Here is a 72089-nt window from a genome sequence, read left to right as displayed (position 1 = left end):
GTGAGCAAGTTAACATACTAATATATCCTTGTATACTTGCCTTGATATTAACTGTCAAAGGCATAGCTTGTTGACTATATGTATACATGATGTGTTTCTTTATAATTTTTGTTTTTTCTTCTTTTTTGTTAATGTTTATATTAGAGGCCTCTGCTGCCTAGAACTTTTTGGTTCCTGAAGAAGCTAACTGTTTCAATCAGGCGAAACGCGTCGAACCAACTATAGCCACATCTCAATGTTATTACATGGATAAGTCATTTTTGTGATACACATGCTATTATGTCCGTGTATTTTGTATATGTTTTTAATGATGCATTTTCTTTTTGATTAATAAAATATTATATTTTTAATCTCCTTGTTGTTCACTATATTACCAGCCCTCTAAAGTCCATATCCCCCCCTACTGGGAGTATCACCTGGGTTTCTATCCCACAACCCGGTGACTATATGGTAACTCCATCTCCCTTTCCCTTATCTTTTGATACATTTTACTAATAGGATGCGGGCTCGGTATTAAGGTCTATGATCAACTGTATATTTATGTTTTCCCAAATAAATAAATATATATATATATATATATATATATATATATATATACACACATAGCTAGGTAACATATTTTTTGTATTATTATTATTTATTTTTTATTATTATTATTTTGATAATAGATCAAATTTTGCAGTGTCAGAGCCCTGCTCTGCTTTTATTATAACATGACAAGTTATAGATTTTTTAGTTTCCAGTCTGTCATTAATTTTTTCCCCTTTAGATCTCATAACCCTTTTGTGACCAAAAGACAATGAAGCCAAGGTCAAATTTTGCAGCGTCAGAGCCCTGCCTGCTTTTATTATAGCATGACAAATGCACACACAAAAAACAAAAATAAATATATATATATATATATATATATATATATATATATATATATATATATATATATATATATATATATATATATATATATATATATATATATAAATATATATATATATATATATATATATATATATATATATATACATAGCTAGGTAATATATTTTTTGTATTATTATTATTTATTTTTTATTATTATTATTTTGATATTAGATCAAATTTTGCAGTGTCAGAGCCCTGCTCTGCTTTTATTATAACATGACAAGTGCACTATATATATATATATTTTAGTTTCCAGTCTGTCATTAATTTTTTCCCCTTTAAATCTCATAACCCTTTTGTAACCAAAAGACAATGAAGCCAAGGTCAAATTTTGCAGCGTCAGAGCCCTGCCTGCTTTTATTATAGCATGACAAATGCACACACAAAAAAATTAAATATATAATATACACATAGCTAGGTAACATATTTTTTGTATTATTATTATTTATTTTTTATTATTATTATTTTGATAATAGATCATATTTTTCAGTGTCAGAGCCCTGCTCTGCTTTTATTATAACATGACAAGTGCACTATATATATATATATATATATATATTTTAGTTTCCAGTCTGTCATTAATTTTTTCCCCTTTGAATCTCGTAACCCTTTTGTGACCAAAAGACAATGAAGCCAGGGTCAAATTTTGCAGCGTCAGAGCCCTGTCTGCTTTTATTATAGCATGACAAATGCACACACAAAAAACATAAATAAATATATACATATATACACATAGCTAGGTAACATATATTATGTGTATTATTATTATTATTTTTTTATTATTATTTTAACAATAGATCAAAAATTTGCAGTGTCAGAGCCCTGTTGGCTTTTGTTATAGCGTGACAAGTGCACAAAAAAAAAAAAAATAAATAATAAAAAAATATATATATATATATATACACATAGCTAGGTAACATATTTTTTGTATCATTATTATTTTTTTTTTTATTATTATTATTTTGATATTAGATCAAATTTTGCAGTGTCAGAGCCCTGCTCTGCTTTTATTATAACATGACAAGTGCACTATATATATATTTTAGTTTCCAGTCTGTCATTAGTTTTTTCCCCTTTAGATCTCATAACCCTTTTGTGACCAAAAGACAATGAAGCCAGGGTCAAATTTTGCAGTGTCAGAGCCCTGCCTGCTTTTATTATAGCATGACAAATGCACAAAAAAAAAAAAAATTAAATATATATATATACACATAGCTAGGTAGCATATTTTTTGTATTATTATTATTTATTTTTTATTATTATTATTATTTTGATAATAGATCAAATTCTGCAGTGTAAGAGCCCTGCTCTGCTTTTATTATAACATGACAAGTGCACTATATATATATTTTAGTTTCCAGTCTGTCATTAATTTTTTCCCCTTTAAATCTCATAACCTTTTTGTAACCAAAAGACAATGAATCCAGGGTCAAATTTTGCAGTGTCAGAGCCCTGTCTGCTTTTATTATAGCATGACAAATGCACACACAAAAAACATAAATAAATATATATATATATATATATATATATACACATATCTAGGTAACATATATTATTTGTATTATTGTTATTATTTTTTTATTATCATTTTAACAATAATATATAGATTATATTATATATAATCTGTCATTATTTTTTCCCCTTTTAATCCCATAACCCTTTTGTGACCAAAAGACAATGAAGCCAAGGTCAAATTTTGCAGTGTCAGAGCCCTGTCTGCTTTTATTATAGCATGACAAATGCACACAAAAAAAAATGATATATATATATATATATATATATATATATATATACGAAATCATGTACAGGTACGTGATTTTGCGCATGAGGACCGCCCTGCCACATTATATATGCATGGGGCAGTCCAGAAGGGGTTCAAGGCATATAATCACCTGTGTGCAGAGTTTTCATTGTCCCCTAAACAATTCTATCAAAAGCTCCATCTTTACCTGTATCTAGTTCCTCACTACTGTCGGAGGTCCTGCAAGCCACTAGTGGTAAAGGCCTGATATCGTGTGGTTATTCTGTATTATTATCTTCTAATCAGGACCAAGCTTCACTAAAACGTAGGGCTCGTTGGGTCACTGATATTGGAGATATTGATGGTGATCAGTGTGGTATGGCTCTGGAATTGATCCCTGCTGTATCCATTTGATTTCATGACAATGGTAAGACAGATGCAAATCCCACATTAACACTACTGCTCCCCTTACTTAGAATCTACAAAATAATAAATAAATCAAAGACACCCTTTTGGAATAAATTGGCCCTACTGGACGATTATTAACAAATAACCATAAGACACATTCCTTTAACAAAACATAATAATAGTCACAGATAAATACTAAAACCAGGTTGCCGATCTTTGAAGGCACTAAAGAACCCCAAATTGTTTTTGCATCTGTGTGACCACACAAGGTCCTCAGCCACAACACACCGACTCAGGGACCATCACAGCTCTTCCACATTTTTATGGAACATATTTTTAATTAGTTTTTTTTGGGAATGTTCTATAGCAGAATGTGAAAAATATTGTTTTTTTTTTTCAGAATTGTCGCTTTTTTTTTTGTTTTTAGTGCAAAAAATAAAAACCGCAGAGGTGATCAAATACCACCAAAAGAAATCTCTATTTGTGGGGAAAAAAGGACATTAATTATATTTAGGTGCAGCGTCGCACAACCGTGCAATTTTTCGTTAAAGTAACGCAGTGCCGAATCGCAAAAAATGGCCTGGTCATTAAGGGGGAAAATCTTCCGGTCCAGAAGTGGTTAACCACTTCAGCTCTGGAAGGTTTTACCCCCTTGATGACCAGGCCATAACTGTGTTACTTTAATGAAAAATTGCGCGGTCATGCGATGCTGCACCTAAATATAATTAATGTCATTTTTTCCCACAAATAGAGCTTTCTTTTGGTGGTATTTGATCACCTCTGCGCTTTTTTTTTTTTTTCGATTTTGCGCTATAAACAAAAAAAGAGCAAAAATTCTGCAAAAAACGCCATATTTGTTTACTTTCTGCTATAAAACATTCCCAAAAAAAAAATTTAAAACTCAATTTTTTTTATTAGTTTAGGCCAATTTGTTTTCTGCTACATATTTTTGGTAAAAAAAAAATCGCAATAAGCGTATTTTGATTGGTTTGCGCAAAAGTTATAGCGTTTACAAACTACAGTATAGATTTTTGGAATTTTTATTTATTTTTTTATTTTTACTGGTAATGGCAGCGATCTGCGATTTTTAGCGGGACTGCGACATTGTGGCGGACAGATCGGACCCCTAACTGACATTTTTTACACTTTTGGGGGGACCAGTGACATTACTACAGTAATCAGTGCTAAATAATATGCACTGTTACTGTATAAATGACACTGACAGGGAAGGGGTTAACACTGGGGGTGATCAAAGGGGTTAATGTATGCCTAACTGTGCTTACTGACTGTGGGGGGGGGGGGGTTCTGTGACAGGCAAAGAGAGATTGGGGGTTGTAGCTTAGCTGAAACTCCTGATTTCTCCCTGCCTGTGTGACAGAAGATCAGCCTGCTTTGTTTACATAAACAGGCGGGTCTTCTGTCAGTTTCTCTGATGATTGCAGGAGGCCGGCGCCAATCGCTGCCTCTCCTCCCGCGGCCCGCCTCCCGATGTGTCTAAACACAGCGGGAGCACGGCGCACGTCACTGAGACCTCGTGCACAAAATCACGTAGATCTACAGTACGTGATTTTGCGCAGCCGAGCCGCCCTGCCGCAGTAATACTGTGGTGAGCGGTCGACAAGAGGTTAAAGTAACGCAGTGCCGAATCGCAAAAAAATGGCCTGGTCATTAACCACTTGCCGACCGCGGCAAGTACATATACTGCGGCCGTCAGCCCCTCCTGGGCAAAGTGACATACCGATACATCACTCGTCCACGAGCCAAAAGGGGGCGAGCGCGCGCCGCCGGAGGCACGCTCCCGTCTCCCTGATATAACTGCAGAAACTATGCGATCCTGCTATGTAGGATCGTATGTCTCTGTGGTTACATCACAAGCCACGCCCCCTAACAGTTAGAATCACGCCCCTAGGGACACACTTAACCCCTTGATCACTAATAAAGTTAACCCCTTCCCTGCCAGTGTCATTTTTACAGTAACAGTGCATATTTTTAGCACTGATTACTGTAGTAATGTCACTGGTACCCCCAAAAGTGTCAAAAATGCCAGTCAGGGGTCCGATCTGTCCGCCGCAATGTGGCAGTCCCGCAAAAAAATCGCATATCGCCGCCATTACTAAAAAAAAAAAAACAATAAAAATGACATAAATCTTTCCTGTAGTTAGTAAATGCAATAACTTTTGCGCAAACCAATCAAAATCCACTTATTGCGATTTTTTTTTTACCAAAAAATATGTAGCAGAAAACAAATTGGTCTGAAATGTTAAAAAATTTTGATTTTTAAATTTTTTTTTTTGAGAATTTCATATAAAAAAAATGTGTAAAATATTGTTATTTTTTCAAAATTGTCGCTCTTTTTTTGTTTATAGCGCAAAAAGTAAAAATCGCACAGGTGATCAAATACCACCAAAAGAAAGCTCTATTTGTGGGAAAAAAAGGACGTCAATTTAATTTGGGTACAGCGTCGCACAACCGCGCAATTGTCTGTTAAAGTCACTCAGTGCCGAATCGCAAAATAGGACCTGGTCTTTGAGCAGCCAAATCCTCTGGGGCTTAAGTGGTTAATGGGGTAAAACCTTCCTGTCCAGAAGTGGTTAAAGAGAAAAAAAAATGCAAAATGCATGAAAACTGCATGCAAAAACGCATCAAAAACACGGGTTTAAAATCACAGAAACGCACCTAAAAATGGCATCAACCGCGACTGCTTGGATGTGAACCTAGCCTTAGCGGTTTGCCTGGAGTTCAGCTTCTGTGTCCTCGCTGATAATGCACCTAAGTGACCTTATTTATCTGTAGTCACCGGTCGCGGTCGGTAATTGTTTATTCCTCCTCGGCTGCCTGAACAGGACCCTATAGTCAGCGCGAGGTCACACCGTCGCCATGTCCTGATTCATCGCGGTGTCGCCGGTGTCTCGAGTAAGCAAAATAACAATTATACCGGAATAAATTGGATTCCTTCAAAAAAGATCTACTGCCAAAATGTGCGCGCGCCAAAAGCGGTGCCAAAGCAAAAAAAAAAAAAGGTGACAGCGCCCACTCCTGCGGATGCATATTTCAGGCTCTGGGTAAAGTTATGGCTTCTATTAGTTACAGGACCACGTGATGCTTAGGCCCCCACACTAGAGTTTATTGGCTCTCAATAAGAGAAGGAGAGCTGGATGTGGGATATTCGTCTCGTTCGCCCTCATCAATGACCTTGCTCGGCTCGGTTTGATGAGAAGCAACTCCTTCAGAAACTGCCAGCGGAGTGAAGAACGGAGAAATAGATTAGAATAATGTGCTGCCGGGGATGGTGAGTAAACCCGACTCCTCGCTGGGCTGTAACTCATGGCTTTGCCGTCTGCGCTTTTCTCTCATTGTAAAAAAATAAAAATAAAAAATAATATTCATTAATGTAGCGTATTCAATTTAATGGAAGCCGCAAATTCTGTAGTTCCCTACTGAGTGGCCATTCATGGGGAGAACTGACCGTCCATTGTCCCTAAACACTCACCGGTCACTTTATTAGGTACACCTGTTCAATTGCTTGGTAACACAAACTGCTATTTAGCCAATCACATGGCAGCAACTCAATTTAGGTACCTAAATGTGGTGAAGACGACTTGCTGAAGTTCAAATCGAGCATCAGAATGGGGAAAAAGAGGGATTTAAGTGACTTTGAACGTGGCATGGTTGTTGGTGGCAGACGGACTGGTCTGAGTATTTCTGGGATTTTTACACACAACCATCTCTCAGGTGTATAGAGAATGGTGGGAAAAAGAGAAAATATCCATTGGGCAGGGTTGTGTGGAGGAAAATGCCTTGTTGATGTCAGAGGTCAGAGGAGAATGGGCAGTGTAACGGGACCGCCGACCCACACTGTACTTGTGGGCTTCCGTCAGTATACGGCTTCCTACAGTCTGAACATAGATAGATATTCCAGCCGCCCTACATACAAAACTAGCCTGAACTTAGCTTGTATGTGTCTGAAAAACAACTGTTTATTGAAACACAGGCACAAAGAGATATACACTGTGGGACAACCCCCCTCCCCCTTAGCATCCAATCCACATACACATATACATCCCATAATTGGTTGATCTTAAGGCAGACAGGAACAATAGAACAATGGGATACAGGTACTTAATAATAACAAACCCCACCCCACCTCACTATCTAGCAAGGGTCTATGAGACACTCTTGCAATATTCTAGCAATCTGAAAAGTCAAACCATTCATCTTCATACATTTCCTGAGGGACACTGTTCAGAAATATTATTGTCCAAAGTGGAAGAGCCCCTCACTCTTTCAACACAAACCACACATATAGAACCCAGGATAACCGGGGTAACACGAAAGGTTGAGTCCGGTGTGGTTGTACAGCGAGTCTGATTAGTGAAGACCAGACTGGGGTTCTTGGTCACCCTGTGCCCCTAATAGACACAGGGTGACTTACACATAAGATGGGACGGGGAAGCTGGACAAGGAGTTTCCCAACCCCTCTAAAGTAATCTGGGTTCCCCAAGCCCCCCAACCAAAGTGACTCCTGTCACAGGCAGATTGGTTCCAGATGATAGAAAGGCAACAGTAACTCAAATAACCACTCGTTACATCCAACGTATGCAGAATACCATCTCTGAAAGCACAACACATCCAACCTTAAAGAAGACGGGCTACAGAAGCAGAAGACCACCCCGGGTGCCACTCCTGTCCGCTAAGAACAGGAAACTAAGACTACAATTTGCACAGGATCACCAAAATTAGACAACAGAAGTTTGGAAAAACCTTGCCTGGTCTGATGAGTCTGGATTTCAGCTGAGACATTCAGATGATGGGGTCAGAATTTGGTGCATGGATTTTTCCTGCCTTGTATCACCGGTTCAGGCTGGTGGTGGTGTAACGGTGTGGGGGAGGAGGGGTGTAATGGTTCAGGCTGGTGGTGTAATTGTGTGGGAGAGGAGGGGAGGGGGGAGTAACGGCTCAGACTGGTGGTGTAATGGTGTGGGAGAGGAGGGGGGGGAGTAACGGCTCAGACTGGTGCTGTAATGGTGTGGGGGGAGGAGGGGGGTGACGGTCCAGGCTGGTGGTGGTGGTGTAATGGTGTGGGAGGAGGAGGGGGGTGACGATCCAGGCTGGTGGTGGTGTAATGGTGTGGGGGGAGGAGGGGGTGTAATGGTTCAGGCTGGTGGTGGTGGTGTAATGGTGTGTGGGAGGAGGGGGGGTAACGGCTCAGACTGGTGCTGTAATGGTGTGGGGGGAGGAGGGGGGTGATGGTCTAGGCTGGTGGTGGTGGTGTAATGGTGTGGGGGGGAGGAGGGGGTGTAATGGTTCAGGCTGGTGGTGTAATGGTGTGGGAGAGGAGGGGAGGGGGGAGTAACGGCTCAGACTGGTGGTGTAATGGTGTGGGAGAGGAGGGGGGGGGAGTAACGGCTCAGACTGGTGCTGTAATGGTGTGGGGGGAGGAGGGGGGTGACGGTCCAGGCTGGTGGTGGTGGTGTAATGGTGTGGGGGGAGGAGGGGGGTGACGATCCAGGCTGGTGGTGGTGGTGTAATGGTGTGGGGGGAGGAGGGGGTGTAATGGTTCAGGCTGGTGGTGGTGGTGTAATGGTGTGTGGGAGGAGGGGGGGTAACGGCTCAGACTGGTGCTGTAATGGTGTGGGGAGAGGAGGGGGGTGATGGTCTAGGCTGGTGGTGGTGGTGTAATGGTGTGGGGGGGAGGAGGGGGTGTAATGGTTCAGGCTGGTGGTGGTGGTGTAATGGTGTGTGGGAGGAGGGGGATAACGGTTCAGGCTGGTGGTGTAATGATGTGGGGGATATTTTCTTGGCACACTTCGGGCGTGGGGGGAGGAGGGGGGGTTAACGGTTCAGGCTGGTGATGGTGGTGTAATGGTGTGTGGTGTAATGGGGTGTGGGAGGAGGGGGGGATGGTGGTGTAATGGTGTGTGGGAGGAGGGGGGGATAACGGTTCATGCTGGTGGTGGTGGTGTAATGGTGTGGGGGATATTTTCTAGGCACACTTTGGGCCCCTTAGTACCAATTAAGCATGGATTACACACCATGGCCTGCCTGAGTATTGTTGCTGGCCATGTCCATCCCTTTATGACTGCAGTGTCCCCATCTTCTGATGGCTCCTCCAGCAGGATAATGCACCATGTCACAAAGCTTCAATCATCTCACCACTGGTTTTTTCACCATGACAATGAGGTCACTGTCCTCCAATGGCCTCCACACTCACCACATCTCATACTATAGAGCACCTTTGGGATGTGGTGGACGGGAGATTGGCATAATGGATGTTCTGCCGACAAATCTGCAGCAACTGTGCGATGCTATCATGTCACTATGGAGGGAAATCTCTGAGGAACGTTCCCAACACCTTGTTGTATCTATGCCAAGAAGAATGAAGGCAAAAGGGGGTCCAACCCCAGACTAGCAAGGTGTATCTAATAAAGTGACCGGTGAGTGTATTTGTACAGTAAAAGTGCTGTGTAAGTAGTTGGTGCGATATAAATATTGGTAATAAATAATAAATATCTAGCAGCAGAAATAAAAAAAAAAGTAATGGGAGCCAATTTTCCTGGAATATTGCAACAAACGCTGTGATTGTTATTTTATCTTTTAATGGGATATTCAAATCTATCCCGTTATATGTGGCTGGAATTCTGCTAGTAGACATATGTATGATGTAACCAATCAGACTGAACGGTCATTTACATTAAAAATTATTTTCAGTGACTCCCATCTACTACACAACATGCAGAAATACAAAAATAGGAAACAATTGTATAGCAAGTTATACTATTTTATAAGGAATTCATTACAATAAATCATACAGAAATAGAACATACTAATGCACAATAAGTATCAATATACAACGATACACAGTTGTATAAACAAATTGTATTGATTTTAAAAGAATAAACTATATTAAATAATACACAATAACAACCCACTAATACACAATAAATACGTATACACAAAAATGCACAATTTATAATAAATTATGTTAACTTTTAATGAATTAATAATATAACTAATACACAATAGGTATCCATAAACAAAAATGCACAATTTTATAATTAAATTTATTAATACGTAAAGTGCTGCATAAATTGACAGCACTATATAAACACCAAAAATAAAATAATGAATTATTTATATTAAATAATACACAATAGCAACATCCGAACACACACCCAGAGTCCTTATAAAAAAAAAAAAAAAAATGCACAGTTTTATATTTAATTATATTAATACGTAAAGTGCTGCATCAATTGACAGCACTATATCAATACCAATAATAAATAATAAAAGAATGAATTAATTATATTAAATAATACACAATAATAACATATATGAACACACAATCAGTGTCCTTTTACACAAATGCACAATAATACATAATAACAATACAGTAATGCACAATAAGGTTCCATATACAATAATACACACTTGTGTAATGAATTATATTGATGTAAGTATATTAAATAATACACAATACCAACACACTAATACACAATTTTTAAATTAATTATATTAATACATAAAGTGCTGCATACAGTGCCTTGCGAAAGTATTCGGCCCCCTTAAACTTTGCAACCTTTTGCCACATTTCAGGCTTCAAACATAAAGATATAAGACCCGGTCCACACTAGCGCGACTTGTCAGGCTGACAAGTCGCGCTCCCTCGCGGTCCATTGACCACTACAGGACCCCCGTTCTAATAGGAGCGACACAAGTCGCTCCGACTTAGAAAAAGGGTCCTGTGCTACTTCCATTATGTGAAGTCCATGCAAGTCGTTCCGAAGTCGTGGTGCATGGCAATGCACAAGTCGCCCCCCGAAGTAGTACAGAGTCGCGTCGCCTTAGTGTGAACCGACTCTAAAACTGTAATTTTTTTGTGAAGAATCAACAACGAGTGGGACACAATCATGAAGTGGAACGAAATTTATTGGATATTTCAAACTTTGTTAACAAATAAAAAACTGAAAAATTGGGCGTGCAAAATTATTCAGCCCCTTTACTTTCAGTGCAGCAAACTCTCTCCAGAAGATCAGTGAGGATCTCTGAATGATCCAATGTTGACCTAATTGACTAATGATGATAAATAGAAACCACCATCAAGTCTCCGTATAAATGCACCTGCACTGTGATAGTCTCAGAGGTCTGTTTAAAGCGCAGAGAGCATCATGAAGAACAAGGAACACACCAGGCAGGTCCGAGATACTGTTGTGGAGAAGTTTAAAGCCGGATTTGGATACAAAAAGATTTCCCAAGCTTTAAACATCCCAAGGAGCACTGTGCAAGCGATAATATTGAAATGGAAGGAGTATCAGACCACTGCAAATCTACGAAGACCTGGCCGTCCCTCTAAACTTTCAGCTCATACAAGGAGAAGACTGATCAGAGATGCAGCCAAGAGGCCCATGATCACTCTGGATGAACTGCAGAGATCTACAGCTGAGGTGGGAGACTCTGTCCATAGGACAACAATCACATTAACAGCACTATATAAACACCAATAATAAATAATATAATAATGAATTAATTATATTAAATAATACACGATAACAACATACAAACACAATCAGTGTCCTTATACACAAATGCACAGTTTTATAATAAATTATATTAACTTATAATGAATTAATAATATAAATAATACACAGTAAACAACACAGTAAGTTTCCATACACAAAAATGGACAATTTTATAATTAAATTTATTAATATGTAAAGTGCTCCATAAATTGACAGCACTATATAAACACCAATAACAAATAATAAAAAAATGAATTAATTATATTAAATAATACACAATAAAATATGAACACACAATCAGTGTCCTTATACAAAAATAAATAATTTTAAAATAAATTATAATGAATTAATACTATAAATAATACGTAATAACAACACAGTAATGCACAATAAGTTTCCATACACAATAATATACACTCGTGCAATGAATTATAATAATTTATATTGATCTAAGTATATTAAATAATACACCATAACAACACAGTTATATACAATAAGTATCCATACACAAAAATGCATCATTTTAAAAAACATCATAATAACTTCTAATGAGTTAATTACATGAAATAATACACAATAAGAACACACTGACGCCCAATAAGTTTAAATATATAATATTACTCACTTGTGTAATTCTATAAATGTATAAAGATCTAATTATATTTAATATTACACAACAACCTGCTAATATACTAGTAACCCTATATATAATAAATCATTTTACTTTTTTAATAAATCAATTAAATAAAATAATACACATTAACAACACACTAATACACAATTATAGAACAAATTATATTACTTTATAATGAACTAATTATATTAAAATATGGACAATAACTACACACTATAGCACAAGAAGTATCAAAAGACTATCATATCAAATTATGACAGTCTTTTGAATTGACTATCAGACATAGAATAGAATATATATATAGAATATATAGAATAGAATAGCATAGTCAATAAATTCTAATAATTTATAATGATTAAAATATGTAAAATAACACACAATACGTCTCCATACACAACTGTAGAATAACTTATATGATTTTAATGTATTAATGATAAAAAATACATAACATCACACCAACAAACAATACTTTTCCATACACAATAACAAACAATTGTATAATAAATCATTCATTTACAATCAATTCATTTTATTTAGAAATGTACATTAACAACACACGGGAAGTATCAATACAGAATAATACGCAATTGTATAATAAATAATATTAAATATAGTATCTCACAAAAGTGAGTACACCCCTCACATGTTTGTAAATCTTTTATTCTATCTTTTCATGTGACAACACTGAAGAAATGACACTTTGCTACAAAGTAAAGTAGTGAGTGTACAGCTTGTATAACAGTGTAAATTTGCTGTCCCCTCAAAATAACTCAACACACAGCCATTAATGTCTAAACCGCTGGCAACAAAAGTGAGTACACCCCTAAGTGAAAATGTCCAAATTGGGCCCAAAGTGTCAATATTTTGTGCAGCCACCATTATTTTCCAGCACTGCCTTAACCCTCTTGGGCATGGAGTTCACCAGAGCTTCACAGGTTACCACTGGAGTTCTCTTCCACTCCTCCATGATGACATCACAGAGCTGGTGGATGTTAGAGACCTTGCGCTCCTCCACCTTCTGTTTGAGGATGCCCCACAGATGCTCAATAGGGTTTAGGTCTGGAGACATGCTTGGCCAGTCCATCACCTTTGCCCTCAGCTTCTTTAGCAAGGCAGTGGTCGTCTTGGAGATGTGTTTGGGATCATTATGTTGGAATACTGCCCTGCAGCCCAGTCTCCGAAGGGAGGGGATTATTCTCTGCTTCAATATGTCACAGTACATGTTGGCATTCATGGTTCTCTCAATGAACTGTAGCTCCCCAGTGCCGGAAGCACTCATGCAGCACCAGACCATGACACTCCCACCACCATGCTTGACTGTAGGCAAGACACACTTGTCTTTGTACTCCTCACCTGGTTGCCGTCACGCACGCTTGACACCATCTGAACCAAATAAGATTATCTTGGTCTCATCAGACCCCAGGACATGGTTCCAGTAATCCATGTCCTTAGTCTGCTTGTCTTCAGAAAACTGTTTACGGGCTTTCTTGTGCATTATCTTTAGAAGAGGCTTCCTTCTGGGACGACAGCCATGCAGACCAATTTGATGCAGTGTGCGGCGTATGGTCTGAGCACTGACAGGCTGACCCCCCACCCTTCTAACCTCTGCAGCAATGCTGGCAGTACTCATATGTCTATTCCCCAAAGACAACCTCTGGATATGACGCTGAGCACGTGCACTCAACTTCTTTTGACGACCATGGCGAGGCCTGTTCTGAGTGGAACCTGTCCTGTTAAACCGCTGTATGGTCTTGGCCAACATGCTGCAGCTCAGTTTCAGGGTCTTGGCCATCTTCTTATAGCCTAGACCAACTTTATGCAGAGCAACTATTATTTTTTTCAGATCCTCAGAGAGTTCTTTGCCATGAGGTGCCATGTTGAACTTCCAGTGACTGAGGGAGTGAGAGCGATAACACCAAATTTAACACACCTGCTCCCCATTCACACCTGAGACCTTGTAACACTAACGAGTCACATGACACCGGGGAGGAAAAAGTGCTAATTGGGCCCAATTTGGACATTTTCCCTTAGGCGTGTACTCACTTTTGTTGCTTAGACATTAATGACTGTGCGTTGAGTTATTTTGAGAGGACAGCAAATTTACACTGTTATACAAGCTGTACACTCACTACTTTACATTGTAGCAAAGTGTCATTTCTTCAGTGTTGTCACATGAAAAGATAGAATAAAATATTTACAAAAATGTGAGGGGTGTACTCACTTTTTTGGGATACTGTCATACACAGTAGGAGCATGGTAACACACAATAGGAATCAATACCCAATAATACAATTGTAAAATAAATTATCTTAATTTATAATGAATAAATATAAGAAACAACAATACACCATTTCTTGGCATTTATTCTCCATCATTTACCCGGGCTCTGCCTATTAATGTTTACAAGCTTTTTCTAGGTTTTTGTAGTTTATGTTTGGAAAGCGTGCTCCATTCTCCGTGCTCCGAGCTCCGTGCTCCATGCTCTGCTATTTACTGGATCCTGACAGACGAGAGCCATTGTCAGCTTTACTAAATCATCGCAGGAAGCCGAGGATTGGCAGAATCCCAAACCCGTCTCCTCCGCCAAACGCCACAGCTGGAGCAACGAAGGAAAATTATGAAGTGGATCAATACTCTGATATTATGTAGATTACTTCATTCATATCCTTGGCAATGTGGCTCTTGTATTTCCTGACGGAGGGCCTATGTCTGGGCATTAGTAAGCGTAGCTGGTTACATCCTTTGCTGTAGGCGCAGACTCTTTCTATAATGATACTATTTACTCAAGGCTCTTGGCAGTTGGCCAAAAGAAGGTGGCACCAATGCCCAATGAGTCTTAGCCTGATCAGATAAAATACACGGGATATTCACAGCATAGCAGTAGATCACTGCAGAATACATGGATGTAACAATTAGCCTTGTGCCATCTGCTGGTCATGACGCAGCACTGCAGCTCAGGTCTCTGCTGTGCACACCTGCTCTCATTAGTGAACTTCAAAATGAGTTTACAGCTTCAAACCCTCTGTTTTGTTTTCACTTCTCACAGCTCTGAAGACGTAACCGGATGTGACGAAACGCGTCAGCTTGGACCGCCTATCGTCATCACGTTACCCTGAGTGGAACGCAAGCCGGAAGTAAGCCTGTTGATTTCGTGAAGAGGACGCGCAGCCCACACCGCTGACCACCAGGGAGTGTTTTTTACTTTGTCTTCATTGTTGGAACCCTAAATATGGGTAATAAACTTTAATACAGACTTTATTACGCTATTGGGAGCTTTCTTTCTTCTCCTCCTTATTTGCACTGGGTTGCTGTACCCCGGAGTCCATAGAAGCTATACCATTCCATAGGACTGCTTAAAGGGGAACCCTTTTGGCCCAGGAGGCCACCAAAGCGCGAAAGGTCTTAATGTCATATGGCATATGAGACCCACTACATTCGGTAAGTGATCCAATTCTCACATTCACTTGGGAGAAGGAATCGACACCGTAGTCAATCAAATCACAGCATTTGCACCTTCCAATCGTGAAGAACCACTCTCACTAAGGACAATATTTATTCCTGAGCACTAAGTCACTATTTAACCTTGGACTGCGTTATTTTAATGAATTTTGTACTGCAACATTACGTATACTACACATGCAAATAATTATTGTCTGATATATTTATCAGCCACTCATGCACAAAAGGATATAATTTGAGCACATCGTCACTTTGTCACGATATATAATATTTAATTTTTACAAAATTTTATTGGTTTTGCTGTGGATTTTATATTTATTGGTATCTTTTTATTGAGTCATTTATGTATTTGGTTTCACTAATATTGGACATCTTCACATATTTATTTATTTAACCTATGGTTAGCAAGCGCTGTATGTGGTCTTTCCTTTAAATGTCCAATTTTTACAAACCCTCTGTTTTGTTTTCACTTCTCACAGGGACACCCCACAACCTGAGACATACTGAACTATCTCCTGTTCTTTCTTTAACCACTTTAGGACCGGAGGATTTTCCTGCTTTACATCCAGGCCACTTTTTGCAACTTGGCACTGCACGATTTTAACTGACAATTGCGCGGTCATGCAACGCCGTACCCAAACTAAATTTACGCCCTTTTTTTCCCCACAAACAGAGCTTACTTTTGGTGGTATTTGATCACCTCTGCACTTTTCATTTTTTGCAATATTAATAAAAAAAGAGCAACAATTTTGAAAAAATAACAATATTTTTCTACTTTTACAGTTAAAAAATATCCAATATATTCAATTTTTGTCATATATTTAGGCCAAAATGTATTTAGCTACATGTCTTTGACAAAAAAATTCTCAATGAGCGTATTTTTAACCGCTTTAAGATCAGAAGATTTGACCCCATTCCTGACCAGGCCATATTTTGTGATTCAGCACTGCATTACTTTAACGGACAATTGCGCGGTTGTGCGACAATGTACCTAAATTAAATGTATGCCCCTTTTTTCCCCACAAATTGAGCTTTCTTTTGGTGGTATTTGATCACCTGTACGATTTTTACTTTTTGCGTTATAAACAAAAAAAGAGCGACAATTTTGAAAAAATAACAATATTTTTCACAATTTTTTATATGAAATTCCCCCCCCCCAAAATGTAAAAATCTAAATCTTTTAACATTTTAGGGCAATTTGTTTTCTGCTACATATGTTTGGTAAAAAAAAATCGCAATAAGCATATTTGATTGGTTTGTGCAAAAGTTATCGCATCTACTAACTACGGGAAAGATTTATGTCATTTTTATTGTTTTATTTTTTAACGAGAAATGGCGGCGATCTGCGATTTTTTTTTGCGGGACTGTGACATTGCTGCGGACAGATCGGACCCTTGACTGACATTTTTGACACTTTTGGGGGGGACCAGTGACATTACTACAGTAATCAGTGCTATAAATATGCACTGTTACTGTAATAATGACACTGGCAGGGAAGGGGTTAACTTTATTGGTGATCAAGGGGTTAATGTATGCCTGGTGCTTACTGATGTGTGTGTGGGGGGGAGGGGATTGTGTGACACAGGCACAGATCGCAGGTTGAGCTATGCTGAATCCTGTAATCTGTCCCTGTCTGTCACATAGGAGATCCGCCCACTTTGTTTACACAAGCGGGCGGATTTCCTCACTCGATCCCCGACGATCGGGGAAGAGCGGCGGTGATCACCGCCTCTCCTCCCCTGGCCCGACTCCCGCTGTGTCTGAATACAGCGGGAGCGAGCCTCCGGCCGGCCGCAAGGGGAGGAGTCAAAGGCTGGACGGAATCATGCCACTTTGCCGTAGTACCAGCTCAGTGAGCAGTCGGCAAGTGGTTAAATGTTTTTTTAAATATATATATATATATATTTATATGTGTGTGTATATATACTGTGTAGATAGATAGATAGATAGATAGATAGATAGATAGATAGATAGATAGATAGATAGATAGATAGATAGATAGATAGATAGATAGATAGATAGATAGATAGATAGATAGATAGATAGATAGATAGATAGATAGATAGATAGATAGATAGATAGATAGATAGATAGATAGATAGATAGATAGATAGATAGATAGATAGATAGATAGATAGATAGATAGATAGATAGATAGATAGATAGATAGATAGATAGATAGATAGATAGATAGATAGATAGATAGATAGATAGATAGATAGATAGATAGATAGATAGATAGATAGATAGATAGATAGATAGATAGATAGATAGATAGATAGATAGATAGATAGATAGATAGATAGATAGATAGATAGATAGATAGATAGATAGATAGATAGATAGATAGATAGATAGATAGATAGATAGATAGATAGATAGATAGATAGATAGATAGATAGATAGATAGATAGATAGATAGTGTGTGTGTATGTATATATATATATATGTATGTGTGTGTATATATATACATATATATATATATATATATATATATATAGTGTCCGACTGACCACCACAATATCGCAGTGCCGCTAGAAGTCGGTGATCACCGCCATTACTAGTAAAAAAATAAATAAATAAAAATATCCCATCGTTTGTAGACTTTTGCGCAAACCAATCAATATACACTTATATTAAAAAAGAATAGCGCACACATGCAAAAGAAATGACTATCAAATATGGAGACAATCCATAAATAAAAATGGGGGTTTAGTCCCACCATATGGCCATATCGTGCTCAAGCCCACCACTGCGTCAATGTACCCCATTATCAGTGGGTCCTACACTATCCATAAAAAAGGATGAATCCAGCCTTTCTAACCCTTGGAGACAACACTCCTTGCTGGGAAAGATGTGTTAATGCACTACAAGGGACTCCTCCTATATCTACTTGATAGTGGACACTGATAGAGTACAGGTGTGTGTGGGGGATGGGATGCTCAACCTCAGAAGTCTGGTCAGACCGAATACATAATAAACAAGCAAAAAATTGGGGGAGCAAACCCTGAACATGTATATCTAAAGCCGGTGCAGCTTTACACTTACTGGGATTTTTTTTGTTACCAAAAATATGTAGCAGAATACAAATTGGCCTAAACTGATGAAGAAATTAATTTTTTTTTTTTTACATTTTTTATTGTATGTGTTTTATAGCAGAAAGTAAAAAATATATATATATTTATATTTTTTTTTGTTCAAAATTTTTTTTTTTTTTTATAGCACAAAAAAAAAAAAAACCAGCAGAGGTGATCAAATAAAAAAAAAACATAAATTGTATTTGGGTACAATGCCGCATGACCGCACAGTTGTCCGGTTAAAGTGCCGTATCACAAAAAATGGGCTGGTCATGAAGGGGGGGGGAGGTAAATCTTCTGGAGGTGAAGTGGGTAAAATAAAACCAGCTGAGTACTGTTTATACTTTTTTTATTTTATTTGAACTAACATTTAACCACTTAAGCCCCGGAGGATTTGGCTGCTAAACGACCAGGGGGTATTTTGCGATTCGGCACTGCGTGACTTTAACGGACAATTGCGCGGTCGTGCGACGCTGTACCTAAACGAATTTGGCGTCCTTTTTTCCCCACAAACAGAGCTTTCTTTTGGCGGTATTTGATCACCTGTGCGATTTTTTGATCACGCGCTATAAACAAAAAAAGAGCAACAATTTTGCAAAAATAGCAATATTTTTCCCTTTTTTTTATATGAAATTGCCCCAAAAAAAATGTAAAAATCAAAATTTTTTAACATTTTTGGCCAATTTGTTTTATGCTACCTATGTTTGGTAAAAAAAATCGCAAAAAGCGTATTTTGATTGGTTTGCGCAAAAGTTATTGCGTTTACTGACTAAGGGAAAGATTTCTGTCATTTTTGTTGTTTTTTTTTTTAACGCGTAATGGCGGCGATCTGCGATTTTTTTTGCGGTACTGCGACATTGCGGCGGACAGATCGGACCCTTGACTGACATTTTTGACACTTTTGGGGTTACCAGTGACATTTCTACAGTAATCAGTGCTATATATATGCACTGTTACTGTAAAAATACACTGGTAGTGAAGGGGTTAACTTTATTTGAGAGGGAGGGGCTGTGTGTGTCCCTAGGGGCGTGATTCTTACTGTGATTGGCTGTGGCTTCAGCTGTATGCAGAGTGATCAACGGATCTACATAGTAGATCCATATGATCAGCTCTCATACAGAGGGGAGAATGACAGGTGGCTTGTTTACACAAGCTGCCTGACATTCTCCCTCTCCCCCGCCGATCGCAGAGTGGCCGGCAGACATCGGGTCCGCTGGTCACACGCGCGGGGGGGTCCGTGACCACGCGGGAGCGGGAGCGCGCCTCCGGCGGCGCGCGCTCGCTCCCTAGACCCTCACAAGCTAGTGACGTAGCCCTACGTCACTTTGCCTGTGAGGGGCTGACCGCCGACGTAGATCGGCGTGCGGCGGTCGGCAAGTGGTTAAATTTTCAGGACAAACGTTAGGGGTGTACCCTCGTCTATACGGTCCAAGCAGTACTTGAAGAAGGGAATGTTCTGATGTGGAAAGTGGGGTCCCCCAAGCAGGGCTGCTGTTAGAAATCATGGGGCCCCGTACATCCTACCTGGCAGGGCTCCCCTGAATATGTCAAGACAATATTGTCACTAAAAAAACACTAAAATCATTATTGGCAGACACAAACATAACAGAGAACCCGTGTGAATCCGCCCATTTTAATTGTTTTTTAAATTTTTTTAAAGTTAAAAATGTTTACAATTTAAAAAAAAATGTTAATTACAATGTATAATTATTTTTTTTTTGTTACAATTTTTTTTTTTACAGGACAGGGAAGCCTGCAGCACTGTGTGTGTGTGTGGGGGGGGGGGGGGGGCACATGGGGGGGGGGGACTCAGGAACAGGTTGAACAGGGAGGGGGATCAGAGTCAGAGAAGCAATTACAGGAATGATGCCCTATGTCTGTGTCTCTCCCTGCAGCAGCTGAAAGCTGGCAAGAGGGGGGAGAAATCGGCTTTCAGATGCTGCAGAGAGCTGCACAGGGCTTTCTTCTGTAATTACCCCTCTGCCCAACCGCTCTGATTCCTCCTGCTGTTGGGGCCCCCCATGTGCCCGGGCCCCCTACAGGAGGACTGGTGGTCCCCCCCCTATCAGCGGCCCTGCCCCCAAGGATCTGTCCTGGGACCAATCCTGTTTAATTTATTCATAAACGACCTAGAGCAGTGGTTCTCAACCAGGGTTCCGTGGATCTCTAGGGTTCCTCCAGAGGTTGCTAGGGGTTCCTTGAGCAATGAGCAATTTCTGCCTCTCAGATAAGTTCCTACTGACACCAGTGGTCTTTCTAGCTATCTGTAAGGGGGGAATTCTTCCCAACGACCACAAGTGTAAGGAGCATTCTTCCCACCGACCATCTCACTATTGTATCATGAGTTGTAAATATAGTCCTTTTTAGCAGGGGTTCCCTGAGACCTGAAAATGATTTCAAGGGTTCCTCCACAGTGAAAAGGTTGAGAAAGGCCGACCTACAGGATGGGAAAAAGCACTCAACCTCCGTATTTGCGGACGATACAAACCTAAGCAGGGCAATAACTTCTACGCAGGATGTGGAAACCTTACAAGAAGACCTGAACAAAATAATGGGGTGAGCATCTACATGGCAAATGATATTTAATGTTGGAAAATGTAAGGTAATGCATTTGGGTGCCAGAAATACGAACGCAAGTTACTCACTAGGGGGAGAGTTTTAGGGGAATTTAAGATGGAAAAGGGCTTGGTGGTCCTAGTAGACGACAAGCTCAGCAATGGCATGCAATGCCAAGATCCTGCAAGCAAAGCCAACAGAATACTGGGATGCATAAAAAAGGGGATTCACTCTAGAGATAAAACGATAATTCTCCCACTCTGCAAGACTCTGGTCCGGCCACATCTGGAGTATGCTGTCCAGTTCTGGGCACCGGTCCTCAGGAAGGAAGTGCCGGAACTGGAGAGAGTCCAGAGAAGGGCAACAAAGATAATAAAGGGAATGGAGGACATCAGCTATGAGGAAAGACTGGAAGAACTGAACTAGAGAAGAGACGCTTGAGGGGGGATATGCTATCAATGTACAAATACTGTACTGGTGACCCCAGCATAGGGAACAAACTTTTCAGAGTAAGGGAATATAAAAGGACTCACGGCCATTCACTACTATTAGAAGAAAAGCGGTTTAACCTTAACCACTTAAGCCCCGGAAGATTTTACCCCCATTCCGACCAGGGGTTTCTTTTTGTGATTTTTTACTGCGTGACTTTAACGGACAATTGCGCGGTCGTGCGACGCTGTACCTAAACAAATTTGACGTCCTTTTTTTCCCACAAACAGAGCTTTCTTTTGGTGGTATTTGATCACCTGTGCAATTTTTACTTTTTGCGCTATAAACAAAAAAAAGCGTAAATTTTGCAAAAATACCAATATTTTTCACATTTTTTTATATGAAATTCCCCCCCAAAAAAATGTAAAAATCTAAATTTTTTTAGCATTTTTGGCCAATTTGTTTTCTGTTACATTTGTTTGGTAAAAAAAATCACAAAAAGCGTATTTTGATTGGTTTGCGCAAAAGTTATTGTGTTTACTAACTAAGGGAAAGATTTCTGTCATTTTTGGTGTTTTTTTTTTAACGCGTAATGGCGGCGATCTGCGATTTTTTTTTCGGTACTGCGACATTGTGGCGGACAGATCAGACCCTTGACTGACATTTTTGACACTTTTGGGGTTACCAGTGACATTACTGCAGTAATCAGTGCTATACATATGCACTGTTACTGCAAAATGACAATGGCAGGGAAGGGGTTAATTTTATTGGGGAGGGAGGGGTTAAGTGTGTACCTAGGGGCGTGCTTTCTACTGTGATTGGCTGTGGCTACTAGTGTATTAACAGTGATCAACGGTCCTACATAGTAGAACCGTCTGATCACTGTTTCTAAACAGGGGAGAATGACAGGCGGCTTGTTTACATCAGCCGCCTGACTTTCTCCCTCTGTACCGACGATAGGCGAGTGACCGGCGGACATCGGATCCGCCGGTCACACACACACTAACTTCCCTGTGAACGAGCTGCGGCGGGCGCGTGCCTCCGCGGGCGCGCGCCCGCCCGCTATTGGCTCACAAGGAAGTGACAGGCAAGTGACGTACCGGTATGTCACTCTGCCTGGCCGGGGCTGACCGCCGCAGTATATAGTCGTGCAGCGGTCGGCAACCGGTTAAACTACGTAAAGGGGTCTATACCGTCAGAGCGGTAAGGATGTGGAATTCTCTTCCACAAGCAGTGGTATCAGCAGGGAGCATCGATAGTTTCAAAAATCTATTAGATGGGCACCTTAATGACCACAACATACAGGGGTATACAATGTACTATTGACACAAACAAGTATACACACACACATACTCATCATAGGTTGAACTGGCATGGACTGGTGTCTTTTTTCTTTCTCACTAACTTTGTAAGGGGGTACATCCAGGACTGGCCCAAGACATTGTGTTGCCTGGGTCCAAGAATAAAATGCTGCCCCACCCCCCCCCCCCCCAAAAAAAAAAATCGCGCCCACCAAAAGGCCTCCACATCCATTATTTCATATCATGCTAATTAAAACAAAAATAAAATGTATTAGGAAGTCAGATTTACATTCAACAGCACCTTGTCTATATGCAGAATTTTTTAGGGGCTGCATTAAAGGGGGGGTTAGGGGCTGCTGTGTGTGTGTGGGGCGGGGGTTAAGGGGCTGCTGTGTGTGTGTGGGGCGGGGGTTATGGGGATGCGGTGTGTGTGGGAGGGGGGGTTAAGGGGCTGCTGTGTGTGTGTGTATGTGGCTGGGGGGGGGTTAAGGGGCTGCTGTGTGTGTGTGTGGGGGGGGGGGGGTTAAGGGGCTGCTTTGTGTGCGTGTGGAGGGGGTTAAGGGGATGCTGCGTGTGTGTGTGTGTGTGTGGCTGGGGGGGTGTAAAGGGGCTGCTGTGTGTGTGGGGGGGGGTAAGGGGATGCTGTGTGTGTGTGTATGTGGCTGGGGGGGGGGTTAAGGGGCTGCTGTGTGTGAGTGTGTGGGGGGGGGGTGTTTCAAGGGGCTGCTGTGTGCATGTGTGGGGGGGTTAAGGGGCTGCTTTTTGTGTGTGTGGGGGGGTTAAGGGGCTGCTGTGTGTGTGTGGGGGGGGGGTGTTTCAAAGGGGCTGCTGTGTGTGTGGGGGGGGGGGTGTTTAAGGGGCTGCTTTGTGTGTGTGGGGGGGGGGGGTTAAGGGGCTGCTGTGTGTGTGTGTGTGGCGGGGGGGGTGTTTCAAGGGGCTGCTGTGTGTGTGTGGGGGGGGTTAAGGGGCTGCTGTGTGTGTGTGGGGGGGGCTAAGGGGCTGCTGTGTGTGTGTGGGGGGGGGGCTAAGGGGCCGCCGTGTGTGTGTGTGTGGGGGGCGGCTAAGGGGCTGCTGTGTGTGTGTGTGGGGGGGGGTTAAGGGGATGCTGTGTGTGTGTGTGTGGCTGGGGGGGTTAAGGGGCTGCTGTGTGTGTGTGGGGGGGTGTGTTTCAAGGGTCTGCTGTGTGTGTGGGGGGGGGGTGTTTAAGGGGCTGCTTTGTGTGTGTGGGGGGGGCGTTAAGGGGCTGCTGTGTGTGTGTGTGGCTGGGGGGGTTAAGGGGCTGCTGTGTGTGTGTGGGGGGGTGTGTTTCAAGGGTCTGCTGTGTGTGTGGGGGGGGGGGGTGTTTAAGGGGCTGCTTTGTGTGTGTGGGGGGGGGCGTTAAGGGGCTGCTGTGTGTGTGTGTGGCGGGGGGGTGTTTCAAGGGGCTGCTGTGTGTGTGTGGGGGGGGTTAAGGGGCTGCTGTGTGTGTGTGGGGGGGGGCTAAGGGGCTGCTGTGTGTGTGTGGGGGGCGGCTAAGGGGCTGCTGTGTGTGTGTGGGGGGGGGGGGGTGTTTCAACAGGCTGCTGTGTGTGTGTGGGGTGTTTAAGGGGCTGCTTTGTGTGTGTGTGTGGGGGGGGGGTTAAGGGGCTGTGTGTGTGTGGGGGGGGGGGGGGTTAAGGGGCTGCTGTGTGTGTGTGGGGGGGGGTTAAGGGGCTGCTGTGTGTGTGTGGGGGGGGGGGCTAAGGGGCTGCTGTATGTGTGTGTGGGGGGGGGCTAAGGGGCTGCTGTGTGTGTGTGTGTGTGGGGGGGGGGGGGTTAAGGGGCTGCTGTGTGTGTGTGTGGGGGGGGGTTAAGGGTCTGCTTTGTAGGGGGTAGGAACAAAAAATAAACAAAAAAATATATAATAACTTTATTCAATAATACATTTAGAAACTATTATATAGACCAGGGGTCTTCATACTGTGGCCCTCCAGTTGTTCAGGAACTACAATTCCCATCATGCCTAGTCATGTCTGTGAATGTCAGAGTTTTACAATGCCTCATGGGATATGTAGTTCTACAACAGCTGGAGGGTCGTAGTTTGAGGATCCCTGATATATATATACTGTTACCTACTTCTATAACTCACCTATGGACCGGTCCGCCAAACACTCACTGTCTGTCCTCAGTCCTCCTGTCACTCCAGTGTCTGCTACGCCCACCACCCTAGAAGATCCAGCCTGCCCTGCGTGAGATGGAGAGCGCAGATACCTGACGTCATTGCGCACACCACGATCCCGCGAGGGACCTTCCCCGGAGGAGACGCTCTGCCTCCTCATACTCATCAGTTTGCACTACGGGTGGCCGTATGAGATGGGGAAATGCCGCCTGGAACGCGCCACAAACTGATGACACACAATTACAAAAAATAAATAAAATAAATCTTGGGCGTCAATTTGCTGCCCCGCTCAAAGTTCCGCTTGGGTCCAATGGACCCAGTGGGACCCATGGTGGGGCCGGCCCTGGGTACATCCAGAAAGCTTGTCCTAAAAATGTGGGCGTTATTGCAAATAAAAATTGCGTGCTTCACTATATAGAGGGTGTCACTAACTTGGTGTCTCACGCAGCTCAGGAGTCGGCTCCGGCGGTCTTCACATGTTCCTTTAAGCCGTAACCAGGAAGGTTGAAGCGCACAGCTGAGGCTTTCATCATATGCAAAAAAAATGATTAAATCCTCCTGTGGATCCTTATCAAACATTTTCTGTTGATAGGAACTATGAATCAATAATGAGATAACTTGGATTGAAGCAATCAATTTGCAGATGACACATTAAATGATTAACTATAGTGTGTCTGCGTCTACCCTGACCTGGTTTAATCAAGTCAAGTCTAAATCAATTTGGCGTGGGTGTGTCCGGCGCGCTTCCCAGCATCCGAGAAATGCGCTTTGGTATACAACTAGGGTTCTCGGTCGGCCGCTGTGCAGCGACATCAATATGGATTTGCGATTCGCAACCTTGCCAGTGTCAATGTGACTAGATAAAGGAAAGCTCAAAGTGCAAGTCTGGGCAAAATAATAATAAAAATACATTTGCAGCATCTCTCTTCAACACATGAACATTTCCCTGGGGCTGTCTCTTTAAATAAGCTGCAAGTACAGAAAAAAAGTTGGCGATCCTGCCAGAAATCCACCATTCTCCTAACTTCCTGTAATCAGCTGACAACACCATCCCAAGCAAGGTTGTCAGCCTTTCCCAAAGTCAGCCCTACTGATCTACAGTACAGCTTCCCGTTATAGTAAGGGGATCGGGGAGGTGTTCTGTAGTCTGGCAGGGTAGACCAACCCTGCCTCGCTCCCCATGTGCACCACTGCACCACTCCCCATGTGCACCACTGCCCTGCTCCCCATGTGCACCACTGTCCCGCTCCCCATGTGCACCACTGCCCCGCTCCCCATGTGCACCACTGTCCCGCTCCCCATGTGCACCACTGCCTCGCTCCCCATGTGCACCACTGCCTCGCTCCCCATGTGCACCACTGTCCCGCTCCCCATGTGCACCACTGCCTCGCTCCCCATGTGCACCACAGCCCCGATCCCCATGTGCACCACAGCCCCGATCCCCATGTGCACCACTGCCCCGCTCCACATGTGCACCACTGTCCCGCTCCCCATGTGCACCACTGCCTCACTCCCCATGTGCACCACTGCCCCGCTCCCCATGTGCACCACTGTCCTGCTCCCCATGTGCACCACTGCCTCGCTCCCCATGTGCACCACTGTTCCGCTCCCCATGTGCACCACTGCCTCGCTCCCCATGTGCACCACTGCCTAACTCCCCATGTGCACCACTGCCTCGCTCCCCATGTGCACCACTGCCTCGCTCCCCATGTGCACCACTGCCCCGCTCCCCATGTGCACCACTGCCCCGCTCCCCATGTGCACCACAGCCCCGCTCCCTATGTGCACCACTGTCCCGCTCCCCATGTGCACCACTGCCTCGCTCCCCATGTGCACCACTGCCCCGCTCCCCATGTGCACCACTGTCCCGCTCCCCATGTGCACCACTGCCTCACTCCCCATGTGCACCACTGCCTCGCTCCCCATGTGCACCACAGCCCCCCTCCCCATGTGCACCACTGTCCTGCTCCCCATGTGCACCACTGCCCTTCTCCCCATGTGCACCACTGCCCTGCCCCCCATGTGCACGACTACCCCGCTCCGCATGTGCACCACTGCCCCGCTCCCCATGTGCACCACTGCCCCGCTCCCCATGTGCACCACTGCCCCGCTCCCCATGTGTACCACTGCCCTGCTCCCCATGTGCACCAATGCCCCGCTCTTCATGTGTTCTCTGTCTGTACCACTAACCCGCTCTCTATCTGCACCACTACCCCACTCCCCAAGTGCACCACTACCCTGCCCTCTATCTGCACCACTGCCCTTCCCCCCCCATGTGCACCACTGCCCTGCTCTCTATCTGCACCACTACCCTGCCCCGTTATGTGCACCACTGCCCCACTCTCTATCTGCACCACTACCCCACATCCATGTGCACCACTACCCCACTCTCTATCTGCACCACTACCTCACTCTCTATCTGCACCACTACCCCACATTCATGTGCACCACTGCCCTTCTCTCTATCTGCACCACTAACCTGCTCTCTATCTGCACCACTACCCCACTCCCCATCTGTATCACTGCCCCGATCCTCTATCTGCGTCCCTCATGGGATTGTGGAGTGTGCAATGGCACTATTTGCATCACTGTGAAAAGAAAGGGGTGCGCTAACCTTCCAATTTTGGGCAGCACTAGAGTTAAAAATGGTGAAAATAGAAAATAGTGTAGTGCGCTCAACAAGAATAAGAAATGAAAATAAATTCACATCTAAATAATCCAAATTGTTGGTGATTCCCACACAATATGAAAAACCTTTAAATGAAGGTGTAATGAAAAAATAGTGTACAAATAAACAGGCATGTTATCCATAACACATATAGGATGAATAAAATCCTCGGATCATTCACACTGATCTCAAAACAGCCAAAGAATGAACTTCAATGAATCAGGAGATCTTCAATCCAGTCATCAATGAATCAATATATCCTTATATGTGAAGTAGAGGGAGTAGCCCCTTACCAGATAACGTTGCAATGTGAGTCTTAATAGTGAACCAGCACTTTCCACACGTGAATAAAGTGAAAGATCACCCAAGTGTTAGTGCAAACCTCTTACCAGAAGTATGAAGAGGGTAGACATGAACCAATGTTGATGTATGGATGCCCCCCGATGAAAGGGGTCCAATGGCAGCTCCAATACGTGGACTTAGGGATTTCTCCACTACACCTTATCCAACTCGCAAATGTGGCTGGTAATAATATTCTCTAGTGTAGCTCCCCCATGGTGGAAAAAAATATAAGGTGCCAATAGTGCATTATCCTTTAAAAAACTTTATTAAAAATAAAAACACACTTACATGGCAGAGGAGGAACTAAGCACAAACAATAGTTCCGTGGCGTGGCGTGACGGCGTGGCTGCTCCCCCGACGCGTTTCTCCTTATCAGGCGTCAGCTGGGACCGGAGCTACCCTGCCCCCCCCCCATGTGTACCACTGTCCCGCTCTCTATCTGCACCACTAACCCACTCTCTATCTGCACCACTACCCCACATCCATGTGCACCACTGCCCTACTCTCTATCTGCACCACTAACTTGCTCTCTATCTGTACCACTACCCCACTCCCCATCTGTATCACTGCCCCGGTCTCTATCTGCATCCCTCATGGGATTGGTGAGTCTGCAATGACACTATTTGCATCACTACCTCACTCCCCATATGCACCATTGCCCCGCTCTCCATTTGCACCACTGCCCCGCTCTCTATCTGCACCACTTTTGCTCTCTATCTGCACCACTAACCCACTCTCTATCTGCACCACTAACCCGCTCTCTATCTGCACCACTGTTGCTCTCTATCTGCACCACTAACCCACTCTCTATCTGCACCACTAACCCGCTCTCTATCTGCACCACTAACCCCCTCTCTATCCGCACCTCTGCCCTGCTCTCTATCTGCACCACTAACCCGCTCTCTATCTGCACCACTAACCCCCTCTCTATCTGCACCACCAACCCCCTCTCTATCTGCACCTCTGCCATGTTCTCTATCTACACCACTAATCCGTTCTCTATCTGCACCACTAATTTTCTCTCTGTCTGCACCACTGCCCTGCTCTCTATCTGCACCACTACCCCTGTTCCCCATCTGTGCCACTCCTAAGCAAAAATGGCTGCCCCTATGTACCTACATAATTACAAATTATGTGAAGAAAAAGGGTTTGAGAAAATTAACACACACGCCGTGGCGGCCAGTGTAATGAGGGCGCAGGGACATCGCCCCCCCATCCATGCGTCCGGCCCCCTAATCTGCATGGGCTTTTTTTTTTTAATCACCTGATTAGAGCCAGAGGCGGGACACTCATGAGAGGAGGCGGGAGCGGGAGGACTCAGAGACGCGCCGCCAGGACTGAGGAGAAGCCAACGCCAGGACACTGATGAGAAGCCGCCCGCCGCCGCTGCTGCTCCAGGTAAGTAAGGGGGCACGCACGCTGATCTCTGCATTGGGGGAATGTATGCTGGTCACTGCATTAAAGGGGGCACGCACGCTGATCTCTGCATTGGTGGAATGTATGCTGGTCACTGCATTGAAGGGGGCATGTATGCTGGTCACTGCATTGAAGGGGGAATGTACGCTGGTCACTGCATTGAAAGGGGGCATGTATGCTGGTCACTGCATTGAACGGGGCATGTATGCTGGTCACTGCATTGAAAGGGGGCATGTACGCTGGTCACTGCATTGAAAGGGGGCATGTATGCTGGTCACTGCATTGAAGGGGCATGTATGCTGGTCACTGCATTGAAGGGGCATGTATGCTGGTCACTGCATTGAAAGGGGCATGTATGCTGGTCACTGCATTGAAAGGGGGCATGTATGCTGGTCACTGCATTGAAGGGGGCATGTACGCTGGTCACTGCATTGAAAGGGGGCATGTATGCTGGTCACTGCATTGAAGTGGGCATGCATGCTGGTCACTGCATTGAAGAGGGCATGTATGCTGGTCACTGCATTGAAGGGGGCATGTGCGCTGGTCACTGCATTGAAGGGGGCATGTACGCTGGTCACTGCATTGAAAGGGGCATGTATGCTGGTCACTGCATTGAAAGGGGCATGTATGCTGGTCACTGCATTGAAAGGGGGCATGTACGCTGGTCACTGCATTGAAGGGGGCATGTACGCTGGTCACTGCATTGAAAGGGGGCATGTACTCTGGTCACTGCATTGAAAGGGGGCATGCTGGTCACTGTGCATTGAAAGGGGGCACGCTGGTCTCTCTGCATTGAAAGGGGGCACGCTGGTCTGTCTGCATTGAAAGGGGACACACTGGTCTCTCTGCATTGAAAGGGGACACGCTGGTCTCTCTGCATTGAAAGGGGACACGCTGGTCACTCTGCATTGAAAGGGGGCACACTATACCTTATTTACTGAAGGCCCCTTTCACACTTTTGCGACCTCAAAGTCACGCAATTTTTTACAGCGTTTTTTGCCGCAAAGCAATGCCTATTACATTTTTCTGTTTGCGCCCCCCCCCCCCAAAAAAAAAATTTTTAACACCAGCCGCCACTGCACACACAGAAACGATTATTTCCATCAATCCAATCTCTTCTTTATGTATAAATGGTAGAGGGGATCTGGGACTTGCCTCTGGTGTGATTACCACTGGGTACTTCCGCCAGCTGTTCTCCAAATGTCAAAGCACCTTGTCTCCTTCTCCGCCGCATCTCATTGCAATGTTCTCATTCTGTATTTAAATACAAGATAATTTTACCTTTAAGCCAAAACATTTCCAACATCTCAGGCTTGTACCGGAGACCACGAACTGGACACCTAATTGCGGTTTTTATATTGCTTCTTTTCTGTCATTCAAGACAATAAATGTCAAAGAATCTTTTTCGACTTTCATATGTGATCATCCATTTATAACAAGGCTGACAGGAGACACTGCAATATATTGCTTAAGACTGTCCATTTACAGGAGATGAATTTCAATTTATTGGATCTGCACACTATTACCGGCCTTTTCTCCGTTCCCCGAACCCCGGCATTAGGCGCTGAAAGACATGTGCTCCTTCTAGAGTGTTTTATTTACTTTGTGATTAGATTACAGTCTAGGCATTGACTTGGGGGCTGCTTTTTCATTAGCTGTAAGCAAGGCTTTACGATCGTGGCTTTCCGTCCTCCCTATCGCCGCTGAATCCCGAGGACCATTTTTTCTAGGAAATGGAGTGATAGGACTTTTTATAACCAAGGGTAAAACTTTCTAGGGAGATGGTCAGAAGAGTTTGTGGTCTGCTTGGAGGAGGCATTTGTGAGCAGCAAAGGCTGAGGGAAGGGAATTAGGCTTCGGAGGCTTGTTTATTTGGATTTACTAAAATTTGTACAAACTTACCAAAATTTGTACAAATCTTCTACTTTTGAGAACCAGTATGACCAGTGATTTTTGCTATGACTGAACATCTAAAGGCACTTTTCCACTGCAAGCACCGGCTCGGCTCTACTCGGCCCTGCTTGGCCCTGTTTGGTTTTCCACTGCATGGTACTGCATGGTACGGTGTTGGAACGGTTCGGTACGGTTTGGTATGGTTTGCTTTTCCAGTAAAGTAGTACTAAAGTAAGTGGGTGGGATAACAACGATTCTCTGACCAATCAGTGGCTAGTAGTGACTGCATGCAAAGGATTGTGGGATATGGTACCGGTATGGTACCACTTGGAACCACAATAAAGGTGGTACTGTTTTAGAGAGCCGTACCGTTCGGGTTCCATGTAGTGGAAAAGCGCCGCCGTACCGTACCGAACCGTTCCTACACCATATCATGCGGTACCAGCAGTGGAAAAGTACAAAAGCGAGCCGAACCGTTCGGTTCCATGCAGGGGAAAAGCCCCAGGGTCTCTTTAGAGAGGCAAAACTTACCGGTTATCAGTGCAGCCATCTTCTCTAAATTGTTGGACAACATTAGGAGGTGTCCATCTCTGACATTGTAAGAAAAAAAGGCAAGGCGCCTCTAAGTGCAGTAGTAAAGGAGTTTATTGAAATAAAAAGGGTTAATAGCACTCACAATATGCAAGATGAGACATGTGTAAAACAATGCTGTGGTAGTCCAAAATCCATCCGGTATCTTCAGGGCCACTGCACTATGGTGCGGACATCCGGAGCTCCGCTTCCTGTGTGGGCGTCTGCCGAGCTGTATGCGGCGTGAAGCTCCTGACAGCAAAGCAGGGACGCAAGCGGCCGGTATCCTGTGACACGGGTGGATGGGCGGTTACATGTTTCGGAGCATACGCGCCTCCTTTGTCAGACCTCCAGCCGCTGGAGGTGAGTGAATACTTGTGCATGGCTCTAATCATCGATGAGATGGACAGGTGCAATACGGCAAGAACGGGGCTTAATAGAAAATCAGCATGATAGTATTGTGCGCACCCCCTGGAGGCTAATCAATAGTACACAAGTGCTGCAAGTTTACACTGGCTGTAAAATTTATAATACAAAAATACTTAAAACTTGTGTACTATTTATTAGCCTCCAGGTGGTGCACATTACTATCATGCTGATTTTCTATTAAGCCCCGTTCTTGCCGTATTGCACCTGTCCATCTCATCAATGATTAGAGCCATCCACATAAGTATTCACTCACCTCCAGCGGGTGGAGGTCTGACGAAGAAGCCGCGCATGCTCCAAAACATGAAACCGCCCATCCAAACGCGTCACAGGATACCGGCCGCTCGCGTCCCTGCTTTGCTGTCAGGAGCTTCACGCCGCATACAGCTCAGAAGACGCCCACACAGGAAGCGGAGCTCCGAATGTCCGCACCATAGTGCAGTGGCCCTGAAGATACCGGATGGATCTTGGACTACCACAGCATTGTTTTACACATGTCTCATCTTGCATATTGTGAGTGCTATTAACCTTTTTTATTTCAATAAACTCCTTTACTACTGCACTTAGAGGCGCCTTGCCTTTTTTTCTTATTACCTTTAGAGCAGCTTCTCCTCTCAAGTGCTGCCTGGGTGCAGTGACCTATACACCGCCTGCCCAGATCCACGGAAGCGCCCATACAACACCCATTTTTTACTATCTGACATTGTGGCCAGGCTTGCAAAACATGAGTGCAGCCCCTTGTCACGTACCTGGTCAGAGGCCGAAGTGCTAAGAGGGATTCCCTTGAGGCTAAGTGCGGGGTACACCTGAAGGTGGCGACAGGGAGTACTATGCCCAAAGAAGCAGGGGTTGACAGCTGTGACAGGCTGAATGATTAGAAGATGTCTGCTGGATGGCAGCTGGACAAGCAGGATGCACTGCTGGGCAGGAGTCCTGCAGATGAGACTTGGAAGAAGGGAGAGCCAGAAGCAGGGTCAGGAGCCAGGCCAGTTGTCATACACAGAATGTCAGCCAGGAGTAAGGTAGCAAGCAAAGTGAGTGGTAAGCCGGGTTCATACACTGGTAATAAGGCAGCAGCGGAGTCAAAGAGCAAGCCAGAGGTCATACAGAGATCAGCAGACAGAAGTGGAGTCAATGGAACCAATCAAAGGTCAAAGCCAGGAATGGAGACAAGACAGGTCAAAGGCAAGCCCGGTCAGTAACAGGAATTCCAATAATATCAGGAACAGGAACACACAAGGGGGGGGGGGGGGTTATGACCATCCAGCAACTAATGGATCAAGCTGCTGGCTTTAAATAGGCCACTGGGTTCTAGAATATTTTACGCATTGCGTGCACAGTTGCACATTGATCTTCGCAGCAGTTCGTGCCCGTGCACTCATGTGCATTTGGATTGGCAACTTTCCATGTGTCAATCTGCGATTCCGTTGGGCATTAGCAGATGTCCCAGTGCTTTTTGTGAACAATTCTCGGACACCCCACAGTAGCAGGGGCTACTGTGTCAATTTAGTTTTGAGCTGGGCTGTAGTTAGCTCAGACTGATTGTATAGTTTTTCACCTGGTTTTTCCCTAAGTTGGCTTGTGATTTTCCACTGTCACCAGTAAATGTTACTGGCATCACTGGTCACACACAAAACAAAGTCATGAATATTTATATTTTCTTAAGCCAATCAAGTGAGAGATGTATGCCTCTGGTGCATGCTGGGGGAGGATATAAATGTTTGAGACAGGCCATGTGCCCACTCTATTACCGAGGCCTAGAAAGATACTGCTGGATGGAGCTCTGCTGTCTGGTCCTGCCTGGCCTGGAGGAAGCTGTGCCAAGGAGGAGACCCGGGGGAGGCCCCTTGCTGGAGAGAGCCAGGAAGAAGGATGGTCTCTCAGAAGGGCCTTGTGACTCACTTGGAGGATGCACTGAAATTTGGGAAAGTGTGTACAGTGTCGCTAGGTCAGGCTAGAAGGTTCTGACACTGTAAAGTTGGACCTTGATCTGTATCTGGAGAGTTTGTAAGTCACCTGCTACAGCATCTGGGACCCCTAGCCCTCACCTCTCTTACCACCCTGCAATAAAACTTTAAAAAGACAAAAGTAACTGGCCCAATATCCTTTCTCGGTCCCCCCATTTTAGCCATAGATTCTGCCTTGCCGTGAAGTGCCAGCCCACCCTTGGCCCCTGGAGGTGCTATCCTGTCTTTGGGGTGTCTACATGTAGGAACATGGCACAAAGCAATACTTTGTCCCCTGGGAGACAGAACACTGAAAACAATGTGTAAGAGTTCTTCTCTAACCCTAAGACTGTAGGGAGAACAAAGGTGGAACTTACTTGTAAGTAAATTGTAATAGCAGTGATCTCCAGCAGCAGTCTCTTGCAATGTGTCTCCAGTCTATGATTGTCTCCTAAAGCATGTTCCCAGTCTCCAACAACTCCTATAGAATGTTTTCAGTCTCTGACATCCCTTTTAGTATGTTCACTTATCTCCAACTCCAAGCACTTGCCCAAGGCAAGTGGCAGCAAGAGGCATGCATTGGGTTAGACATGTTAGCCTCCCATTTCTCCGCATTCCTCTTCCCTCCACTTGTCTTAGGCAAGTGCTCGGAGCTGGAGACAAGTGCTGGTTGCCAATTCAGTTATCTCTTTGCTGTCTACGGTGTTAGATGGCAATACAGGGGTGTCCTCTCAAACCTATTAGCTAGGTTTACAAAGCATATGTAAGCAGGTGCAGTTAGCCAATTTGCCACTAGTGGGCTCTGTTCCAGAATAGTGTATGGTTACAGAGAATAGTGGCATCAGGTGCTTGGTCCCTTTAGTCCCTATAGTGATGTAATGGGTGGGTCAGTGCCCACATATCAGCCTGGTTGGGAGGAGCCCTGGGCAGTTGGGCATGGGAACCAGAGACCCCACCATCAAAGAGATGTAGTCAACATGTAGTCAACAAGTAGTCAACGGGGCTGGAGGACAGGGAGTAGTAGACCTGCACCCAGAAGAGCCAGCTATAGACTTCCTGACTCTCATAGTGGAGGAGGCTAGAGCGGGTTGCTAAAGGCGTTTTAGGCCAGGCCAAGTATTCCCTGGAGGAAGGCTAGTAGTTAAACTGTAAGGAGCAGTAAGCTGGACACAGACAGCCTAAGGCAAACCAGGACCCCCGTGAGTGTGTACTAATGACCCCAGGAGTAGAAAGACTGAATAAGGGAAGACTGTTTACTAAAATGTACTGTGTGCTGCTCTCACATGTGACTGCTGCAGATCATCCACTATATGTGTGTAGCACTACCCCCCGTAATGGCCGGTGGCAACCGACTCCCTTATTCCTGCACAGCCAGGCAACACTAATTTTTCCACTAGCAGCCAGACACAAGAAGTCAGTCCCACAACTCTTTTTTGTTGTTTTTTATTAGGGGATAACAACTTGGATAGGGTGAAGGGATTTATGGGATGCCCAGCAGATGATGAACACAGCAAAACTTGGGGACGATCCTTCTCTCTGTGTACAAAAATCCTGAACTGCTTCCTTCTGTACAGGCACAGTCCTTTGTAGATTAATAGCAAAAGTCCATTACAGACTAAGGGCCCTGGGCCCTTCTGAAAAGTAGCACAAACTTGAGGTAACTGCTTGCAGGAGTGTATCCCCTCCTTCTGTGGATCTGGTCCAGCTCCACTACTCAGCAGGACCTACCAGCCCTCTGGGCTGCTCCGGAGATTTCTCAGGGCAATGATAAAGGAAGGAAGCACACAGCTTCCCTCCAGAAAGCTGACTACATATGGCAGACTTTCCCGTTGTAGTGTTCTTAAGTATGCAAATGTCCTTTCCTTTTCTTGCTCCCAAAGCTCCCCGGTGGTGGCCCCAAACACACTGCACTGCAGACGGGATCCTTCTACAGCCAGCCCAAGCCTCTAGCCTGTGGGACCCCCCCCCCCCCTTTACTTAGAGGGCCCCTCAAGGCCACCGACAGACTCCACAGCACTCCATCTTCATCTTCTACCTGACTCCCCCTGCCAGCATGACTCACCTATACTTAAGAGATGCTTTAGCTGCCATGCCAAGCCCACTGCCTGTGGATTGGCCAAACTCCCCTGAGTATGCAGAATGATCCTTCTGGCCTCCACCCACTAACCTCTAGAAGTTTCTCCTAACTTCCAGACCCAGGAGGATTCGCCAGAGACTTGTCTGCATGAGTCATCAAGCCTAAACACAAATAAACCCTGACCAAGATTCCATGGCTTATGCTTAACCATGAGCCAAGTGATGTTTCGCCTATTTTCACACTAGTAGCACACTAGAAGGTGCTACGTGTGATTGACAAAATGCTGTAAAGTGACCCCCGGATAATATGTCTATGTCATTGTGACTGTAATGCCATCCTAAAGTAACATCAGTAAAGTGCAGCAATCCTAACTTTTTGTGTGGACATTTCTTCCTTGGGATAAAAAGGTTATTGGCTGAGAATGTCATGAGGAGGCCACTGGCATGGAGATGGGTACAAGATGGTGGAAGGTTAAAACCTCAGGCAGGAGGGTTGTTGTTCTAGTAGGGGAAGGAGCTGGACAGGGACTTGTGCTCTTGGAGCCTATACACAGCCACTTTACCTATGTAGGAATATTGGACAAAGTACTACATTTACTTTGTCCTCGGAGACAGAACAATTAAAGCGGAGTTCCAGTCCCCAAATCGATTTCTTTTAAATCCGCTGTAATTTGATCAACTTTATATGCCACATTTAGCTAGTGTCTATAGTGTATTCCTTTTTGTTTCAGTTTGAATAAAGAACTACCTTGATCTCAGAAGGTGGCAGGGTCCATGTCCACTGTGGGCATCTGAAGCCCTCTAGTATCTATTTCTGGGATTAGGTGCAGCTGGCTACCCAGCATGCACCTCCTGACATGTTGCCATAGCAATAGCTATAGCAACAGGTCAATCATGACATCCTGGTCCTCCTGTGCGCGTCATTTCCGGTGTGGAAATAACGCAAGATTTCATCACTAGGTGATTCACAAGGACTCCTGGGATACATGACGCCGCTATCCCAGGAGCCCTTGCAAATCACCTAGTGACGTAATCGCCTAGGTGGAGGCGGGATGCCCACCCATGCCATCTGGGATGCCATTCACTGCTCAGGGAGCCTGTCAGTGCCCTCCTTATCAGTGCTTCAAATCATTGCCATCTATCAGTGCCGTCCACCAGTGCCCATCATTGTCATATATCAGTGCCACCCACCAGTGCCCATCATTACACCATCCCTCCCAGGCAGGTGCTTCTACACCTTCCCCTCTCCACTAAACCGCTAGGCTGGACCAAAAACTTTCTAAAGTAAGCCAATCCTACAAAATAAAATATATCCTGGTGTACTACATGCCTCAATTATATATATATATGGATACTTGGTCACCAACCTAGTTCATGTACTTTACAGGCCCATCCCTATACAGGATCTCGCTGCAACAAGGGGGAACAAGCTCCACATCTCCTGACCCAAGCAAAGCAAGGTATACAAGGGAGCATTTCTGATGTACTATTATAAAACCATATATATATTTATATATATTTTTTCTCTCTAAAAGTATTGATATGTTACCACTATTTGATTGCATTTTCACTAATTGTAGCATTGTTCACTTTTCATAGAAATATTGGTGATACCCTTGAGAAAGGCTAAATTCCCCTATAGCCGAAACGCGTCGGAACCATCTGTTTCACTCACATCCCCTCCGTATGTCTACACAGTAAAACAACGGATCACCTTTCTGCACAAGTAAAATGGGAACAAAGCGGACATACTGCAACAGTTTGTTACGAATCAATTATATTGTTTGATCGTTCTGTTTTCAATTTGTTTATTTGCACAATAAATTATTGTTTTATAAAAAACAGTCACCTGCCTACACAATCCCGTCCTTCTGGTTTGAGGAACCACACATTTTGCTCTAGTATCATTACCCATCAGTGCCACCTATCAATGCCCATCAGTACCGCCTATTAGTGCCCATCAGTGGCACCTATCAGTGCCAATCAGTACTGCCTATCAGTGCCCACCAATGCTGCATATCAGTGCTACCTATCAGTGCCACATATCGTTGCCCATCAGTGCTACATATCAGTGCCACCTATCAGTGCCGCATATTAGTGCCTCATCATCAGTGCCATCCCATCAGTGCCACCCCATCAGAGCCTCCTCATCAGTATCTGTCAGTGCAGCCTCATCAGTGTAGAAAAAAACATATTTATTTACCAAATTTTACAACATAAACAAAAAAACTTTTTTTTTTTTTGCAAACTTTGCAGTCTTTTTTATTTGTTTAGCAAACAAGAAAAACCTTGCGGTGATCAAATACCACCAAAAGAAAGCTCTATTTGTGGGAAACAAATGATATAAATTTGGTTTAGGCCCAGTGTTGCATGACCGGGCAATTGTCATTCAAAATGCAACAGCGCTAAAAGCTGAAAATTGGCCTGGGCAGGAAGGGGGTGAAAGTGCCCGGTATTGAAGTGGTTAAAAGAAGAAAAAATAGGTGGAACTTCGCTTTAAAAAAGAAAAGAAAAGAGTGTTCTTCTTTAAAAATGACTTGTGTCCCATTTTCAATTTCTCTCTGGAAGATCCATTGTAAAATTTTATTGGAAAAAAAAAAGAGAAAAGGGGTTACAGAGAATAGTAAAGACAGTGCCATAAAGAAATATATCAAACCATTTTCCACTTTATAAAACTCTGGTCTGGAGTATTCTGTCCAATTCTGGTCACCAGTCCTCAGGAGGGATGTGTTGGAGCTGGAGAGAGCCCAGAGAAGGGCAACTAAACTAATTCGGGGATTGGAGGACCTTAATTATGAATTGCAATCTCTTGATTTATTCTCCCTGGAGAAGAGACGCCTGAGAGGGGACATGATAGCAATTTATAAATATCTCAATGGTGATCTCAGCTTAGAAAAAAAGCTATTCAGTCGAAAGGATTGCATGAGGACTCGAGGGCATACAATGCGATTAGAGGAGAAGCGTTTTAACCTCAGGCAACGTGGGGGGTTCTTTACTGTTAGGGCTACAAGATTGTGGAATTCTCTACCACAAAAGGTGGTTTCTGCGGGAAGTATGGTCGCTTTCAAAAGACTCTTAGACGTACATCTCAAGGATCAGAACATTCAGGGGTATGAGAGAGGATTAGGGCCACACACACCTACACAGGTTGAACTGGATGGACTATTGTCTTTATTCAACCTCAACTACTATGTAACTATGTAATTTACCAAAGGGAAGCCAGTCTAAAAAATATTTTTTCTCACTGGCCCAACTAGGCACCTAGGTCAAGAAACACGGACTGCTGTCTCCAGGGGCCACAGGGATTGCACAATAGGTGCCAAGGGGCCACAGGTTGGGCTCTGAAGCTCTTCCTACAATACTGTCCTGTATCCTATGTTCTGCTCCATATCCCCTCCATTAAGGACACTTATGGCCATCGGTTATTCTCCAACATTTTTGGAAATCTTTTTCTTCCCAAATCATTCTGCAAGCTTCCTTTTCTCTAGATTTTTTTTCCAAATAAGTGCCTGTGAAGCCTCTACAATCGGCAGAACCTACTTAAACTCTTATTAAGGGTTTGAAATGTCTTATCTGACTCATATGGGCATAAAAGGATCACATTTATAGGAGGAAGGCAGTATTTAAATAAAACATTTTTTTCCCTACCAACAAAAACATTAAAAATATTTATCGGAGGCGAGCTTTCGGCCGGCGCACATGACGCCGTTAAATAAATATGTGGATAAGGGCATTAGGAAGCCTGTAGCATAGTTCATTAAGTTTGGTATTGAGATGCAGGACTTGTTTGGGGAATAATATTGACGGAATGCAGGACATGTATGCGATCTCCAAATATTTGCATTTTATACTGCTTTCACAACGTAACGACCGCGTGAATCACTTTGCAGGAGTTTTATTTCCAAAGCCTCTCTCGGAATGTTAACTAACTCGCTGTTCGGGCCCGTCAGTAATCCGAGATTGGGCTGCGTTTATTTTTAATTGCCTGTTCAGTTATCATATTTTTCTGATTATTGGGATGTTTAATGCAAAATGCGGCTTAGACGTAAGGAAGACAATGGGAAAATGGCTGTCGGGTGCCAGTGAATCTTAAATGTGTGTTATAGATAAGAATGAAAGCAGGAGAGAGAGAGAGAGAGTTAGCGAAAAAGTGAAAGAGAGAGAGAAAGAGAGAGATGGAGACGAGAGAAGAGAGAGAAAGAAAGAGAGCTGGAGACGAGAGAGAGAGCTGGAGACGAGAGAGAGAGAGAGCTGGAGACAAGAGAGAGAGAGAGAGAAAAACAGAGAGAGAGGAAGCTGAGAGGAAACAAAGAGAAAGAGAGAGATGGAGACGAAAGGGAGAGAAAGAACGGGAGAATGAGTGAGAGAGATAGAAAGAAAGAAAGAAGGATAGAGAGATAAGAGAGATATAGAGTGAGAGAGAAGAGAAATTGAGAGAGAGATACAAAGAGAAAAAAAAAAGAAAGAGAGAGAGAGAGATAAAAGAGAGAGAGAGCTGGAGAAAGAAAGAAAGAAAGAAAGAAAGAAAGAGCGAGCTGGAGAAAGAAAGAAAGAAAGAAAGAAAGAGCTGGAGAAAGAAAGAAAGAAAGAAAGAAAGAAAGAAAGAGAGAGAAGAGAAAAAGAAAGAGACAAGAGAAAAAGAGAGTGAGAGATACAAAGAAAGAGAGAGAGAGAGAGAAGAGAAAAGGGGAGAGAGAGAAGAGAAAAAGGGAGAGAAAGAAAAGAGAGAGAGAGAGAGAGAGAAGAGAAAAAGGGAGAGAGAGAGAAGAGAAAAAGAGAGAGAGAGAGAGATAAGATAGAGAGAGAGAAAAAAGAGTGAGAGAGAAAAGAACGAAAGAGAGAGAAGAGAAAAAGAGAGAGAAAGAAAGAAATAAAGAAGAGAAAATAAGAGAGAGAAAGAAAGAAATGGAGACAAGAGAGTGATTGAAAGAAAGGAAGAAATGAAGGAAGGAAGGAAAGAGATAGAGAGAGAGAGAGAGAGAGAGAGCGAGAGAGAAAGGGATGGAGAGAAACAGAGAGAGAGAGAAACAAAGAGGGAGAGAGATAAGAAAAAAAGGGAGAGAGGAAGAAGAGAACGAGAGAGAGAAGAGAAAGAGTGAGTGATAGATACAAAGAGAGAGAGAGAGAGAAAGAATGAATGAGAGAGAGGGAGAGAGAGAGAGAGAGAGAGAGAGTGACGGGGGGAGAGAGAGAGATGAGAAAATAAGAGAGAGAGAGAGAGAGAAGAGAAAAAGAGAAAGAAAGAAAGAAAGAAAGAAAGAAAGAAAGAAAGAAAGAAAGAAAGAAAGAAAGAAAGGAAGGAAGGAAGGAAGGAAGGAAGGAAGGAAGGAAGGAAAGAAGGAAGGAAGGAAAGAGATGGAGAGCGAGAGAGAAAGAAAAAGGATGGAGAGAGAGAAATAGAAAGAAAGAAAGAAAGAAAGAAAGAAAGAGAAAGAAAGAAAGAAAGAAAGAAAGAAAGAAAGAGAGGCAAGAGGGAGAGAGAGAGAGAAAGAGAAAAAATAAAGAAAGAGAAGGAGAAGATAAAAGAGATGGAGACAAGAGGGAGAAAGAAATAGATTGAGAGAAAGAGAGAGAGAGGGCTGCCAGTTTGGAGCCAGTGGACGTGCCTCATGCCTCATGCCCACATGTCCTGAACATCACACATGTAGTTAGGCTTCTATGCCCATAACCATAGCTGGAATGATGCTCCTGACAGAAGTATAGAACTCACATTACATACTATAGCTACGTTAAAAAACGACACCAAGTTCCATTAAGTTAAACCTTCCCTATGATGGCCGTGACAGGGGAATCCCTCCCCATTTTGAGTAAAAGAGGAATCCCCACCACACAACAGACTGCAGGTCCAATCTTCAGGGTCAGTAGGGTTGCTCTCCTTTAAGGCATTTGTAGGAAGGTATAGTGCCATGTCCTGGTGTAGGTCAGGTTGTAGTCTTTAAGGCGGCCATTAGATATCCCCATATTTTTTTCCAGTTGGAGCAGGATTGTACTTTCAGGGAGAGTCCTACCTCGGAGGTCCCAGGCAACTGGCCTGTCACTCTAAGATGCTTACTTATAGAGGAGCTCCAGTCTCCCCAAAACAACTAAAAGTCAGCAGCTAAAAAATCCTGTAGCTGCTGACTTTTAATATGAGGACACTTACCTGTCCAGGGATCCAGGGATGCCCTCATCTGAGATGATTCTTCAAGCGGCTTCAGGTGCAGGCGCCGACATCGTAAATAAGGGAAAATGGTTTTCTACTGCGCATGCGTAAATTGCGCTGCATTTTGTGAATGGTCCCCTAGTCTTCTGGGCCCTGTGATGTGTCCAAGAAGGCTTCAGGGGAAGGAGAGGGGGCCAAACTTCCGACTCAGATCTTTGTAGCACATCCGACTGGAAGTGGGAGCAGGCGTCTGTCAAAACCAAGTACAAGTTCCCCTGGGTGCAGACAAGCAAGCAGACCTTCCCTTTTTGGGTGAACTTCCGCTTTAAGGGCTTAACCCCATTCGCACCTAAGGGTAAAACAAATGTTAATGCCTAAGCACAATTTAGCAACTTTGACATGTGTGAGTAAAACTGTACATATCAGCACAAATACTTTGTGCATCCAGGTGGATTATACTTTGTTTATTTAAAGCAGAGTTCCGGCCACAAAATCTACATAGTTGATTTTGGGCCATCCGCTTGCTTCTAGTCACCTGAAAAAGAAATGGATAGTTACGATTTTTTTCTTTTTTGTTCACTTACCTTGTTATTGCAGAAAAATATCCTCACCCTTCTTCCACTTCCTCCATAGGCGGCCGCGGCCCGCGCCGTCACTTCCTGCTTGCATTGATTCCTGGGAGCTGAACTTAATCGCTCCCAGGAATCAACGCGCCTGCACCGGCCCTGCTCGTCACTTCCGGTGCGGCGCCTCATTTCCTGCTAAACTGCTTCTGGGCATGCCCAGAAGCTGTGGAGGGATAACGCACGCGCACCGGAAGTGACGAGCGGGGCCGGTGCAGGGCATTCTGGGAGAAGAGGACACGGAAGAGGAAGCACTGGCTTCAGCTGCCCACACCTGAGATGGCAGCGCTGAAGAAGAAATTTTCAAGGTAAGTATTTCTTCTAAAAGGTAAGTGCGACCCGGGACAGTTCCGGGGGTATTTTTATTGAAAATTTTTTTTGTGGCCGAAACTCCGCTTTAAGGACAAATTGGACTTTCATTTGATGGTAAATGGTAATGGATATCTCCTGGGGTTTTTTTATTATTTTTTATTTTTATCCTGCCTAAAACACACTGACCCTGACTGACACTGATACTAATTTGAAAAATGTATTTCTTTAACCCCTTCCCGACCGCTTTTTTCTGCGGCAGTTTGGCCCCCCTGCGCAAACCGACGTAGACTATTCAGCAGCGGGGGAAGCCGATGCGCGGGACAGGCGGCTTCGATTGCCGCCTGCCACCCGTGATCGTTCCCCGCTGAGAGAGAAGAGAAAGAGAGGTTGGCTGTTGTAAACACAGCTGACCGTTCTTCTCTCTGGAATGATCACAGAGCCCCTGTGATCCTTCTATATAGGAACACAGGTCTCTAGGATGATTTCACAAGCCACGCCCCCACATTTAGAATCACTCCCCTAGGCTCACATTTAACCCCTTGATCACCCACAATGTTAACCCCTTCCCTGCCAGTGTCATTAGTACAGTAACAGTGCATATTTTTTTAGCACTGATTACTGTAGTAATGTCACTGGTCCCCCCAAAAGTGTTAAAAAAAAGTCAGTTAGGGGTCCGATCTGTCCGCCGCAATGTCGCAGTCCCGCTAAATATCGCAGATCGCTGCCATTACTAGTAAAAAAAAAAAAAAACAATAAAAATGGTATAAATCTTTCCTGTAATTAGTAGACACAATAACTTTTACGCAAACCAATCAAAATACGCCTATTGCGATTTTTTTTTACCAAAAATATGTAGCAGAAAACAAATTGGCCTAAAATGTGATTTATTTATTTTTTTTGAGAATGTTATATAGCAGAAAGTGAAATATATTGTTTTTTTTTTTTTTCTGAATTGTCGCTCTTTTTTTGTTTAAGGCTTCTTTCACACGGCCGCTCAGTTTTTTTCCTCCGCTGCGGCACTTTTTTTTTCATGGACACGGGTGACACTTGTCCGCATATCATCCCATCCATTTGTATGTCTATGGGGATTGCGGATGTCAGCGGATGACACCGCTGACATCCGATTTTGCTTCCTTTCCGTTTTTTAAACGGAAGAAAAATAGGGTTCTGTTCCGTTCCAAAAAACGGAACAGAACTGAAAGGAAGCAGATCGGATGTCAGCGGATGGTCATCCGCTGACATCCGCAATTCCATTGACATGCATTATGTCCGTATATCACCCACAAACGGATGGGGTGATATACGGACATACAGAGCGGCCGTGTGAAAGAGGTCTATAGCGCAAAAAATAAAAATCGCACAGGTGATCAAATACCACCAAAAGAAAGCTCTGTTTGTGAGAAAAAAAGGACATCATTTTTTTTTAGGTACAGCGTCACACAACCGCGCAATTGTCTGTTAAAGTAACGCAGTGCCGAATCGCAAAATATGGCCTGGTCATTAAGGGGGAAAATCTTCCAGTCCAGAAGTGGTTAAAAAAAATTCTTGCCCATAATATACTGACCATGACCTTTGACCTTGAAATTTGACCCTTACCTAACCAAAAAACTAACCCTGGCATGGACCTAGATCAAACCTTGATCTAGGTTTTTTTTCCTTTCTTTTTTATTTATTTATTTATTATCATTTCTCTCTGCAAGGAGAGAGAGATACAATGTATCTTTCCTCTCGATTCACAGAGAGAGGAAAAACACAGGGGCGGGCTTCAGAGTGACTGATCACCGTGGTAGCCAATCAGAGGCTATCACAGCGATCAGATGACCTGGGAGTTTTGGGTCCAAAATAGTTAGTATGGGACCCAGGGCGCCCGATAAGAACCCAGTCTCTGTGCAAGGAAAAGCCCAGTCCACTGAGGCTGCATAAATGGTTACTGTCAGAGTATTAAAATAGAAAGGTAGGTGGCCTGAGGTTGTTTTTGGAGAGAACTAAGAAGACTGAACTCTGGTGAGAAGAGAAACCTCTAGTTCCAGAAGGACTATGTAGTGTTGGCTAAACAGCATGTAAGCAGGACCCCGACTCTCCACCAGCAATGACTATGCTGTCCAAGGGCCTCTTCTACTGTCCTCCTGCACAGGAATGAGATAGGGTATGCACACCGGTAACATGGAGGTACTTCGCCATCTTTGGTCACTTACATTCTCTCAGCCCAAAGCCCACCTCTAGAAATAAGGAATGTCCACACATTTCGCCTTTTTAATGATTTATCTTTAGCAGATACATAATGTTCAGTTCTTAACCAAAACACCCTTCACCTTTGCTTCTTTAGTCCCAACATCAGTAACTCTGCACAGTTCGGGTTTAACCTTAACACAGGATTGCCGACCAACCCTTCTAGTGTCCTCACTGCAGGTTTCCATAGGTTGGTTCTCCAGCAAAGCCTGTACCGTGCCTACCCCGAAGGGTTCACTTCTTAAGGCTACAAGCATACATTGTAGTATACTAGACGTAGCCTCTTCCCTTCACCCTCTGCCCCAGGCTTTTCCGGCTCTAGATCAGTGTTTTTCAACCTTCTTTTAGTTAAGGCACCCTTGAAATTTATTGAGGCACCCCATTCTAAAATGTAAAAAAACTAAACAAATAGTTTTCCAAAATATAGTAACATCCACACTCAGGACACCCAACGTTAGAGGTGATTTATTCTTCCAAAGCAAATACACCCTTACACACTGATTGGTATTCCAGTATTCTGGAGAGGAGCAGGGGTGGGGCAAAGGATGTTGTGCAGGTGCCCCAATGTCCTCCTTATCAACCAATGATGTTATTGGTTGTTAGGAAGCAGGCGGTTGGAAGTTTGTAATGATGAACAATGAAAACTGGTGGCTTTATATAACTAAAAGGCAGGCTTCATCCACCCTCTGGCTCACATGTGTCAAACACAAGGCCTGCAGGCCGAATGCGGCCAGCCAGGCCATTTCACTGGTCTCACCATGAAGCTGACTTCATCTCTCCTCTGGTCTTCCTCCAGATCTTGAACTTTCTGTTCCCAGAATCCTTTCCAGCAGCAGCACAAGGTAAGGGGGTGCACTACTGTCATGTAAGGGCGGGTGGGGGATTCTTGACTTCTGATAGTGAGGGGGCTCTTTACATCTGATATAGGGGGGATGGGCATCTAATCTTACAGATACAACTGGCCTTTGAGGGCAAACATAATGCTGATGTGGCCCAATTTGTAGACATTTTGCCAAGGCACTTGAAGGCACCCCAGGGTGCCTGGGCACCCTAGTTGAAAAGGGCTGCTCTAAATTGTAAGGAACTAAGCTAGCCTCACCCACCATATCCACCCAGGGATGGGGTTTCCCTAAAAGGAGTACTACAGGCTGGACGGGTCAAATGTTAGAAATACCCCCTCCCCTCCAGCAGCCACTCCTATCTTCTACTGAGGCCATCTACCACTGCTAGAAGGACAGAGAGCACCAGTGGAGGCCCTTCCATTGGGGGCGCAGCCCCCCCTCCCCCATCCATGCGTTTGGCCCTCTAATCTACATGCAGGGCGCCGGGCGCATGGATTCCAATAGGGGATTTTTTTTTTTTTTTTGAAGCACGTGATTAGAGCCAGAGGCTCTAATAGACTTAAAAAAAGAGTGGGCACAGGGAGCAGAGCACTGCGCCCCCAGCCCACCCAGTTGTGTGACAATAGCGAATGAATATTCGCTATTATCACACTGATTCTCCTCCCAGCCAATCAGGAAGCGAGTCCTGAGACCCATTTCCTGATTGGCCAAAAGGAGAAGCTATGCTATTGGCCAAGTTGGAGGAGGAGGCGCAGGGGAAGCCGCCGCCGCTGGCGGGGGAAGCTGCCGCCGATACCTGCTCTCCATGTCAGTCCAGGGTGAGTGAGCCGGCGACAGGGGGGTTGGGTGGTATGGTCCAGGGGGGTATGTTGTGGTTTGTCTGCCGCCCCCCGACCCATGGAGCACCAGCCACAACTGGAGAGCACACTGAGCATGGGAGAAGTTTTACCAAACTAGGAGTGGCCACCAGGGGCGCACTTACATCCTGCCATTTAGCCAGCCTAGATTGTAATTGACCACCTATAGCTTTTTTTTTACAGACAAACCAAGAAGTATACAATGGGAAAGGGGCATCTGTTTAACACTAGAACAGTGCTTTGCTTGGGGGTGATGGAGAATGTGGAAGATTTTTTGGAAAAAATAGAGAAAGACGAACTATTCCTTTAAGGGTTATTTTTAGAATGTTTTTTTTTTTTTTGGGTAAATGCTGCTTCCAATTTTTCCCCTCAACTATTTAAAAAGTAGATTCAGCACAATCTCTCCAGAGATCTATTCCAGGCCTCCGTAATAGCGCCGATAATTCTGCATAAAGTCACTCTTGGGAATTGCTGTTGTCCATGTGGGAGGATGTCCGTGATTTAACGATAACTTTCCTACTCCACAAAAAAAAAGCGAAAAAGAGAAGTTACAGGGAAAAAAATAAATAAAAATCTACAATTCTCCGGCACACACCGGAAAGACACATATTTTAGACAATGTGCGCCATTATTTGCAGCGCTGTCCCCCACAAAAAGTAGAATTGCTTTCTTAGCAGAGAAGATCCTCGTTGCGTTCACAGACATTAGCAAATACTGGTTCTGTTTGAGGGTGATAAAAGCCTCAATGATGGATGATTCGCTCCCTGCTCTCTATTCTAAGACACCAATCCCACAGTCAGGCAGAATTTATGCTCCAAGTGGGATATATAGTATGAACTGGTAAGAAGCACATCAGACAGAACAGAATGTCATCTGAAATTCTATATCTTCTTCGTCCCCCTTGGTAAATGACTCACTGAAAAGGAGAATCTTTCAGGGAAAGAGAGCGCAAAATAAGATAAAAAAGTATAGAGGACCACAGGAAACAACAGTAAAAATACACATACTGGGATGATATATGCTGCATCGGGATATCCATTATACAATCCCATAGTGTGGTCTTCTACAAATCACGTATTCCGTGAAGTTTTGAAGATAAGGATACGAAAATAAAATAAAATCTTTTTTTTTTTTTTATATTCTAAAGATACAAAACTTTCTCAAACAAAAATGGATAGATTTCTCAAATAAGTGTTCAAATAAATTTATAAATTATTATTATTATTATTATCATTATTATTGTTTTTTCTGCTTTTTTTTAATTGGTTCGGCCAGATGGACTTGTGTCTTTTTTTAACCCGACTAACTATGTAACTATGTATTATTATTACCTTTATTATCATTATTATTATTCAGAATTTATATAGGTTAACCACTTAAGGACCAAGCCGATGTCTGACATTTGTGGTTTACATGCTAAAAAAAGTTATAATCCTGCCACCTTATAAAGCTCTGGTCCGCCCTCATCTGGAGTATTCTGTCCAGTTCTGGTCGCCAGCCCTCAGAAGGGATGTGCTGAAACTGGAGAGAGTCCAGAGAAGGGCAAGTAAACTAATTAGGGGATTGGAGGACCTTAACCACTTTATAAAACTCTGGTCCGCCCTCATCTGGAGTATTCTGTCCAGTTCTGGTCGCCAATCCTCAGAAGGGATGTGCTGGAACTAGAGAGTCCAAAGAAGGGCAAGTAAACTAATTAGGGGATTTGAGGACCTTAACCACTTTATACAACTCTGGTCCGCCCTCATCTGGAGTATTCTGTCCAGTTCTGGTCGCCAATCCTCAGAAGGGATGTGCTGGAACTAGAGAGTCCAAAGAAGGGCAAGTAAACTAATTAGGGGATTGGAGGACCTTAACCACTTTAAAAAAATCTGGTCCGCCCTCATCTGGGGTATTCTGTCCAGTTCTGATCGCCAATCCTCAGAAAGGATGTGCTGGAACTGGAGAGAGTCCAAAGAAGGGCAAGTAAACTAATTAGGGGATTGGAGGACCTTAACCACTTTATAAAACTCTGGTCCGCCCTCATCTGGAGTATTCTGTCCAGTTCTGGTCGCCAATCTTCAGAAGGGATGTGCTGGAACTGCAGAGAGTCCAAAGAAGGCCAAGTAAACTAATTTGGAGATCGGAGGACCTTAACCACTTTTTAAAACTCTGGTCCGCCCTCATCTGGAGTATTCTGTCCAGTTCTGGTCGCCAATCCTCAGAAAGGATGTGCTGGAACTGGAGAGAGTCCAAAGAAGGGCAACTAAACTAATTAGGGGATTGGAGGACCTTAACCACCTTATAAAACTCTGGTCCGCCCTCATCTGGAGTATTCTGTCCAGTTCTGGTCGCCAATCTTCAGAAGGGATGTGCTGGAACTGCAGAGAGTCCAAAGAAGGCCAAGTAAACTAATTTGGAGATCGGAGGACCTTAACCACTTTTTAAAACTCTGGTCCGCCCTCATCTGGAGTATTCTGTCCAGTTCTGGTCGCCAGTCCTCAGAAAGGATGTGCTGGAACTGCAGAGAGTCCAAAGAAGAGCAAGTAAACTAATTAGGGGATTGGAGGACCTTAACCACTTTATAAAACTCTGGTCCGCCATCATCTGGGGTATTTTGTCCAGTTCTGGTCGCCAATCCTCAGAAGGGATGTGCTGGAACTGGAGAGAGTCCAGACAAGAGCAAGTAAACTAATTAGGGGGGGATTGGAGGACCTTAACCAATTTATAAAACTCTGGTCCGCCCTTATCTGGAGTATTCTGTCCAGTTCTGGTCGCCAATCCTCAGAAAGGATGTGCTGGAACTGGAGAGAGTCCAAAGAAGGGCAACTAAACTAATTAGGGGATTGGAGGACCTTAACCACCTTATAAAACTCTGGTCCGGCCACATCGAGTATTCTGTCCAGTTCTGGTCGCCAATCCTCAGAAGGGATGTGCTGGAACTGGAGAGAGTCCAAAGAAGAGCAAGTAAGCTAATTAGGGGATTGGAGGACCTTAACCACTTCTGGACCGGAAGGATTTTCCCCCTTAATGACCAGGCCATATTTTGCGATTCGGCACTGCTTTACTTTAACAAGCAATTGCGTGGTCGTGCGATGCTGTATCCAAATAAAATTTATGTCTTTTTTTTCCCCACAAATAGAGCTTTCTTTTGGTGGTATTCGATTAGCTGTGCGATTTTTATTTTTTGCGCTATAAACAAAATAATAGCGACAATTCTGAAAAAAAAATATTTTTCACATCCTGCTATATAACATTCTCAAAAAAAAAATTAAAAATCAAAATTTTTTAACATTTGAGGCCAATTTGTTTTCTGCTACATATTTTTGGTAAAAAAAATCGCAATATCAAATTAATCACGTGTATACATATATATATATATATTTATATATATATATATATATATATATACACACACACACACATACACACACAGTATATATATATACATATATATACAGTATATATATATATATACGTATATATACACACACACACTGAACAAAATTATAAGCGTAACATTTGTTTTTCCCCCATTTTTTATGAGCTGAACTCAAAGATGTAAGAAAACTGGGATTCATCTGTGAAAGTGCCAGACGCCATCGAATGTAAGCATTTGCCCACTCAAGTCGTTTACGACGACGAACTGCAGTCAAGTGGAGACCCCCGATGAGGACGACAAGCATCCAGGAATTGTGTAAAGATCCTTGCCCCATGGGGCCGCGCATTATCATGCTGCAACATGAGGTGATGGTCGGGGATGAATGGCATAACAATGGGCCTCAGGATCTCATCACGGTATCTCTGTGCATTCAAAATGCATCAATAAAATGCGCCTGTGTTCATTGTCCATAACATGCGTCTACCCATACCATACCTCACCATGGACCACTCGATCCACAATGTTGAAATCAGCAAACCACTCACCCACATGACGCCATACACGCTGTCTGCCATCAGCTCTGTACAGTGGAAACCGGGATTCATCCGTGAAGAGAACAACTCTCTAAAGTGTCAGACGCCATTGAATGTGAGCATTTGCCTACTCAAGTAGGTTATGGTGAGGAACTGCAGTCAGGTGGAGACCTCGATGAGGACGAGGAGCATGCAGATGAGCTTCCCTGAGATGGTTTCTGACAGTTTGTGCAGAAATTCTTTGATTATGCAAAGCAATTGTTGCAGCAGCTGTCCGGGTGACTGGTCTCAGACCATCTTGGAGGTGAAGATGCTGGATGTGGAGGTCCTGGGCTGGGGTGGTTACACGTGGTGTGAGGCCGGTTGGATGTACTGCCAAATTCTCTCTGAAACGCCTTTGGAGACGGCTTATGGTAGAGACATGAACATTCAATTCATGGGCAACAGCTCTGGTGGACATTCCTGCAGTCAGCATGCCAATCGCACGCTCCCTCAAACCTTGCGACATCTGTGGCATTGTGCTGTGTGATAAAACTGCACATTTTAGAGTGGAATAATCCTGCTGTCCAATCAGCATCTTGATATCCCACACCTGTGAGGTGGATGGATTATCTCGGCAAAGGAGAAGTGATCACTAACACAGATTTACACAGATTTGTGAACAATATTTGAGAGAAATAGGCCTTTTGTGTACATAGAAAAAGTCTTAGATCTTTGAGTTCAGCTCATGAAAAATGGGGGCAAAAACAAGTGTTGCGCTTATAATTTTGTTCAGTGTATATATATATATATATATATATATACAGTGGGCGGTCCGGAAGTGCTTATGCCAGGGTACAAACACCAGTAGAAGGGTTCTAGGACCTAGCAGCGCTAACAGCACTTTGGCAGGAGAAGGATTTTAGGACCCAGCAGCACTACCAGCAATTTATCTGGGCCTATATAAGGAAGCCTGCCAGTGATTTTAGTTGCTGGTTGATCTTCAGCTCCTCCAGTGCGTTATCTCTGTTACCGACCCGGCTTGTCCTTGATCTGTCTCCTGATTGCTTCCTGTGTTTGACCTCGGCTATCCACCTGACAACGTCTGCTCTGATATCTACCTGGCTCCTGATCTTGGCTATCCACAATCCAGTCTCAGCATTATCCAGGTCCTGCAAACACCTCACGGGGGCCACCTTTCTACTGATTCCACTTCAGCACTCCAGCTGTACTCTGGACCCTCTTGCACACAGTCCAGCAGGAAACCCGTGCTACTTTGGGCCTGACTTCTCCTGTTCTCATCCTCAGGGGGGTCTGGAACTTACCCGCAAGGGAAGCCCTCTCTCTCCATTGGCCTCCAGCACAAGGTACGTGATAGGTTAGTTAAACCACATGTGTCAAACACAAGGCTAACCAGCGTGGAACACGGAAGCAGATGTGACATCACCGGTGCGGGGCAGAAGTCCAGAGCACTGGATACACACACTAGAGAGTAAGGGCAGGAAGCGGAAGCAGATATGACGTCACCGGGGCAGGGCGGAAGTCCAGAGCACTGGATACACACACTAGAGAGTAAGGGCAAGACGCGGCAGTGTATGTGATGTCACCTGTGCGGGGCGGAAATCCAGAGCACTGGATACACACACTAGAGAGTAAGGGCAGGACGCGGAAGCAGATGTGACGTCACCGGTGTGGGGCGGAAGTCCAGAGCACTGGATAGAAACACTAGAGAGTAAGAGCAGGACGCGGAAGCCGATGTGATGTCACCGTTGTGTGGCAAGAGTCCAGAGCACTGGATACACACACTAGAGAACAAGGGCAGGACGCAGAAGCGTATGTGACATCACGGTGCGGAGCGGAAGTCCAGAGCACTGGATACACACACTAGAGAGTAAGGGCAGGACGCGGAAGCGTATGTGACGTCACGGTGCGGGGAAGAAGTCCAGAGCACTGGATACACACACTAGAGAGTAAGGGCAGGACGCGGAAGCGTATGTGAAGTAACGGTGCGGGGCGGAAATCCAGAGCACTGGATACACACACTAGAAAGTAAGGGCAGGATGCAGAAGTGTATGTGACGTCACGGTGCGGGGTGGAAGTCCAGAGCACTGGATACAAACACTAGAGAGTAAGGGCAGGACACGGAAGCGTATGTGACGTCAGTGGTGCAGGGCGGAAGTACAGAGCACTGGATACACACACTAGAGAATAAGGGCAGGACGCGGAAGTGTATGTGACATCACGGTGTGGGGCGGAAGTCCAGAGCACTGAATACACACACTAGAGAGTAAGGGCAGGACGCGGAAGAGTATGTGACGTCACATGCGGGGCGGAAGTCGCACTGGATACACACACTAGAGAGTAAGGGCAGGACGCGGAAACGTATGTGACGTCACGGTGCGGGGCGGAAGTCCAGAGCACTGGATACACACACTAGAGAGTAAGGGCAGGACGCGGAAGTGTATGTGAGGTCACGGTGCGGGGTGGAAGTACAGAGCACTGGATACACACACTAGAGGGTAAGGGCAGGACGCGGAAGTGTATGTGACATCAAGGTGTGGGGTGGAAGTCCAGAGCACTAAATACACACACTAGAGAGTAAGGGCAGAATGTGGAAGCGTATTTGATGTCACTGGTGCGGGGCGGAAGTCGCACTGGATACAAACACTAAAGAGTAAGGGCAGGACGCGGAAGCGTATGTGACGTCACGGTGAGGGGGCGGAAGTCCAGAGCACTGGATACACACACTAGAGAGTAAAGGCAGGACGCGGAAGTGTATGTGATGTCACGGTGCGGGGCGGAAGTCCAGAGCACTGGATACACACACTAGAGAGTAAAGGCAGGACGCGGAAGTGTATGTGATGTCACGGTGCGGGGCGGAAGTACAGAGCACTAGATACACACACTAGAGAGTAAGGGCAGGACGCGGAAGCGTATTTGACGTCACGGTGCTGGGCGGAAGTCCAGAGCACTGGATACACACACTAGAGCAGTGTTTTTCAACTCCGGTCCTCAGGGCACACTAACAGGCCAGATTTTAAGTATTACTTTGGGGAGATGTAGACTAGAATGCTGCAATCACTGAGCAGCAAATGATATCACCTGTGATGCATGTTAGTGTGCCCTGAGGACCGGAGTTGAAAAACACTGCACTAGAGAATAAGGGCAGGACGTGGAAGCGTATGTGACGTCACGGTGCGGGGCGGAAGTCGCACTGGATACAAACACTAGAGAGTAAGGGCAGGACGAGGAAGCGTATGTGATGTCACGGTGCGGGGTGGAAGTCCAGAGCACTGGATACACACACTAGAGAATAAGGGCAGGACTGCACTTACTTTCTAGTGTGTGTATCCAGTGCTCTAGACTTCCGCCCCACACTGGTGATGTCACATCCGCTTCCGCTTTCCATGCTGGTTAGCATGGAGGTACATTCCAGGACAACCAGCAACTCACATTCAGTGACGTTTGGGGCAATTCAAGCCCATAGGACCACCATGGACACTCGTATTACACATAATATGTTGAGCCCAGCTTTTGTAAGTGTTCTCAATCTTGTTTATTTAACTGAATTTTTAATATTACACTTAGTGGTGCCTCCCTCCCTTCCTTTTTACATGTGTTACATAGCCTTTTGGTCACAATCTGAGGATGGCTACCTAGCTTCATGTGTATCCTTATCTGCCTTGACAGCAGATTTCTCTACGTCCCCTACATATAGTCCAATGATCAAAGACATTTGTATTTGTGGAGCGCCAGACTTCCACTTTGACTCTTCAACCAGCTTTGGATCACTCATACACTCAAAAGCGAATGAAGGAACAACCTGTCAATAATAAATTTGACTGACCAGCAAACTTTGATCAACTTTATGGATTAAAATAAATTCAATACATTAAAAAACAGAAATCGCCATAAAACAGAAATCAATTTAAAAACAGAAACGTCGATCAATAATCTCATAGAAAAGAGTCAATTTTCAAACAGGATTTCTTTAACTCGATCGGCCAACGCTGAATCAAAAATATAGAATTTTCCTTTTGATCTTTCTTTACGTCTGCTGGGAAAATAATTCAATATTGGGATTGAATGATCGGCTTTTCATTTGCACAGCCAGTTTAAGGAGCTCGAGATTGCTGTATTCAGAGATATTAAACTTGCAAAAAGGAAATTTGTGGACTGTGGAGCACTATGTCTATTAGGGAAATCCTTTAAACAGTGGCGTAGCTACAGGGGTAGCAGGGGTCGCAATGGTAGGGGGCCCGTGCGGCTGGTAGAGAATACCTGTCAGACCAAATGCCCCATCATCACCAGTCAAACTGTGCACTGGGAGGGCAGTCAGGCAGTTACTGCACTCAGCAAAGTGAAAGCAAAGGAGGGAGTGGTGTCTTCCCTAGTCCTGTGCTCTCTGCCTCCCCCTACAGTGCAGTACCCGACTGTGTGATTGAAGGTACTGTACTGCTGATTTTTTAAAGGGCTGTATTAGTGATCGACCGATATCCATTTTTCGTTGCTGATACCGATATTTTGGCCAATGCATATCAGTATCAGCAGATATTGGCTGATATTTTTGTACATTTAAAATTTTTTTTTTTGACAGGTACTTTTGTGGAGGGATCTGGGGGTCTAAAAGACCCCAAACCACTCCTCTGCACTTAAAAGCATTCAAAACGCCAAGTTTGGCTGTTTTGAATGCTGTCATTTGTTTTAATCTGGCGCCAGACAGTACCCGGAAGTGATGTCACTCATGACATCATTTCCGGGTTTTTGCATGGAGACCCGATCAGAGCCGAAAGGAAGGTAACGTTTCAAACTGGATTACTGCACAGATCTGGAAGAAATATACAAAGCACACCGAGATTCAGGAAGACGCATAATAAATGGATCTAGAAGATATTTGCTGATCTCGGAGTTCCAATGTAACATAAGGAAAAATGTATCTGATCCTCGGCCCAATTTAATAAAAGCTTTGCTGTATTATTCACTTCCCGCCCAACTACGTCATATGATGTCCTGGACTTTGAGTGGGGATGTCGGGATGATGGTGCGGCTGCAGGCATCATTCAGACATCATTATTTTTCTGGCGGCAATTCCCTTCACCTTAAGAACAATCATAGCAGCTGTTCAGCCACTTTATTGTTTTTACAGGTGGCAGGAGGGGACAACCCCCCCCCCCCTCCTGCCACCCCCTGGTGCTTCTACTGGCTCACCCGTGCAAACGGCAAACCGGAGAATGAATTGGCAGGCGGCGGCTGTTTACCATAGAGCTGACCGAGGACCAGATGGTCCCCGGTCATCTCTATGACCCTCGGAGGCCGGGAGCGATGTTATGACGTCACGTCCGCCCTCGGCAGTTGTAAACACTGCCGTTGCCTCAGCTGGGAAGCCAAGATCATTTTTTAACCACTTCCTTACCGAGTCATGTAAAATGACGTCGGCAAGGTGGTTGTCTAGATCCGGGCCGCCGTCATATGACGTCGGCCCGTTCTAGCTGCTACTGCGCGCCCCCGGCGGCGCGCAGCGGCGCGATCAGGGATGAGGCTCGTCCCTCGGACATAGCCCATCACTGATCAAGGTAAACAGCCAATAGAAATTGGCTGTTTACCACGTGATCGGCTGTGTCAATCACAGCCGATCACATGAGCGGCTCCAGCACGAGCCGCTCGTTCTCTCTGCAATGCGCGCCCCCGGGGGCGCGCAGAGCAGCGATCGGGGACGAGGCTCGTCCCTCGGACAGAGTCGATCCCCGATCTAGGTAAAGAGCCAATGAAATTGGCTCTTTACCACGTGACCGGCTGTGTCCAATCACAGCCGGTCACAAATGTCAACAGAGAACACGGTAACTAGCTGTCACCGTGTTCTCCTCCTCACACACTGATCCTGTGTGAGGAGGAGATTGTGGTAACAGCTAGTTACCAATTACAGTGCACCCCAAACACACTGATTGCCCCCCCCCCCAATAAAGAGCACCTGTCACTAGCCCATCAAAGTACCCGAGTACCTGTCATCAGGTACTCAGATGACAGGTACTCGGGTACTCTGATGGGCTGGTGACAGGTATTCGGGTACTCTGATGACAGGTACTCGGGTACTCTGATGACGGATACTCTGATGACAGGTACTCGGGTACTCTGACGGGTACTCGGGTACTCTGATGACGGGTACTCGGGTACTCTGATGACGGGTACTCGGGTACTCTGATGACAGGTACTCGGGTACTCTGATGTCGGGTAATCTGATGACAGGTACTCGGGTACTCTGATGACAGGTACTCGAGTACTCTGATGACGGGTACTCGGGTACTCTGATGACGGGTACTCGGGTACTCTGACAGGTACTCGGGTACTCTGATGACAGGTACTCGGGTACTCTGATGATGGGTACTCGGGTACTCTGATGACAGGTACTCGGGTACTCTGATGACGGGTACTCGGGTACTCTGATGACAGGTACTCGGGTACTTTGAGTACCTGTCAACGGAGTACCCGTCATCAGAGTACCTGAGTACCTGTCACCTACCCATCAGAGTACCCGAGTACCTTCCACCTGCTCATCAGAGTACCTGACGCCTGAAGTACCCAAGTACTTGCCGCCTGCTCATCAGTACCCATCACTACTCATCAGTACTCATCAGTACCTATCACGTATCAGTACTGATCATCAGTACCCATCAGTACAGTATCACCTATCACCTATCAGTCAGTGAGTACTACTCATCAGTACCTATCACCTGCCTGTCACCTGCCCATCAGAGTACCCGAGTACCTGTCACCTGCTCATCAGTACCAGAGTACCTGTCACCTGCCCAACAAAGTACCCGAGTACCTGTCACCCTTCATACAGCCACCATGTCCAAGTCCAAAAAAAGTTTATATACGTCGTCCGTTTAAACCTAAATACCGGTGTTATGGTAGCAGATAGCTGCCATAACCCTGGTATTTTTTTAAACGGTGGACGGTTGGCTTTCCGATAAGGGTGGTCCCAGCGGCGGATTCGCCGTGGGATCACCCTTCCGGGATGGCGGAAGAGGCGCCCCCCCCCCCCCCTCCCGACGCGTTCCGGTCCTTTTCCCCGCTTACCGGACCCGCCGGCAGCGGGGAAAACGATCCGGTCCCGAATCCTCACAGACAGGATGTCGAGTGAGGGCAAGCTTGCCCTCACTTGACTCTATGGTCTTGGAGGACCGGAGCTACGGAAAATGTTGTTGCCTAGCAACCAGTTTAAAGGTCCTTTTTTTTTTTTTTTCATTTTATATTATAATTATTATTATTTTTTTTTTTTTCTATCTTTTAGTGTACTTGTGAGATCTGAGGACTTTTTGACCCCAGATCTCACAAAAAAGAGGTCCTGTCGTGCCTATTTCTATTACGAGGAATATTTACATTTCTTTTAATAGAAATAAAAATGATCAATTTTTTTTTTTTTTAAACGGTGTAAAAATAAAAAATAATAAATAAAATAAATAGTAAAAAAAAAAAAAAAAATTAAAGCGCCCTGTCCCCGTTAGCTCGCGCGCAGAAGCGAATGCATACAGAAACCCCGCCCACATATGTAAACGGTGTTCAAACCACACATGTGAGGTATCGCCGCGATCGTTAGAGCAAGGGGAATAATTTGAGCCCTAGACCTCCTCTGTAACTCAAAGATGGCAACCTGTAGAAATTTTTAAATTGTCGCCTATGGGGATTTTTAAGTACCAAAGTTTGTCACCATTCCGTGAGCGTGCGCAATTTTGAAACATGACATGTTGGGTATCTATTTACTCGGCGTAACATTATCTTTCACATTATGGAAAAAAATTGGGCTAACTTTACTGGTTTCTTTAATTAAAAAAAGTGAATTTTTTCCAAAAAAAATGCGTTTGGAAGACCGCTACGCAAATACGGTGTGATAAAAAATAGTGCAATAATCTCCATTTTATTCTCTAGGGTCTCTGCTAAAAAAAAAATATATAATGTTTGGGGGTTCTAAGCAGTTTTCTAGCAAAACAACTGATTTTAGCTTGTAAACACCAAATGTCAAAAATAGGCCTAGGCAAGTGGCTAGGATGCATGATGATGCTCCTTGGATGTTTAGGCCCCTCTATATGGCTAGGCTGTGAAAAAGTCTCACACATATGGTATTGCCATACTCAGGAGGAGTGGCAGAATGTATTTTGGGGTGTCATTTTTGCTGTGTACATGCTATGTGTTAGGAATATCCTATAAATTGACAACTTTGTGTAAAAAAAAAAAGTTTTCATTTTTTTCCCACATTTTCCAAAAACCTGTGGAAAAAAATGATATGTTCAAACGACCCATAATGCCTCATAGAATATACGTTGGAGTGTTTGCTTTCCAAAATGGGGTCATTTTGTGGACTTTTCCATTGTATTGGTGCTCTAGGGCCTTGAAAAGTGTGATAGGTAGTAAGAAAGTTTTATGTGTATTTATGCTCCTAGAACGCCTGAATGTGCTTCTTGGACGTGGAGTCTCTTTTTGTGGCCAGGCTGTGTAAAAGTCTCACACATGTGGTATCGCCATACTCGGAAGGAGTAGCAGAATGTATTTTTGGGTGTAATTTTTGCTGTGTACATGCTATGTGTTAGAAATAGCTTATAAATTGACAACTTTGTGGGAAAAAAAAGAAAAAAAAAATTTTTTCTTCATTTTCCCAAGAATTGTGGGAAAAAATTACAACTTCAAAAAACTCACCATGCCTCTTACTAAATACCTTGGACTGTCTACTTTACAAAAAGGGGTCATTTGGGGGGTATTTGTACTGTCCTGACATTTCAGGGCCTCAAGAAAGGAGATAGGCAGTCAGTACATCTGGTGTGATCAATTTTCAGTAATTGGTACCATAGCTTCTAGACTCAATAACTTTCACACAGACTAAATAATATACACTAATTTGGGTTAATTTTACCAGAGACATGTAGCAGTATACATTTTGGCCCAAATGTATGAAGAAAAATTTATTTTTTGCAAAATTTCATAATTGAAACTAAAAAAAAGTGTTTTTTTTTCAAAATTTTTGCTCTTTTTTTGCATATATCACGAAAAAAAAAAACCCCAGTTGTGATCAAATACCACCAAAAGAAAGCTCTATTTGTGTGAAAAAAATGATAAAAATTTTGTTTGGTTATAGTGTAGCATGACTGAGCAATTGTCATTCAAAGTGTGAGAGTGCTGAAAGCTGAAAATTGGTCTGGGCAGGAAGGGTGTCTAACTGCTCTGTATGGAAGCGGTTAATTATTATTATTTATTTATTTATTATATTATTTTAGGCTTTCCAGCCTAGAGGAGAGATGTGGGGACTAATAGACCCCAGATCACGATGTAAAGAGGATCTGTCATGTCCCGTTCCTATCACAAGGGATGTTTAAATTCCCGGTAATAGGAACAAAAGTGATAAAAAAAAAAAATGTAAAGAGAAAGTGTCAAAATATAAAAATAAATGTAAAATAAACAATAAAAAAATAACAAAATTCAAAGCGCCCCCGACCCGTGTGCTCGCACGCCGAGGAAGTGAACGCATACGTATGTCACGCCTGCATATGTAAACAGCGTTCAAACCACACATGTGAGGTATCGCCGCTAACGTTAGAGTAAGAACAATAATTCTAGCTCAAGAGCTCCCTCTGTAACTCTAAACAGTTAACCGTAAAAAAATGTTATAGCATCACTTATGGAGATTTTTAAGTTTTGAAGTTTGATGCCATTTCCCAAGTGTAGGCAATTTTAAAGCGTGACACTTTGGGTATCTATTTACTCGGTGTAGCATCATCTTTTACATTATGCAATAAAATTGGGTTAACTTTGTTTTTTTTTTTTTTTTTTTTAAACCCGTTTGAAAAATTGCTGCGCAAACACCGTGCGACATAATAAGCAACGACCGCCATTTTATTCCCTAGGGTTTCTGCTAAAAAAAACATTCATAATGTTTGAGGGTTCTGAGTAATTTTCTAGCAAAAAAATTATGATTTTTACATGTAGGATAGAAGCGTCAGAATTGTCTTGGGAGACAAGTGGTTAAAGCGGAGTTCCGGCCTCAAAATCGAAAAAAATCGATTTTGGGCCATCCGCTTGCTGAGGGCCACCTGAAAAAGAAATGGATGCTCCCGATTTTTTTTTTTGTTCACTTACCTTGTTATTGAAGAAAATATACTCACCTTCCTTCCACTTCCTCCCTCTGCGGCCACGGCCCGCACCGTCTCTTCCGGCTTGCGATGATTCCTGGGAGCTGAACGTCATCACTGCCAGGAGTCAATGCGCCTTCACCGGCCCCGCTCATTGGGTCCCAGAAGCTGTGCAGGGATGCCGCTCCTGCACCGGAAGTGATGAGTGGGGCTGATGCAGGGCATTCTGGGACTCCGACGTCACCGAAGAGGACGCAGAAGAGGACGCGCTGGCCTCAGCTGCCCACACCTGAGATGGCAGCGCTGGAGAAGAAATTTTCAAGGTAAGTATTTCTTCTAAAAGGTAAGTGCGACCCGGGACAGTTCAGAGGCTATCCATTGTGGAATGTACTAGCCCTGACTGTCCCGGGGATATTTTTATCTAAATTTCACCCCCCGAGGCCGGAACTCCGCTTTAATACAAATTATGTATTACGGGCAATATCCTCCGAAGAAGTCACAGATGACGAAACGCGTCAGTGCTACATTATCTGCCTTCCACCATTATTCCAGTACATGGTGTTTTTAAGATGACTTTACTTGGACTCTTGTAAGTCTTTTTAATCCCCTTTTTTTTAATAAATTGATGTTAATTACACTTATCTGTTTTCATCTATGGATAAACACCTCTGGGGAGTTCCGGCCATCTACATCTAGGGCTCATCTTCATCCCATGAGCTTCATATTCTGGGACTAGCGCCCAGCTGGGCATCCATGGATGATATCAAGCATTTTTAGACCCATATGCTATATGGTATCTGGGTCCATACTGTCTGGTGAGCGTATCCCTGTATCTATGGTGGTGGTGCTAATCGTACATCTGATCTGGTCACCTGTATTTGTTCACTCAATTGGAATTTCTTGACTCACCTTCAAAGTTTTTACTCTTCAATACTTGGGACTGACTGCCAGTTTACACTACCGAGACTTGTCAGGCGACTTGGTCGCCTGACAAGTCGTGCTCCATTCTGTGCTATGGGAACCGTTCTAATAGGAGCGACTCAAGTCGCTCCGACTTAGAAAAAGGTTCCTGCACTACTTTTGACCGAAGTCGGAGCGACTTGCATTGACTTCCATTATGTGAAGTCCGTGCAAGTCGCGCCGAAGTTGCGGTGCACAGCGACTTCCCTAGTCGCCCCCGAAGTCGTGTTGCCATAGTGTGAACCGACTCTTATCATCATTTTGTATTCTATTTTGTTTATTTGATGGTACATTGTTATATTTGTATCACAATCCTTGTTTGAACGTTGCACTCGTTACCTCCTTTTTATGTGACAATTTATGTTGATTGTAGTACTGCCAGCTACCGTTACTTCTCACTTACTTAGTAGCGCAATTTCAAACACGCAGATTTTTTTTAATACAAATTATGTGTTTACTGTACATACAATATATTTTCCCTTTAGGCCTCATTTTGCTCCATTTGCTTTTTTTTTCATCATGGCTGTTGAGGGTCAGATGAGATCAAGCAATAGAGATTTTTCCTTGTATTGCCCCCCCCCCCCCCCCCATAAGAAAAATGACCAAGGAGCCAGAAATCTTGTCAATTCCAATCAGATCTCAAGATGACGGAATGAATGGCCTTTGAATAGGAATTTCCACAATGTTGACTGACCGCTCCTCTATCGAATTTTTGACATTTTAACCACTTGCCGACTGCCTAACGTCGATTTACGTCGGCAGTCAGCCCCTCACAGGCAAAGCGACATAGTACTACGTCGCTAGCCTATGAGGCTCTGGGGAGCGAGCGCGCGCCGCTGGATGCGTGCTCCCGCTCCCGCTAGGTCACGGACCCCCCCGCGGGTGTGCCCGGTGGACCCGATGTCCGCCGGGCACTCGCGATCGTCCGTTACACCGGGAGAAAGGCAGGCGGCTAATGTAAACAAAGCCGCCTGTCATTCTCCCCTGTGTAAGAATAGTGATCATACGGTTCTGCTATGTAGAACCGTTGATCTCTGTTCTTACACTTCAAGCAACAACCAATCACAGTTAGAAGCACGCCCCTAGGGACACACTTAGCCCCTCCCTCTCAAAAAAGTTAACCCCTTCACTACCAGTGTCATTTTACAGTAACAGTGCATATATATAGCACTGATTACTGTAGTAATGTCACTGGTAACCCCAAAAGTGTCAAAAATGTCAGTCAAGGGTCTGATCTGTCCGCCGCATTGTCGCAGTCCCGGAAAAAAAATCGCAGATCGCCGCCATTACGCGTTAAAAAAAAACAACAAAAATTACAAAAATCATTCCCTTAGTTAGTAAACGCAATAACTTTTGCGCAAACCAATCAAAATACGCTTTTTGCGATTTTTTTTTTTGCCAAAAATATGTAGCAGAAAACAAATTGGCCTAAAATGTTAAAAAATTTAAATTTTTAAATTTTTTGGGGGGGGGGTTTCATATAAAAAAATTTGAAAAATATTATTTTTGCAAAATTGATGCTCTTTTTTTGTTTATAGCGCATGATCAAAAAATCGCAGAGGTGATCAAATACCACCAAAAGAAAGCTCTGTTTGTGGGAAAAAAAGGACGGCAAATTTGTTTAGGTACAGCGTCGCACGACCGCGCAATTGTCCGTTAAAGTCACGCAGTGCCGAATCGCAAAATAGGCCCTGGTCAGGAAGGGGGTAAAATCTTCCGGGGCTTAAGTGGTTAAAATGTAAAAATTTATATAAAAAAATTAAAAAATTAAAATTTGTAAAAAAAATGTGTATAACCAACCGAAAAAAAAAAAAAAACGAAATAATATTAGCTCTGATCAAACATCCGGATTGAATCTAAGCAATGGTCATACTAACTTAAAAATAAAAAAATATTGATGCCTCTATGTTGGCATAATCCATCCCTCCTGCATGGCCAGAGATCAGCGGCTTGGGGATCCAGATTAGCACCTTAGTAAATCAGTTAGTGGCTCTACTGATAAGAAATCGCAGCATATAGTCTTGCTGACACAGTCAGTCTAAGCAGACCTCTCTAGAATAAAGAGTTTAGCGCCGTCCTGACATCTGACCTCCCTGGGAAGAGGTAAGTGGAGCAGGATATTGGAAGCTTTAATTAGAGATTGCACAGACAACGGCGAAAGCTGCGGGTGCCAAGGTCATAATCTGATGAGATTCGATGTGTGTGTTATGTGACGAGCGGCCGTAGGTGCAGCCAAATCTATCTTCCCAAATGCTTTTTTTCATTACGGAAGAGATTTAGCTGGGCCTCGCTACATAAGAAGGATGGCTTATGGAAGGGAAGAGCGGACTTCCTTTCATAAAAGCATAAGGGAAAATAACATAAAAAAGTATTCAAAAGTATACAGTTCCCCCAAAAACGTTTACTGTAAAAACTTAGGTATGTAGGCATGGACCATAGGGGGAGTACAAGGTCTATTTTGCGCCCTAGACAAGACCAGCTACTTGCGCCCCCCTCCCCCCCAAAAAAATAACATTTCAAAATTCTTAAAAACAGTAGAAAATATTAAAATAAATCACAAAACTGCTAAATTCCCCCGGCTAACAGCTAAAGCCCTAAAAAAATTAAAGGAACACTTTGAAAACACATCAGATCTCAATAAAGAGAAAATCTCATACTGGATATCCATACTGATATGGACTGGGTAATGTGTTAGGATCTATACTGGTATGGACTGGGTAATGTGTTAGGATTTATACTGGTATGGACTGGGTAATGTGTTAGGCTCTATACCGGTATGGACTGGGTAATGTGTTAGGATCTATACTGGTATGGACTGGGTAATGTGTTGGGATGTATACTGGTATGGACAGGGTAATGTGTTAGGCTCTATACTGATATGGACTGGGTAATGTGTTGGGATGTATACTGGTATGGACTGGGTAATGTGTTAGGATCTATACTGGTATGGACTGGGTAATGTGTTAGGATCTATACTGGTATGGACTGGGTAATGTGTTAGGCTCTATACCGGTATGGACTGGTTAATGTGTTAGGATCTATACTGGTATGGACTGGGTAATGTGTTGGGATGTATACTGGTATAGACTGGGTAATGTGTTAGGCTCTATACTGATATGGACTGGGTAATGTGTTAGGATCTATACTGGTATGGACTGGGTAGTGTGTTAGGATCTTTACTGGTATGGACTGGGTAATGTGTTAGGATCTTTACTGGTATGGACTGGGTAATGTGTCAGGATCTATACTGATATGGACTGGGTAATGTGTCAGGATCTATACTGGTATGGACTGGGTAATGTGTTAGGAGCTATACTGGTATGGACTGGGTAATATGTTAGGATCTATACTGGTATGGACTGGGTAATGTGTTAGGAGCTATACTGGTATGGACTGGGTAATGTGTTAGGCTCTATACCGGTATGGGCTGGGTAATGTGTTAGGATCTATACTGGTATGGACTGGGTAATGTGTTAGGATCTGTACTGGTATGGACTGGGTAATGTGTTAGGAGCTATACTGGTATGGACTGGGTAATGTGTTAGGCTCTATACCGGTATGGGCTGGGTAATGTGTTAGGATCTATACTGGTATGGACTGGGTAATGTGTTGGGATGTATACTGGTATGGACTGGGTAATGTGTTAGGCTCTATACTGATATGGACTGGGTAATGTGTTAGGATCTATACTGGTATGGACTGGGTAATGTGTTGGGATGTATACTGGTATGGACTGGATAATGTGTTAGGAAGGAAAGGATGTCACATCGTTTGATGGAAATGAAAATGATCACCCTACAGAGGGCTGAATTCAAAGACACCCCGAAAATCAAAGTGAAAAAATGATGCAGCAGGCGAGTCCATTTTGCTGATATTTCATTGCAGCAACTCAGAATGGTCCTCAGTAGGTTGTATGGCCCCCACGTGCTTGTATGCATGCCTGACAACGTCGGGGCATGCTCCTTATAAGATGACGGATGGTGTCCTGGGGTTTTTCCCCCCAGATCTGGATCAGGGCATCACTGAGCTCCTGAACAGACTGAGGTGCAACCTGGCGGAGTCGGATGGACCGAAACATAATGTCCCGAGGTGTTCTATTGGATTTAGATCAGGCGAGCGTGGGGGCCATTCAATGGTATCAATTCCTTCATCCTCCAGGAACTGGCTGCATACTCTCGCCACATGAGGCCGGGCATTGTCGTGCACCAGGAGGAACCCAGGACCCACTGCACCAGCGTAGGGTCTGACGATAGGTCGAAGGATTTCATCACGATACCTAATGGCAGTCAGGGTGCCATTGTCTAGCCTATAGAGGTCTGTGCGTCCCTCCATGGATTTGCCTCCCCAGACCATCACTGACCACCACCAAACCAGTCATGCTGAACGATGTTACATGCTGCATAATGTTCTCCAAGGCTTCTCCAGACCCTTTTACTAAAAAAAAAAACTACCACAAGAGGACACAGTTTTAGATTAGAGGGGCAAAGGTTTAAAAGTAATATGAGGAATTATTACTTTACTGAGAGAGTAGTGGATGCATGGAATAACCTTCCTGCAGAAGTGGTAGCTGCAAATACAGTGAAGGAGTTTAAGCATGCATGGGATAGGCATAAGGCTATCCTTCATATAAGATAGGGCCAGGGACTATTCATAGGATTCAGATATATTGGGCAGACTAAATGGGCCAAATGGTTCTTATCTGCCGACACATTCTATGTTTCTATGTTTCTTTTACCTCTGTCAAATGTGCTGAGGGTGAACCTGCTCTCATCTGTGAAATGCACAGGGTGCCAGTGGTGGATCTGCCAATCCTGGTATTTAATGGCAAATGCCATTCAAGCTCCTTGGTGCTGGGCAATGAGCACAGGGCCCACCAGAGGACGTCGGGCCCTCAGGCCACCCACATAAAGTCTGTTTCTGATTGTTTGGTCAGAGATATTCACACCAGTGGACTGCTGGAGGTCATTTTGTAGGGCTCTGGCAGTTCTCACCCAGTTCCTCCTTGCACAAAGAGGCAGATACCAATCCTGCTTATGGGTAGGGACCTTCTTTGGCCCTATCTAGCTCTCCTAGAGTAACTGCCTGTGTCCTGGAATCTCCTCCATGCTCTTGAGAGACTGTGCTGGGAGACACAGCAAACCTTCTGGCAATGGCACGTGTTGATGTGCCATCCTGAAGGAGTTGGAGTGCCTGTGCAACCTCTATAGGGTCCAGGTATCCCCTCATGCTACTGTAGCCCCGCCCGCTGGGGAGTGGCAAAGTGAACACATATCCTCCTCACTTCTGTTGAGATTGCAAGAGTCTCCTAAATGAGCAAGGCCTTTCTAGTCTTCTCCGGCAATGGTATCCTTAGTCATCTCAGGGAAAGTATTTGTAATCCACGGTAAAGGTGATGATCAGTTGTTATCCACCATAAGAGTCAGTGCTGTATTTTGGCCTAGGCCAACAAGGCCCAGGCCTAGGGCGGCACTTTGTAGGGGGGGGCAACAAAAAAGCCACCCCCCTCCACCTGAGACTCTTTTGGCCACTGGTTGCTAGAGCCCTCTCTCCCACCTCCTTTCTCTCACCTCTCTCACACCCCCTCTCTTTCTCTCTCCCCCTCTCTCTCACTCCCTCCCTCACCCACCCCCTCTCTCTCTCTCATCCCCCCTCACCCACCCCACTCTCTCTCTCTCCCACCCTCTCTTACCCCCCCCCCCTCGTGAGATCTCAGGGGTTCATGCTGGGACTTGGAGTCCTTCAATTTTGGACGGAATCACATCCCTTATAAAAGGAAGGAGTCGGGCAAATTTACATAGGAGTCGGAAGGGGGAGGGGGGGCGCCCAATTTTAGTCTTGCCTAGGGCAGCACAAAACCAAAATACACCACTGATAAGAGTAACAATTAACTGTAATCCAAACTAGAAGGGAAGATAGGTTCCTGTTCTCAAACAACTGGTACCCAATCTAAGAAACTGGAAAGGCGGGGTGAGGCCTCCTAATCTGGCACGCACTATTCAGCACTGCAGCAACCGGTGTATAACTAATGCAAGCCCACCCTGGCTCGGTCCAATAATTGCAGTATATACTTTACATTGGATCTCTCTCACCCAATGTGATGAACTCCGCGTCCCGCGGTCCACACTGGCAATGCCCCGTTCTCCTCAGAAGCACTCGCAGTCTCTCTGAGGGTCTCTCCACCTGGTCTGCCACCGAGTTCCGTCCGCATTCCACTCTCTCTCTCTCCGGTGTCTTTCCAGTAAGCCTCCGGCCTATCTTTCTCTGTGCTCCACAGCAGCTCTTCCCCTCTTCACAGCGCGCTGTCCTCAAGGCAAGAGACCGAATCTTGGCCCCGCCCCTTCTTATAGACACTCCCATCTGCCCTTGCAAGTCCCAATGCTCCCTGGGAGGATAGTCCAATCAAACAGATCATACACATTCTTCACTCCTCCCAGGACTACATCTCCCTTAATTCCACAGTCTGTTGCCTTGCAGAAACTTTATTAGTAGGAACAGAACAACCCTGAAAAACTCCAGACGGAATCTGCGACCAGGCTACACTACCAGTAGTGACACTGAACCTAGCCAGATGCAAAACTAGTGATAAACAGTCAAAAAAGATGAGTAGGGAAAAAAATGTATTTGGCCTCCACCTGTAAAACCATTCCTGTTTTGGAGGTCTCCTAATTGTTTCCCATCTAGTGCACCTGTTAGATTCATTAACGCCAAAGCAGCTGAAACTCATTAACAGCCCCCTCTGCTACTTAATTGACTAGATCAATATCCCAGGGGTTTAATTGACTTGATGCTATAATCTGATTAAAAAGTGTTCCTTTAATTTTTTGAGCAGTGCGTATATGTGCGTATACAGTATATATGTCCAAATATACACATATACCCACACTTCTGGATTATGCTGACAAATGAATACAAAATACAATTGACAAGTGAATAAAAGAAAATGAAAAGGAATAAAAGAAAATGACAAAAGGAAATATTTGGGGTTGCTGCTCCTTGAAAGGGGGTGGTGCCTTTAAATCATGTGCATGTGTTTAAAGAGCGCTCCCAAAGTTAAATCCTGGTGTTGATATCAATATTCATAAACCAATTTCATGAACTTATTATTATATTCAATATATCAAAAGTCCAAACAAAAGTCCATCATTAGCAGTGATCTTCTTAATAAAATATCCCCCCGTGGGAAGGACGAAACGCGTCAGTGACCACGGGTGGTGACGTCAGTTTCGGCCGGCGACATGCACATTGCGGCACACGTCCAGTTTCTGCTTTTATGCCTGTAACCATTTGTACTATGTGAGTGGATACATGTTGTTTTTTTACCATGTTTGAATAAAACCGAATTTCGCTTTATATTTTCCCTTTCCTTTGCCATTTATTATCATACATGAGCATACCTGCATCTGCAACTTAGGAACCACGTTGAAGCCCAGCATACAAAGCCCAGCATCTGAGATATTTACAAAGGGCAAAAGACTTCTGTCATAGGGTCTATGGCAGCTGGTGAGTGAGCAAGCACATAGGAGGGGAGCACAGATTGCACCAATTTATGTTTACAGCACTTGGCACTTTAGTCACGATGGATGTTTAATATTTTAAACGCGGTGTCTACCTCTGACGTCATGTGACATGTTTCGGAGCATGCTCAGTAGATAGCACTCCTTTTTCAAGCTCCCTTACAGTCAGCTCTGCAGGACCTCTGGGTTCAGCTTCTCTCTGACTCTCAGGCCCTCAGGTCGACCACCTGAGGCCACATGACAGCTTCTACAGAAGAGGGGCAGCAGCCCCTCCATCTGTGACCCCGCTCTCCAGCTAAAAGACCCCAAGCACATGTGCCCCTGGCATTTATACAGTATCCCAGCATGCCCTGAAGCAGTTTCCTCTGTTAATCACCAGGACTGTAACAATGCCTGTGCCTGTCCTCCCACTGTCCTATATGCCTCCCTATTGGATATTCAAAATTGTGGTTTCGGGGTTGTGAGTTGTGGACCTATGTTGGGATACCTGTGTGTATATGTGTATCTACATGTATAAAGTAAGTACAGTATTCACCGTCTGAAACAAAATAGCATACATAGAGAAGTGTTCTGCATAGAACGCAGAAGAAAGTTGGTTATGTAGAGGGCAAATGTAACACAACGGGACACATGAATATGTGATAATAGGTCAAAATTTATTAATATTGTGTGCGATACACTACTAGGCAGTACAAATAACAAGTATTCAACGATAAACAGAAAACAAGACAAAGAAACATGTAACAATGGTACAAGAACCGGCCAGGGCAAAAAAAAAGATTGTCACTTATCAGGGAGAAAAAAATGGGTGGGGGGTGAAGGAAGTTCACATGGAGTATTTCTGGGTATGAGCGTGTTCCTCTCACATAAATATGTGTATCCTGATAAGTTCCTTGTGGAAGCTCGGGTGCATCTTGAAGGAGCGATGTCGCTCTGTGTATAGTGCAGAGGTACAGGTCTAGTCAAGAAAGGATTTACTGGAGAGGATCTGGATCCGGATAGGGAGTATGCTGGAGGGATGGTTAATCCAAGTGCATATTCCTCTGCATTACCAACTGGGACTGTGCTATATGTGGCGCTTGTGTGTCCTGGTATGTGGGGAATGCCTAGAGGGTGTATGCTTGGAGCGCGGTAGTGGTAGGCAGCTGAATGACTGGTGTCTGTGCACTCGACCTATGTGTAGTTACAGGGTACCTGGGGGACTTTACGTGGTACAAAGGTCATACTGGAGGTATGAATATACTCAGTTTGTGTGTACCTGTCAGCCGTTGGCTATATCTTCGCCCCGCAAAAAGTACCTGTTCTGCCAAGTTCCCGTGCTTGTCAGCTGCTGCACGTCCGCCGCTTCCCCTCCTATCCTCTCCATCTGCGTTCTTCCGTCTTGGATGCCTTGGTCAGCTCGTTCCTTCTCCTTGCATCTGCCATCCACTACAAGGAGTGTAGTGTACGCATCGCTATACGTCAACGCATTTCGTTGGGCGTGGTGTAGCTTCGCCTGGATGTTCATTAGCTCGACAGCTGGTCCCTTTTTAAATAGTCTTCACAGCTGAGCGGGCTCGAGGGTAATCAGTTAGAATGGGAGATTTCTGTGATGGTTTTGTTCAATTAATACTTGTCTAGATGTCTAGAAATTAATACTTGTCAAAATGTCTAGAAATTTTGGCAGATAGGGGTTAAAATGTTCATAATATTCAGAGATGACCATAGGTGGGTCCCTCTTAAGGTGGCAAAGGGTTGGAAAAGGGACCTGTACCTCTGCACTATACACAGAGCGACATCGATCCTTCAAGATGCACCCGAGCTTCCACAAGGAACTCATCCACAAGGATACACATATTTATGTGAGAGGAACACGCTCATACCCAGAAATACTCCATGTGAACTTCCTGTTTATCGTTGAATACTTGTTATTTGTACTGTCTAGTAATGCCTCCCTATTGGACCAGTGTGAAACATTTTCAGACAATCTGAGCTGCACTTGAGCACCATGAGTAGACCCTACCAATGGATCCTGCTCTCTGGTAGGCAGAGAGCAAAATAATTTATCTGGCAATTTCTCTGGTAAGCAGAAAAACCCAAAAACGATATTCTCTCTTCTGGCACCTACATAGG

Source organism: Pelophylax lessonae, assembly GCF_965119305.1.
Source record: "Pelophylax lessonae genome assembly, chromosome: 12".
In the NCBI taxonomy this organism is placed as follows: domain Eukaryota; kingdom Metazoa; phylum Chordata; class Amphibia; order Anura; family Ranidae; genus Pelophylax; species Pelophylax lessonae.
The sequence above is the reverse complement of the archived record's forward strand: the minus strand, read 5'-3'. Positions refer to the sequence as shown.